General features: G+C 47.1%; 1 protein-coding gene across 3 annotated transcripts; it reads right to left on the bottom strand.

Moving 5' to 3' along the window:
* Positions 1–19,137: 19,137 nt before the first annotated feature.
* LOC126524521 (monocarboxylate transporter 12-like) lies at positions 19,138–43,994 on the bottom strand. 3 transcript variants are annotated; one of them, XM_050172820.3, is made up of 5 exons: positions 43,888–43,994; positions 37,265–37,411; positions 24,530–24,673; positions 22,936–23,724; positions 19,138–19,407 (listed from the first exon to the last, which is right to left on the bottom strand). In XM_050172820.3, exons 1-5 carry the CDS (start codon positions 43,976–43,978, stop codon positions 19,199–19,201), a joined length of 1,380 nt encoding a protein of 459 aa, XP_050028777.3. In that variant the 5' UTR covers positions 43,979–43,994; the 3' UTR covers positions 19,138–19,198. The 3 variants fall into 3 exon arrangements, with proteins under 3 accessions (XP_050028777.3, XP_054923329.2, XP_072143449.1); XM_055067354.2 differs by having other exon boundaries at positions 23,149–23,724; XM_072287348.1 differs by lacking the exons at positions 37,265–37,411; positions 43,888–43,994 and having other exon boundaries at positions 24,530–24,695.
* Between the last annotated feature and the right edge of the window lie 28,095 nt (positions 43,995–72,089).

The following is a 72,089-nucleotide window of genomic DNA, read 5'->3' as shown; positions in this document are numbered from 1 at the left end:
ATCAAGTTGAACTGCCGTGGCGCAGCAGTTGTTCCCAGCCTAAAAATAACCGGGATATCACGTTAAAGAGGCTGGAGTCCTTGCAGAGAACGCTACATCGAGAACCAGAGTTTCAGAAGGCATATGACACTGCCATAAGGAGCTACTATAACAAAAACTACGCTGAGAAGGTCACAATGAACAGTACGAGTGAACATATCACGTACTATATGCCACACCGAGCAGTAGTGCGACGCGATAGAACTACGGCTGAAGTACGGGTGGTATCCGACGCCTCTTCTCATGCTCCGGAGTCACGTTCACTCAACGACGTCTTGTGGACAGGGCCGAATTTGAACCTCAACATCATCGACTTACGGCTGAAGTTTCGCAGCTTCAAGATTATAAATTCCGCTGATATTGAAAAAGCGTTTCTTCAAATATCGCTGGCTGAACAAGACCGAGACGTGTTTCGTCACTTCTGGTTTGAAGAAGGATCTTCCAATATTGAAGAACTACGCAACACAAGGGTTCCTTTTGGTGCCTGCAGCAGTCCCTTTCTCCTTGCTGCAACTCTGCGACACCGCTTCCAACTAGTAGAAGTCAAATACCCTTCTACTGCCAAACTATTGAAAGATCTTCACAGACTGGCGGCCACCAATAGTGTGTCGGCTACTCAAGGACAGTCATGGAATTCTTGGGCCGAAACTATCTGCTTCAAGAGTCCAGAAAACGAAGAAACCGTTACAGAGGCAGAGACAGCGAAAAGAGAAAACGATGCGATGAAATTAAGAAAAGAGGGTATGGGACCTTTCGGATTTTGTCTAGCGTGGGAGGATTTCTATTTAGTTGTCTGTGAAATATGTAACCAAGTCACAAAACCACAGGCTCTGCGAAAGCACTTGGAGCAGCGGCATGGGAGCCTCGACACTTTTGGTAGGGGTGACCACACTGCTGACACGTGCGTGCTCCACCCGGCGGGTGCAGGGAAGTCGTCGGGGCACAGCTCCTTGTCATCGTCGTCCTCATCGTCGTATTCAACGTTATCGTCTTCCGCCCTGCGACACTCGAGCGGGCTTGCCGGGCGCCCGTCGTCAACAGCAAAGGCTCCCTCTGGGTCCTCACTGTCAGGGAGGCACATCAGTGGGGTGAAAAGGCTAAAACGGAACAACCACACGCTGGCCCCCGTTGTCCAGGTGGAGCGAATGCCACTTCCACGACAGCCTCGAGCCATGGCCGCCCGCAACAGCTCGCCAGGCCTTGAAAAGGAATTACCTTCACCCCAGCAGCCACCACCTTTAACCCCTGGAGGGCTAGGAATGCTGTCTGGGCCGGGGCCAGGGCAGGCCAGTCACATAACACCCGACGCATGCACCAGCAGCACGTCAGCAATGGTGGCTGCGATGGCTTCCACTGCGGCACCTACGCCCATCGGGAAGACACATGCCAGCAATGATTCCACCACGAGCACAGCAAAGTGCTCATGGTGCCGACGGCTTTGCCGACGGCAAATGTCGCTGATGCAAATTGCGCACTTCTAGTGGCAACACGTTGCGGAGACCGGCACAGATGCGCTACCACCTAGAATCTGCTGGACAAGCTCCGTCTTGAAAAGAAACAAGCACACGCTAATTGTTCGGCCGGGAGCTGTTGAATATTATGCTCCGAAAAAGAAGAGAAGACGAAGGGAGAAACGAGCGTGGAGCCGAGCGCGCCTGCATTTTTTGAGTTGTTTTTGCAAGCGTCGAATAAAGAAGACGTTCTCTACTTCGGCTCCGCTTCCTGGTTTTCAACAAACGTGCGCCTAAACCTAAGTACACGGGTCTTTTCGCATTTGACGCCCATCGTAATACGACTGCCTTGGCTGGGATTCGAACCCACGACCTCGTGTTTAGCAGCGAACACCATCACCACTAAGCAACTACGACGGGTAAGGAATGTTGGCAGTTCGAGGAAGGTGACAGTCGGCACGTGAGACAATTTGCTCTCATCTTCATGGCGCAAGAATCCGTACGAGCCGTCGAATAATGATACCGTAGACTACGTTGTACTTATGTCACGGCGCCACTCCAACATAAGGCACGTACCCACTTGATCGCCACCCTCGTCAACCTTTTCATCGCTACAAACTGAGCCAGCTGCTTATACATGCACACTCAACAGTAGCTTGTTCATCTGCAAAAGCAAATACTCATCCAGAAAAAAAGTTGTGGCTTCCATAGTAACAACGAAACTAGAGTGTACTAAACTTAACCACCCCACCGATGCCGCACAAGGCCAAGCCGTACGCTCATACTTACGGTCTTGTGCAGTGCCTCACTCACCGTATCTGCAAGCTGTCGTAAAGTCTCAACGCTTTTAAACGTTAAAAAATAGTGTACATATTCTGTTATCGAATAATAATAGGAAAATTCTAATATTTGACACTAGTTGCCATGTTGTTTTTATTTAACGATGCAGGCGTGGATACTTCGTCAGCAGGAGGCAAGCTTGCGCATCGCTGTGACGGAAATCGCGCTGCCGCAAAGGTATGTGAAAGCTGTCAGCGAAATTGGCTCTGCGATGTGCGTGGCGGAACGTTTTTTTTCGCCCCAATCGCGTCATGTGAAACAGCCTATAGCCGTCAAGCTGCCACGTCGGGCACAGAAGTGTTGATTTTACGTGCGACCGCTTTAAGTAGTGTCGTCAATAGCCTGCGTTGCTTAATGGCGGTTAGGCATCTGCAGGCCCTGCGTCAGTTGTCCGCTTGACCAATTTGCATGGTATTTATTTTTGATAAATTGCAGAGACGTACGGTGCCATGCGTTCAGTTTGGTGGAACCACTGTCGTGGCTGTAGTAGTAGCGCTTCGTCATCTTCTCACGCCGCATTTTTCCTGTCCCGTGCTTCCCCCATGTAAGAAAACTGCGAGCGAAGAATGGGAAGGCTGTTATTCGCTCGATTCGTGAGTACTCCGGTTCTACCAATTCTCTGCCTATTCTCCCTTACCCCTCTCTACCATTATATTTAGCTCACTTCAGGACTTGCATGTTAGGATAAAGGTAAGCGATGCAGTTTTTGCAATGCTTGTGCGGGGAGCCATGAATAAATACAGCTGTCTAGAGGCTAAAGTGGCGACGCCCAGGGAGCTCCATAGGGCACTGTGCATATGTGACGTGATGGAAACGTCCAAGCGAGTAATTGACGCCGCCTTTCCCCTTTTCTACCCTGATTTTATGTATGCGCGCGTTCCCAACCTCCCTCCGACTAGGCGTGCAAGACAGCAGCAGCGCCAGTGGAAAAGTCGAAAGAAGAAGCAAAGAAAAGTTTACTTTAAAAAATGTATTTTTTTGTTGGCACACCGTGGCGCGTCGTCGTGGCGTCATCGCGTCCTTTGCGGGATTTCTAAACGGCGAGAGCCAACTGGCCGAATTACCCACTAGACTTTCTGCTTTCAGGAGCAACCTCATCCTGTTGCCAAGACGTGAATGGTCTATCCAGTTCAGGCACGTACCCAAGGGGGGGCCGGGGTGCCCGGCCCCCCCCCCCCCCTGAAATTAAGTGGCATACCCCCCCCTCTCTCCACCCACGCCACCACTCCTCACACATTCCTAAAGCGCCGCCAGATCAATGTTGAGACTTGGCAGCTGTTCATCGGTCAGCATTATCCTGCTTTTTTCACTCCTTTTAGATGGCGGTAGTTATAGGCATCTCTTGCAATGTGAAGGACAGTTTTCTCATAGATTCCGCACCCGCGCGATCAACTCGAAATGCGTTCAGTTGTCACCATCTATTCAACCGTCACGCGCATAGCTGTTGCTTTTGTTAGTTCAACCTTCTTTGTTTAGGCTGATCCTGGGACCAGGAGAGGGATGCGGCTGTTACTCAGCTGGTCTGTACTCTCATGGAACGAGTTGCGGCGGGAGAAAACGCCGATTGCGTTTAACTTATCCCTTTGTTTCATTATTTCCTTGAGTTACGGCTCGCCGCAACGCTGGCAGATGCCTGGAACCATATACACGTGATATGGGTTAGATAAGGTGGGAAATAAAATAATGTGAAAGAGCGTCCATCATGAAACCCTGCAATAACCCTTAAACCCATAAGCAAGATGACTGTCGCCCGTTACCTCGTCTGTTTTTCCCTAATTGTATAGCACTTCTCGTGCGAAATTGGCAACTGGAAACAAAAATCGCAAGGAGTTGAGAAATTAAGCGATCTACTAAGGGAGAGAGCCAAGGCAACAACCAAACTGCAAGCAAAAATGAATATTAAAGAAGTTAACCGTTGTTTATGAGAATATTTATGGATCAACATCTTTTTATTTAAAAAGGAAGTAGAGAAAACGCCGCCGGAAGTGGAGAACCATTACTTGTTTTGAATGACGCTTCTACAGTTATCGGTCGAACCGCCTCACGTAGCCACTTCTCTGCTCTGCTTATGTGGGTGGGGTGTTTTTCTAACCTTTCGCGGTGAGCGCAGTGCGTCTAGAATCGCAGAGTCCTGCGCTCTACGCGGTTGTATGGGATTGGCGGCCGCACAGCGTTACGCAATTCGCGGAACTGTCAAAACTGATCAACAAGGCGAAAATAACGATATTCGAAACTATAACATGAGAAAGACTGAAGAAGCCGTAAAAAATGAACGCAGCCTGAAATCAGTAAAAAGGAAACCTGGCATAGGACAAACCATGATGTATGCACTAAAAGATAAGAAGGATAATATCATCAGCAATCTCGAAGATATAGTAAAAGCAGCGGAAAAATTCTAAGCTGACCTGTATACAGTACCCAGAGGTGTCACGATACCCCACTTAGAAACAGTAATGAACAGGATACAAAAACTCTGCTATAACTAGCAATGAGGTCAGAAGGGCCCTGCAAGACATGAAACGATGAAGAGCGGGAGGAGAAGGTGGAATAACAGTCGATTTAATCAGAGATGGAGGCGACATAATGCTTGGAAAACTGGCGGCTCTTTATACGAAGGGTCTGTCGACTGCAAGGGTCCCAGAAAACTGGAAGAATGCAGACATTATACTAATCCACAAAAAAAGAAGACGTTAAAGAATTGAAAAATTATGGGACCATTAGCTTACTCCCAGTATTATATAAAATATTTACCAAAATAATCTCCAAACACTGGACTTTAGTCAACCAAGGGAACAGGCTGGCTTCAGGAAGGGATACTCTACAATGGATCACATCCATGTCCTCAATCAGATTATCGCGAAATCTGCAGAGTACAATAAGCCTCTCTATGTGGCTTGTATAGATTACGAAAAGACATTTGATTCAGTAGAGATACCAGTAATCGTAGAGGCACTACGTAATCAAGGAGTACAGAACGCTTACGTAAAAAACTTCGAAAATATTGCTACATGCGTGTGGTATTTGTTTGTTTGAACGAGGCGCGTAGGGGCCATCACTCCAGAAAAAAGGAGGAAGAACGAACTGGGGTCGCGCTGTGAATCTCACCGGTCAGCGCTGCAACCGTTGTTGTAAATATAATCTGTAAATAGTTTCTCGTCTTACTGACTCGTCCGTCGCGTAAGAATATCTACAGAGGTTCTACAGCTACCTTAATTCTACACAAGAAAACCAGGGAGATATACCTATAGAGAAAGGGGTCAGACAGGATGACACAATTTCTCCAAAGCTATTCACTGCGTACTTAGAAGAATTCAAGCTATTTAACTGGGAAGGCTTAGGAGTAAAGATCGACGGCAACAATCTCAGCAACCTTCAGTTTGCCGATGACATTGTTCTATTCAACAACAATGCAGACGAGTTACAACAAATGATTGGAGACCTTAACAGAGAGAGTGTAAGAGTGGGGTTGAATATTAATATGCAGAAGATGAAGATAATGATAAATAGCCGGGCAAAGGAAGAAGAGATCAGGATCGCCAGTCGGCCACTAGAGACTGTGAAGGAGTACGTTTACTTAGGTCAATTAATCACAGGGAACCCTGATCATGAGAAGGAAATTCACAGAAGAATAAAAATAGGTTGGATCGCATACGGCAGACATTGCCAGCTCCTGACTGGAAGCTTACCATTATTATTGAAAAATAAGGCGTGCAATCAGTGCATTTTGCCAGTGCTGACATATGGGGCAGAGACTTGAGAGCAAGTTAAGGACGGCGCAAAGAGCGATCGAACGAAGATTGTTAGGCATAACGTTAAGAGAGAAAAAGAGCGGTTTGGATAAGAGAGCGAACGGGTATAGACGATATTCTAATTGACATCAAGACGAAAAAAATGTAGCTGGGCAGGTCCTGTAATGCGCCGGTTAGATAACCGTTGGACCATTAGGGTTACAGAATGGGTACCAAGAGAAGGGAAACGCAATCGAGGACGACAAAACACTAGGTGGAGCGATGAAATTAGGAAATTCGCGGGCGCTAGTTGGAATCGGTTGGCGCAGGACAGGGGTAATTGGAGATCGCAGGGAGAGGCCTTCGCCCTGCAGTGGACATAAAACAGGCTGATACTGATGATGATGATGATGATGATGATGATGCCCCCCCCCGAAAAAAAATCCTGGGTACGTGCCTGATCCAGTTTACTACACACCTACAAGACTTTTCTTTCAGCCTGTTCATTATTTGCGCCCTGCACAGCTGTACTGTGGAGGTACTTCGTTTTTACTATACTGCATTATAAGTGCACTTGTATTCGAATTATATTCTCCAATGATCTTGTATTGTTGCTATCATTGTCACACGTAATCTACTCAGTACTCAGGCACCCTCCAGTCAAATGCATGCAATTTTTGCCTGATTACGCCCGCCATTATGATGCCAATAACCGTAAATTGAAGTCGTGTTCACAGACATTAACGCTGGATAAAACCCTAAGGTTATGCTGAAGAAGATCAACGATCGCCGTAGTGCTCGACCATCTGATGTCCCTATTCGCAAGCTTATATTTTTGTGTGGGTGTATGGGGGCGGGGGGGGGGGGGGGTGTGATCTCGTACCGTAGAGACGTCCCTCGGACGTCTCTGGGTTGCTCGTTTTTATTCTCAAGCACCCAATGTAAACTCTCATCACCGTAACTCCATGAGGTCCTGGTAGCAGGCCACCATGGCGGGTCGCGCAAATATGACCACGTTGATTGATTTGCGTTGGCATATATTATTTTTGCATCATACTTCACCACATTCAGTTTTCAAACAATGCCAGAGCTCGAAAAAGGCCGTTCAACTCACTTGGTCACATTCCTCTGCTTATTTCCACAAAGTGTGCGTCTGTCGCTGTGGTTACCAAATACGCCCAGCGATATGCTACAACTCAAGCCTATCTGGCAACGTGAGCAACTGAAGTAGCGGGCTTTCTTCAACATGGCGTTCACGTTAAATATGACCATCCTCAAGTACTTTTCGAGGACTTCGCTCACGGCTTTCTCTCTAGTGTCATCGCCTACACTACTCGCTCGTGCTAGACACAACACAAACAAGCAACGACCTTAATGAAGTATCAATTGCACGCTAGTTGAAATGCTGTCGATGTTCATTTCCGCTGATCACCGGGATAGGAACGTGGCCCTATCTTTGGTGACCTTATGGGTCTACAACCTCGCTCAACATCACTGCTCATTATTCAGCACTTTTTTTGTCGACAGGAGCATACTGTATTCCCTCTGAATACACTTTCGGCTTTAGGTGTGACCTTGCACGCTCGCTGATACTGTTACGCTGACGGCAACCATTGTCGTCAGGCCGCCACCTCATTCTGAGGTTCGCCATCACCAGAGAGCACAGAAAGCTGTATTCCGAAACAAGCCGCCGGGATTCCAGCCCATGTATCTGCAGCATTCTGGATTTCTGAGCTGGACGGCGCTACCGACACCCGCCACCACATTCAATTTATCTGCCTTCCAAATTCTCGTTTTTGTCGCAGACGCAGGCAGAACAAACCTAGAAATGAAAAAAAAAAGATTGCTTGAGCCGCTAACTGACACATGACCTTAACTTCGTGTGGTCTTGCAGCTGTGTACAGGTCGTCGTCTTAGCTTTATTGCAGATTTGCTTTCACTGACTCTTTTCGGTTAAAACTGAGACGCTGGACAAGAACGAGACCTACCCTTGTATATTTTTCTTGTTTTCTAGGTTTAAACAAAAAACGCTCATTCTTAACTTTAAAGCAACACCACCTTCATAAACAGCGACTTGAACTCATTTACAGAAATAGTGATTTTTTTAAAGAAATGACATAAGTATACTATATTTCGAGGTCATGTTGCTTGCAATACAGGCCGGTCCAACGTACAGACGAGAAGGCATCTCACTGCCGGTGCACATGGGAGGTTACTGAATGACGGAAACAGAAAATACTACTCTTTTTCAGTTCTAATTACTTATTATACAAAGAATACAAGGCACCCGCCACCATTATAATTTTTTGTTGGATGACAGCGACACACAACGGCTGCATGTGATAATATATGGTACGCGGGAGTTGAAAGGATAAACATATGAAGACAGTGCGCCCTGCGGAGGCGAAGAGGACCATCATCATCATTGACACCTATTTGAGAGCGTCGACAGTGGCGCCTCAAAAAGCGTGGCGCGCGAGAGAGTGGCCCGTGGCCCGTGGCGTGAGCAGTGCGCGAGGTTCGGCGTTGGACGGAAAACAGCTTCCTGGGTGGGTGTCTGGCCCATAGGAGCTATCGCCGCCTGCGCCACTACGGCACACCCGAGTCAACGCTGTCGCGAAGTTACCTCGCCCCGCTCTTCCGCTGGGCAACTGGCCCAGGAGGGCTGGCGGTCCTGAACCGGGGCGATCGAGCGTTCAGGTGAGCGGCCACAGGGCTACCCCGCCAGCTGTGGACGTGACCCGGTGACTGCAGCCGTAGGCTCCCGTGTGCAAACCCCGCCGGAGGGAAACCCGGCACGCGGAGGCTCCCGTATATCGACTGTTGCGCAGGGCCACCTGAGCTCCACGAGGCCGTCCGACCCGGCTGTCCGACCCGGCCGTCCGACACGGCTGTCCGACCCGGCCGTCCGACACGGCTGTCCGACCCGGCCGTCCGACCCGGCTGTCCGACCCCGCTGGCCGATATCGGTTCCACGAGGTTTCCGACACGGCGACACGCGCTTCCGCCTGAACTGTAGGCCGATTATAATTGACTGATACATGTATATAGCTGCATGTCGTCTGAGGGATCTTGGGGAACGGTCGCGTGTGTGCGCCGTTTTCTATATGTTATGTGCGTGAATACATGTCTGGTGTGTGTTTGTGCTTCAGCGTGCTGCTTCTTCCTCTTTCTGGAGTGATCCTGCACCCAATAACATCACACTGATATGCTTCTTAAAGGGGTCTAATTTTATTTTTCATTGCGGAATCGCAAGCGCGCGGAGCGCCGCGTGTATACCGCGGCCTCTAGCAATATGGCCGCCGGTAGCTTCACGCGCTCCCGTAGGCAGTGGCTGGGACTGCCACTCAAGAAGTTGAAGTGTATAACCCCCTTGCAAAAAAACTACAGCATCGTTGCTAATAGATTGTTGGCTTCTATATGGATGGAACGAGGCCCACGACGGCACCCTGTCTTCTAACGCGTTCTTATGTTTGCGTTCGCATCTCTGTCTTGTAGGGACGCGTGCCGTAACATGCTGCACATGTACTTACGTTGAGCGTAAGTAAAGCGAGAAACTCTATTCTAAACTGTCTGTTCTGTAACTTGTGCAGTAAACCCATGTTCATTGTAGCGTTTGTTTCCAAGAGTAGGTGTAAGCAGGAAAATGTTCGCTCACACACGCAAACACACAAATACCGTCGCAAGCACACACGCACGCACTCTCTCCCTCGCACGAACGCACACTCTCCTCCTCACACGCACACACTTTGTCCATCGCCCGCGCAGACACACAAACACGCACACTTTTGTCCCCAGGCATGCATGCTGGAATACGAACACGCACTGTCGCATGCGTGCACATTCACGCGTCGCCATGCATGCACCGCAAGCATGCAAGCGCACACACGCATACACTAACACGCGCGCACACGTTCACGCACGCCCAGATGCAGGCATTCACACACGCCGCCAACGCGCACACGCGCATACGAGCACTCGCGCGCATGCATATGCAAATACGGAGGCACTAGCACGCCCACACAGTATCGCTCTCCCTCGCTCACGCACGCTCACACACACGCACACTGTCTCTCCCTCGCGCATACACACGTTCTCTCTCTCTCGCATGCAAACGCCCTCTCCCTCACACGCACGCGCTCTCTTTCTCTCTATCCGTCGTACACGCGCACGCACACATCCACACACACACACACAATACGCACGCACAGACATCAATGCGCACACAAACAAGCACACATTTGTTCGCACTCGTGCATGCTGAAGCTCGTTGGCAAGCGTACACGTTCACACGTGCCCACGCATGCACCGCAAGCAAGCGCACACGCGCACGCACACGCAGGCATGCACACACACATATACGCACTCGCGCGCTTACAAACCCAAATACCGAGGCACACGCCCGCACACACATACACAGAGCCCACAGGCACATACAACCATACCCAGGCCCGCTGAGGACATGCACACGCATAATCACTGTATACCATCTCGGCTGACTCTCAAAAACCTGCGCGTGCTAACAGACTTCATGACACACCCTCTACCATTACCGTCTCAACGCCAACCCTCTACCATTACCGTCTCAATGCCAACTGCAATAAACCGCCTCACGGTTGAAACTTGGCGCTTCTTCAAGCCAATGTGACCTCTGCCGGGAGTGTGCAAAACGATTTCCTCCTGTCGTGGGACTTACCGCCCCCCTCTGACCTGATTTAACTGCTTTAACGCACCAGCAATGTTCCGACTAATGCCAAAATGCATAGGTTGTTAGGAGGGACTGCCCATTTGTTGTAGTCAGTTGAAACTTCTTGACCCTCGGCCGATATTCTGAAATATAACTTTGAAAAAATGTTTTCTCATTGAGTTACACTTGGGCATTGCTGTGAAGTTCCGAAGGTGAATGTTCAGAATTCCTGGACATGCCCGGCAGCAGTGCAAGCCCAAGAGCAATGCCTTGATCACCATCAGCCCATGTTATGCCCACTGCAGGGCGAAGGCCTCTCCTTGCAATCTCCGATTACCCCTGTCCTGCGCCAACCGATTCCAGCTTTCGTCTGCGAATTTCCCAATTTCATCACCCCACCTAGTTTTTTGCCGTCCTCGACTGTGCTTCTCTTCTCTTGGCACCCATTCTGCAACCCCAATGGTCCACCGGTTATCTAACCTACGCATTACATGGTCTGCCCAGCTTCATTTTTTTTCTCCTAATGTCAACTAAAATATCGGCTACCCGCATTTTCTCTGATCCAAACCGCTCTCTTCCTGTCTCTTAACGTTACGCCTAACATTATTCGTTCCATTGCTCATTGCGCAGTTCTTAACTTCTTCTCGAAGTTATTTGCAAACCTCTAAGTTTCTGCCCCATATATTAGCACTGGTAGAATGCATTGATTGTCCACTATTCAATGTTCTGTTCAATGCTAGTGCTAAGCTTCCAGTCCGGATATGACAATGTCTGCGTATGCACTACAACCTATTTTTATTCTGTAAATTTGCTTGTCATGATCAGAGCACCCTGCGAGTAATTGACTTAGGTAAGACTCTAGAGGCTGACTGGCGAGCGTGCTCTCGTTCCCTTGCTATTGATCATTATCTTTCTCTTCTGCATATTAGTCTTCAAACCTACTGTTACACTCTGTCTGGTAAGGTCCGCAATCGTTTGCTGTCACTCGTCTCCAATGTTGCTGAACGGGACAATGTCATCTGCAAACCGAAGGTTGCTTAGATACTCGCCATTGATCCTCCCTCGTAAGCCTTCCCAGTTTAACAGCTTGAATGTTTCTTCCAATCATGCAGTGAACTGCACTGCAGAGATTGTCTTCTTGCCTGACGCTTTTCTTTACAGGTATTTTTTTTAACTTTTCCTGAGGTGAACCAAGGTAGCTGTGAAATTTTTGCAGGTATATTGCCCGATATTCACGTAAGCTTCCTGTAATCTTTGATTACGCAATGCCTGTAGGAGTGCTGGTGTCTCTACTGAATAAAATGGCTTTCCATAATCTCTAAAGCCATATAGAAAGGTTGATTGTACTCTGCAGATTTCTGGCTCACCTGATTGATGACATGGATGTGAACCATTGCGGAAGTTTCTGCCCCATATGTTAGCACTGGTAGAATGCATTGATTGTCCGCTTTCTGTTCAATGATAGTGGTAAGCTTCCAGTCAGGATGTGACAATGTCTGCGTATGCACTCAAACCCATTTTTATTCTCTAAATTTGCTTGTCATGATCAGAGCACCCTGCGAGTAATTGACATAGTTAAGACTCTAGAGGCTGACTGGCGAGCGTGCTCTCGTTCCCTTGCTATTGATCATTATCTTTCTCTTCTGCATATTAGTCTTCAACCCTACTGTTACAGTCTGTCTGGTAAGGTCCGCAATCGTTTGCTGTCACTCGTCTCCAGTGTTGCTGAACAGGACAATGTCATCTGCAAACCGAAGGTTGCTTAGATACTCGCCATTGATCCTCCCTCGTAAGCCTTCCCAGTTTAACAGCTTGAATGTTTCTTCCAATCATGCAGTGAACTGCACTGCAGAGATTGTCTTCTTGCCTGACGCTTTTCTTTACAGGTATCTTTTTTAACTTTTCCTGAGGTGAACCAAGGTAGCTGTGAAATTTTTGCAGGTATATTGCCCGATATTCACGTAAGCTTCCTGTAATCTTTGATTACGCAATGCCTGTAGGAGTGCTGGTGTCTCTACTGAATAAAATGGCTTTCCATAATCTCTAAAGCCATATAGAAAGGTTGATTGTACTCTGCAGATTTCTGGCTCACCTGATTGATGACATGGATGTGAACCATTGCGGAAGTTTCTGCCCCATATGTTAGCACTGGTAGAATGCATTGATTGTCCGCTTTCTGTTCAATGATAGTGGTAAGCTTCCAGTCAGGATGTGACAATGTCTGCGTATGCACTCAAACCCATTTTTATTCTCTAAATTTGCTTGTCATGATCAGAGCACCCTGCGAGTAATTGACATAGTTAAGACTCTAGAGGCTGACTGGCGAGCGTGCTCTCGTTCCCTTGCTATTGATCATTATCTTTCTCTTCTGCATATTAGTCTTCAACCCTACTGTTACAGTCTGTCTGGTAAGGTCCGCAATCGTTTGCTGTCACTCGTCTCCAGTGTTGCTGAACAGGACAATGTCATCTGCAAACCGAAGGTTGCTTAGATACTCGCCATTGATCTTCCCTCCTAAGCCTTCCCAGTTTAATAGCTTGAATATTTCTTCCAATCCTGCAGTGAACTGCACTGCAGAGATTGTCTTCTTGCCTGACCCTTTTCTTTATAGGTATTTTCTTTACTTTTCCTGAGGTGAACCAAGGTAGCTGTGAAATTTTTGTAGGTATTCTGCCCGATATTCACGTAAGCTTCCTGTAATCTTTGATTACGCAATGCCTGTAGGACTGCTGGTATCTCTATGAATGAAATGGCTTTTCATAATCTCTAAAAGCATACAGAAAGGTTTATTGTACTTTGCAGATTTCTTGCTTACCTAATTGATGACATGGATGTGAACCATTGCGGAATATCCCTCCCTGAAGCCAGCCTCTAATCTTGGTTGGGTGAAGTAAAGGGTTGCGCTTATTTTATTGGAAAATATTTTGGTGATTATTTTATGCAATACTTGAAGTAAGCTAACGGGCATATTATTTTTCAATTTTTTAACGTCTCCCTTTTTGTGGATTAGTATAATGTTGGCATTCTTCTAGTTCTCTGGAACCCTGAACGTCGTGAGACATTTCGTATAGAGGGCCGCAAGCTTTTCAAGCCTAGGTCATCCATCTTTGATTAAATCGACTGTTATTCCATCTTCTCCTGCCGGGTTTCCCGGTTTCATATCTTGCAAGGCCCTTCTAACGTCATCGCTAGTTATAGAAGGAGCCTCTGTAACTTGTTCATTAGCACTTCGAATGGAGGTATCGTGGCTGTTCTGGATTCTGTACAGGTCAGTGTAGAATGTTTCCGCTGCTTTTATTGTATCTTCGATATAGCTGACAACATTACGCTCCTTATCTTCAGTGTATATATCTTAGCTTGTCCTATGCCACATTTTCTTGTCATTGATTTTATGCTGCGTCCATTTTTGCTGCTTGCTCAGTTTTCTCAAGTTATAATTTCGAATATCCTTTACTTTCTCCTTGTTGATCAGTTTTGACAGTTTCGTGAATTCTACCGGATCTCTTGAGTTTAACACAGTCGTTCTTTGTCGTTTCTTTATTAGGCCATTCGTTACTACGGAGAGCTTATCTACTGGTTGCCTTGTTGCCTTACCTCCCACTTCAAATGCTGCTTGTGAAGAAGGCATAGTTATGGTTTCCTTCGTTACGTCTTTGTCATCTTCATCTCTTGGTTCTAAGGATACATATTTGTTTGCAAGTACCAGCGTGAAATGGTCTGTTTTACCCTTACTGTGTCTATACTGGCCTAATTCTTCTTGACCAGTCTTACTCGTTCTCTCTTCTTATTGAGGTCAACCCTAGACCTCACGAACCCATGATGACTCCCCTTTACCTTACCTAACTCTTCTACGCCCGGCACTATGCTGAGATAGCCAGAAAGTAAGAAATCTATTACATTTCTTGTTTTTCCATGAGTGCTTTTCCAGGTCCACTTTCTATTGCTATACTTCCTGAGAACTTGTTCATTATTCGGAGCTTATTCGTGTCCGCGAATTCTACCACCATCTTTCCCCTAGTGCTCCTAGAATCGGTGCTGTAGTGGCCAACTGCTTGTCCACCAGCCTGATTTTTGTCCCTTTTTGCACTGAAGCCGCCCATGGCCAGAGCATACTGAGTTTGCACTTTTCTCATGGCTAGTTCCACATCTTCATGAAACTTCTATTTTTTTATCTTCATGAGGGGTGGTCAGCGAGCAGGCTTCTATTACGTTTATTCTATACCTCCTATGTAGCTTTAATACGACTACTGCTACTCTCTCAATACTACTGCGGAATTCGTGAATGTTGCCTGCTACTTCGTTATGGATTATGAATCCTACCCCGTATTGCTTCTTATCTCGTTGTCCTCTATAGCAGTGTCATCATCATCATCATGAGCCTGTTTACGCCCACTGCAGGGCAAAGGCCTCTCCCATACTTCTCCAACTACCCCGGTAATGTACTAATTGTAGCCATGTTGTCCCTGCAAACTTCTTAATCTCATCCGCCCACCTAACTTTCTGCCGCCCCCTGCTACGCTTCCCTTCCCTTGGAATCCAGTCCGTAACCCTTAATGACCATCGGTTATCTTCCCTCCTCATTACATGTCCTGCCCATGCCCGTTTTTTTTTTTTTTTTGTTGATTTCAACCAAGGTGTGATTAACTCGCGTTTGTTCCCTCACCCAATCTGCTCTTTTCTTATCCCTTAACGTTACACCTATCATTCTTCTTTCCATAGCTCGTTGCGTCGTCGTCAATTTAAGTAGAACCCTTTTCGTAAGCCTCCAGGTTTCTGCCCCATACGTGAGTACTGGTAAGACACAGCTGTTATACACTTTGCTCTTGAGGGATAATGGCAACCTGCTGTTCATGATATGTGAATGCCTGCCAAACGAACCCCAGCCCATTCTTATTCTTTTCATTATTTCAGTCTCATGATTCGGATCCGCAGTCACCACCTGCCCTAAGTAGATGTATTCCCTTACCAATTCCAGTGCCTCGCTACCTATCGCAAACTGCTGTTCTCTTCCGAGACTGCTAAACATTACTTTATTTTCTGCAGATTAATTTTTAGACCCACCCTTCTGCTTTGCCTCTCCAGGTCAGTGAGCATACATTCCAGTTGGGGCCCTGAGTTACTAAGCAAGGCAATATTATCAGCGAATCGCAAGTTACTAAGGTATTCTCGATTACCTCTTATCCCCAATTCTTCCCAATCCAGATCTCTGAATACCTCCTGTAAACACGCTGTGAATAACATTGCAGAGATCGTACCTCCCTGCCTGACGCCTTTCTTTATTGGGATTTTGTTGCTTTCTTTGTGGAGGACTACGGTGGCTGTGGAACCGCTATAGATATCTTTCAGTATTTTTACATACGGCTCGTCTGCAGCCTGATTTCGTAATGCCTCCATGATTGTTGAGGTTTCGACTGAATCAAACGCTTTTTCGTAATCAATGAAAGCTATATATAAGGGTTGGATATATTCCGCACATTTCTATATCACCTGATTGATAGTGTGAATATGGTCTATTGTTGAGTAGCCTTTACGGAATCCTGCCTGGTCCTTTGGTTCACAGAAGTCTAAGGTGTTCCTGATTTTAATTGCAATTACCTTAGTAAATACTTTGTAGGCAACGGACAGTAAGCTGATCGGTCTATACTTTTTCAAGTCTTTGGCGCCCACTTCCTTATGGATTAGAATTATGTTAGCGTTTTTCCAAGGTTCTGGTATGCTTGAAGTCATGAGGCATTGTGTATACAGGGTGGCCAGTTTTTCTAGAACAATCTGCCTACCATCCTTAGACAAATCTGCTGTTACCTGATCCGCCCCAGCTCCTTTCCCCCTTTGCATAGCTCCCAATTCTTTACTTGCTTCTTCCGGCGTTACTTGTGGGATTTCAAATTCCTCTAGACTATTCTCCCTTCCATTATCGTCTTGGGTACCACTGGTACTGTATAAATCTCTATGGAACTCTTCGGCCACGTGAACGATCTCATCCATATTAGTAATGATATTGCCGGCTTTGTCTCTTAACGCATACATCTTATTCTTGCCTATTCCTAGCCTCTTCTTCACTGCTTTTAGGCTTCCTCCGTTCCTGAGAACATGTTCAATTCTATCCATATTATACTTCCTTATGTCAGCTGTCTTGTGCTTGTTGATTAACTTGGAAAGTTCTGCCAGTTCTATTCTAGCTGGCAGTGTACGTAGCCGTGTACGTAGCCGTTACTCAGCACAGTATAAGCCTAGCCAGTTCTTCTGCCCTCACTAAGGCCAATGATTTGCCACACAATGCTTGATAGTTCCTCAAAGAGTCCTGCTAAGCTAGTTTCACTCGAGAGGGTTCTTGTATTGAACGTTGCCAGGTTCCGTTTCTAGTGGCAGCCTGTCCTAGCGGCGACCTATGTGACGGTGACGCAATGACGATGATGGTATAGCAACGGCGGCATTACAACGATTGAACGACGATTGCATGACTACGATGGAATTACGGACAAGAAATGACGTAGATGTAGCGACGAACGTTGTGTGACGACGACGGAATTACGACAACGGGATGACGAGAGTCAGATGGCGAACTTACAGAGATCACAATGGGTCGACTGCGACGGAAAACGACGACGGTGTGACACCGAATACGTGATGACGGCTGTATGATGACGATGCAGTGATGTCAATGGCATGACAACATGCATACAAAGGCACGACGACGAGAGTATATTTACAATGGCGTGATACTGTCTGTATCAAGAAACCTGTATGATGACGATGACTTGATCACGACGGCATGACGAGAGTCGAATGATTAAATTGTAGTGACAATGATGGCAAGATCAGGAACGGCAAACCGGAATGACGGAATCTGTATGACGATGATGGCGGGACCCTTGGATGATGGTACTGAAACGACGACACTTAAAAAACGACAGCGTGCTGACCGCGCGATGACCACACTGTGTGACGACCATGGCGTGATTACTACGGCAGGACGATAGTCGGGTAGCAAAGCTGTAAGTACCACGACGTAACGACTACGCTGATATCACGACCCCGAACCCATGCCAATCGGCACAAGCTATTAGGGAACTTTGGCCACTGGGTCAAAGTAGAAGGTGGGATGACGAAAGCATGGCGAAAGTCAGATCACGAAGCTGGAATGTGGACCATTGTATGACTACGACGGCATCACTATGGAGGTGTGGCCACGAATGCCTGACGATTCTAGGACGATGATTGCCTGAAAATGACGGCACGGCGAGTGTCCGATTTCAAAGCCTGAATGACGGCGACACAACTGCCACTACGCCATCACGACCACGAAACCGCACCTCGTGGACCAAGCTGTTAAACAACTTGAGTCATCAGGTCGGGATAGAACGCATGACGACGACATGACCAGAGGGACATATCACGAAGCTGCAACTGACGGCAATGGGACGACCACGACGACATGAGTCGCTCAAGCAGGTAGAAAGCTTGGTACACTGGGATAGTGTAAGAGGACAGATAGATGGATGGATGGATGGATGGATGGATGGATGGATGGATGGATGGATGGATGGATGGATGGATGGATGGATGGATGGATGGATGGACGGACGGACGGACGGACGGACGGACGGACGGACGGATGGATGGATGGATGGATGGATGGATGGATGGAAGTGGCTGACGTAGGCAAAGAATGAGAGCTATTAGCATTATGGCTACCCCAGCCATATCGCGGAAGATCCCTGCGAAAAAGCTGCAGAATCTCCGACGCAATATAAGAAAGTATCAATGTCACAGAAATTTTCTGGATCCCTTGTAATCTGCTCCACCTATCCTAATTTCAGGAAAATTGACGATTGCACGGAAGAGAAAAATAAGAACGTGTCATAAGAGAAAAAGCGGCGAGACTGACCGGAGGGACGTGCCCGTCATCTGCTACCCCACAAAAAGGGGAAGGAAAGCAAACAGAAATAAAAAAGGGGGCACAAGAGTCATGATTAGAAAAATACGAGGTGATAAGCACTGGGGCGCGACCGGAGATCGTTCATCGCCAACGCGCGTACAGTTTGCATTGAGTTTCACCTGACACGATTGGCCTAGGCGCGGCCTATGCAAATGGCGTCAGGCAAAACTGAACGCAAACTGAACACACGTTTCGAACAACAATCACCGATCGCGCCCCTGCGGCCTGATCAGTGCGATTTGACCATAGTGCCTGGCCTCCAACTGCACAAGAAGGCTCACACTACACACAGAGTCGCAGGAAAAATAGCTCCTTTTATTGCACTCCACCATTCACGGCAGTCGCTTCTCTTCTTTCACCTCGGAGCTTCGTGCGGAAAGCTATTGATAGATTTCGATTTGACCATAGTGCCTGGCCTCCAACTGCACAAGAAGGCTCACACTACACACAGAGTCGCAGGAAAAATAGCTCCTTTTATTGCACTCCACCATTCACGGCAGTCGCTTCTCTTCTTTCACCTCGGAGCTTCGTGCGGAAAGCTATTGATAGATTTCGCAGTAATGATAGTGTAGGCCGGCGAGTTTTCATTGTGGATAACTTCCAATTTGCTCCTACTTCTCTCCCGCGCAATCACTACAACCCAAAGGGCGGCTGCAATTGCGTTGAGAACGCCACAAATCACGAAGAGCCAGTCATAGGCACCTACTCTGTCTCTGAAGTGCCCTGGAAAAAGAAAAAGACATGATCACGTTATGAAAATTTTTTGGTAAATAAATGTGATAAAATGAAAGTATTGCTAGTGCAGAAGCCGCGAAAATCAAGCTGTTGATAAAACGAAAGTTCCCAAACAACGCAAGCATCGGCCCGAATTATCTGGCTAACAAAACTGTGTACATGGCTCACCCAAAAGGTAAGTTTATCTTAATTTTTATATCGTGCATGGACGTCAGAAAGAAACCACTGTTGATATTTCAAGATAGAAGGATGTGCAGATTATTTTTGAGATCCCGACCATCATTTTTTTTTCTCGTAACATACCGCTAGCTTTTGTATGCCACTGTCCTGCTAATATTTTGGCTACCCCCTCTGCCACTTCTGTAACATCGCTGTGAAAACATTGTTCTGCTAGAAAAAAAATCAGTTTTAGCGAAGCACGAAAGGTGCAATATTTGAGAAATTATGTGGTAACGCTGCACTGCAAAAACGGTTTTCATCGCAGGCATTATTGTACGATTCGAAACAAGGCATGTCTGCCATGATACGGTCTTCCACCACATGCGAAGAGTACAACGCAATTCATTTCTTGCACTCCTGCAACACAATACTGCCTGAGATCTACTTGCAGTTGTGTGAATTGCATGACCCAGGCATCACGAGTGGTCAGGCGATCGTGCAGGAAAAAGGGAAAGGATGCAAAGTGCATGATGAAGACCATACTGGTTTGCCTTCAACGTTTCGGGTAGAATCAGTCACAGACGATATCTGACAAGCAATGCTTAAAACTGGAGGCTTCACAAATTCTCAAGATTCCTCCTAGTTTTCAGATATGAGAAGATCACAGCAGATCCTTATAAGGTATCATCACCACTAATGGGAGGGTAACTTATTACAGATGATCCTGTCGTTCACTGTAGTACATCAGGGTTTCAGTCACTGCAGCTAGATTGCGATGACACGAGTACACAATGTTTAGCGTTGAACTTCGACAAATTCTGAGCACAGGATGCTTTACTGCTATCAAAAGGTGTCGTAGTCAGTACTGTACGAGACGACCTCCTTCTAATGTCATATAAAAAGCGTTCCGGGTAAAAAGTTCGCGATGTAAGCAGATCACTTTGAATGTCAAGTTCGCGCTAAAGCTAAAGGTATTGTGGCACCGTTATTAGTGTACCTTCACTACGCACTTCATCACGTTTATTTTCTCACTTCTATTGCTCTTTAGTGCAAGAACTTTAATCCGCGGTGTTCATTACCCTACAGTAAAAAAGTTACGCACAGCCCCCCAAATGACAGTCTTAACGACCGACCATGTCACGGGTCTTCTCTCCTTGACTTATCTATTTCGCTTCCCGTTAGCTGAATGCACAGGTCAGCTAACACGTTGCGAATTGCACCTAAGGCTTTCCTTTTAGTTGATCCGTAGAAAGAAACTTTGTGGCACAGTTAATGGCATTCTAGAATTTAGGTCGGCAGACAGGACATATGTGTGGCGAGCATTTTATTTTGCTTTCTTTCCAGACTGCCAATGCGGTCTACTAATTTTCGACTTCATGCATATTTATAGAAGTCATACGTTTACGCTAAGGCAATAATGCAAAGGCACAATTAGAAGGAACACATGCCCTGCAACATACTAGCGATAACATAAATTCTGTTCTGCTCTACTATTCGTTATCTTTTGTTTCAACCCGTTTGGGAACAGCACAAAGTAGTTGAACAAGTAGTACGTTGATCAGTCATAAAGGAGTTGAACACGTCAAAGTTTGCACCCGGATTATGCGCAACTGAAGACCAGGAAGGTCGTTTAAAGGATAGCACTGTGACAATGCCTCACGGGCGCCACAAGAGAGGGATGCGGCCGCATCAATGGAGCCCGTACCTTTACAGTACAACGCCATACTACAACAACACAGGTTGAACAGACGACAATACCCACCTCCACAAAAGACCCTCTCACGTGAAGACGCCGTAACATGGCGACAATTTCAAACCAATACATACCCCCATTTAATCAGACTACACGCAATACATCCTACACTATACTCATAGAAATTTTCCCTTTGTAACGACTACACCTCGCTATATCACACCACATGGGCATGCCCCAACGTCAAGGCAGCCCCGCAAATACCCAACCACACACCCGAGAAATGGGAGGCCGTTCGGACCCTCATAACTCGTGCGGCAGACCCGGCAGACGGCAAGAGCCACAGGAGCCCTGGACCAAGGGCGCCTTCCGCACAAGCAGAAAGACACCTGCTTGTCCTTTCTTTTGTTTAATAACTGTTTTTCCTCCTCCTCCTCCTAAGCTTCTAAAATTTGTGTAGTCCCTTCTATTAGGCAACTTTCACGCAGAGACAATCAGCTCGTCTCTTACCAATCATTGCGGCGTAAAGAACATGATCATCGCAAGTAAAACTACCCCGACACAGGAAAACATACCGAATAATGAGCGTCCCACTAGAAATATATATTGCTCCTCATTAGGCTTTGAGAAGACGACAGGGAACAAAGCTCATCACTGTGAAGCGGTTTCTCTGTGAAGTGGGAAGCCGACAGACGGCACCCAACATTTTTTATATCAATGGTTACCAATGCCCACCACATACGAGGAGCACCCGAATTCAGGTTGTAACAAAGGCCGCTATGGTGCAAATGTAAACACACTATACAAAGCAGAAATAGGCTAGTGACTATCTCTGTAAAGGGAAACCACGTGAACCATCCTAAAGAGAGAATAAGAAACAAAGAAAAGCAACAGGAAAGCCCCGTGCAGCATATCGTACACCGACAAAAGAGGAGCACTGCATGCTATAGTCACGTATCATGTGTGAATGGAATCCTAGAATTCTAATGTAATAAATTTTAAACTCCCGAGACTAGAACGGGAACAAACCAATGCATAGCAGGCATTAATACATCAATATTCATTGATATAAACGGCCTTCTACTGTCCCGACGTTACTTTGCATTGTGATTGAATTTTCTAGGCATAAGTGCGAGGTTTGCTTCTTGGTAAGCATTCCCTAGACGAGACCTATAGTTTCTATCTGAAATTATGCATGCCAAAAATGCTTCCTCAAACCTGACCTGGTGAGCTGGTGACCTGGTGGTCTTCCTAATGCTAAATGTTCACGTTATTTCTTATCTTTCTTTTGAGTTAAACTGCCGAATTGCACATTTGTACTCTATGCGCTGCCTGAGCGCATTCCGCATTAGAACGCAAAGAAAGTGATTGATAAATTCGTGGCGAGAGTACCACGAATAAGATAATAATAATAATAATGGGGTTTTACGTGCCAAAACCACTTTCTGATTATGAGGCACGCCGTAGTGCAGGACTCCGGAAATTTAGACCACCTGGGGTTCTTTAACGTGCACCTAAATCTAAGTACACGGGTGTTTTCGCATTTCGCCCCCATCGAAATGCGGCCGCCGTGGCCGGGATTCGATCCCGCGACCTCGTGCTCAGCAGCCCAACACCATAGCCACTGAGCAACCACGGCGGGTAGTACCACGAATAAGTCTCACCTATCAAACACGGCTTCACAAATGATAGCATCCCGGCTGACGCGACGACGATGCCGAAGGATAATGACATCTTTTCATGTCCGAAGTAAGACGCCAGGGTCATCGGAAGAATTACCATTCCAGTGCCGACGATGAAGGCTATGACAGCGGCCATGGCGAAAATAAGTCCTTGAGAGCGTAGCAAAGGAAGAACGAGAAACGCCACCGCCTCACCAGCTAATGTGAGCACGACAGCCGTGTTGATATTCAGCAGGCCACGGTCGGCTGCCGCCGGCAATGTGAGTCTCCCGAGGATCTCGGCGATTGCTCCCGCCGACATCGCGGTAACGGCAGTGGACAGCGCTACTCCTCGATCACAGGCGAAGTCGACAAAAAGCGATATGTAGCACTCGTACCCGAAACAATAAGCGTTAAAGCTGTACATTATGAGATAGAACACGGGGCTTTTAAACACTGTCAGTGCATGGCTTAGCTCGTTGGTTCCATTGTCTCCGATGGCTTTCGATGGAAATCGAGCAGCGAGTTGATTCTTGCCTCGGGAAGCTTTTCTCCAATCAGGGGTGCGGGGAAATAGGCTAAATGCAAGCCCGTTCATGGTGACGGCACCGAAGATCAGGAGAGCACCACGTAGGCCATAGGTAGAGGTGAGGTACTCCAGAAGTTTGGGAAACACGAAAAGGCCAGCGGTGATGCCAGCGTAGTTGACGCCCATCGCGAGGCCCTTGTTCTTGACAAAGTGCTCGCTGATAATGGTAGGGGCCACTATGAACACCATGCCGGCTCCTATTGCTGTTACCGTGGAAAGAAGATAAGGAAAAATACGCATTAGGTGAATTGATGCCCCATGAAGCACCGACGTCACGTGACATATTATATGTAAACATGGTACGCTCAGATTTCGTCCCAACAACCTATACTAAATTCTACAATAACGAATTATGCAGATATTTGCAGCGTCTTGGTAAATTATATGCGTCCCCGTACACTGTACCCTGATAAATGTAACATTCGAAATTTAAATAATTATGCAAAACTAACTTAATTAAATTAGCGCTAAGATTCCTCACGAGCTGGCCATGCGCTACTCTGATACCGCGTTACGCACACAACAGTTGTCTTGCAGTAATAACAAATCTTCTTCGTGTTTCCCTGCACGAAAAGAAAAAAAACAATTCACGCCAAGTGATAATGACCTACTAGTTTTCAGCGTTTCGTTAGGCAAGCAACCGGCCGTAAAGGCTTCAGAGAGCCTTAAAGGAACAGCACTCAGTAACGAATATTAGAAGCGTTTTCTGCGCAAAGGGCACCTGGAATATGTTAAATGTACGAGCACGGGCTTTCGTAATAGTTATGACAACAATAGCTCGTTCTCGTACTATGTAATCTCCTCAAAAATATATGTATCTCCTCCCCACATATAGACAAATGCAGTTTCAGTGGTTAAGAATCGAAACTAGGTCTCCGCATTCGGCAGTGTGAAGTGGCCTTTGACCCATTGCGGGAGTCTTTGTGCCACAACATCGTATCGTTTCAATGGTTTTTGACACGCCCAATTCACCTGTGCCATCATTATATGTAGGTAAAAGTGCCTTACCGTGTATTACGCCTAGTGTTACTGTCATAAATGCAATAGTCGTGGCGAAAGAGCTGAAAATTGCGCCGGCTCCTGAAAGCACTGCTCCTGCGATAATCACTGGACGAGCGTTGAACCAGTGAGCCAGCGGTCCCACGATGAAACCTGAAAGAAAAATGTCAAGAGCTACGCGTACGGTTGACACTTTTCAGGGCACTATATATATATATATATATATATATATATATATATATATATATATATATATATATATATATATATATATATATATATATATATATATATATGTATATATATATGTGCGTGCGTGCGTTTGTGCGTGTGTGTGCGCGTGCGTGCGTGTGCGTGTGCGTGTGTGTGTGTGTGTGTGTGCGTATGCGTGCGTGTGCGTGCGTGTGTGTGTGTGTGCGTGTGTGTGTGTGTGTGTGTGTGTGTGTGTGTGTGTGTGTGTGTGTGCGTGCGCGCACGGTGCCCCAGCCAACTTTAGCCAGGGTTTAAAAATATGCGAATACCATGTAGCTAGACAGAACCAAGGTAATGTTTGCCGTCGCTTGGAGATGCTTAAAATATTTTTTCATAGCGCCTAATTAGATTAGGTTAGAATTAGATCTAATTATAATATTTAAAATTAAAGAAGACTCGATATCTAATTAGGCAGAATGAAAAAACATATCCGAGTATCTCCAAGCGACAGAGAACAACATTACCGTGGTTCTTTCCAGCTACGTGGCCTTTGCACATTTTTAATGTTTGGCTCATGTTACGTGGACACATTGTAAACATGTATACATCATAACGGAATGCATACCACATGTACGGCGGGATCTCTTGCAGGAAACACTACAGGCGCAGAAGATCAGCTTATACAGAAGGCATATATATATATATATATATATATATATATATATATATATATATATATATATATATATATATATATTGTTGCGTGTGGAAAGACACAGACAGAAGAGGCGCTATTTACTGGGCTATGTACACTGGAGCGACGCAGCTAGGCAGACACTCGCTCACGCCAAGCGCACCGACCAACTTCATTGTCGTTCTCGCGGCGGCTCGTCGATTGAGCATCGCTCGATGATATCGTAATACTACCCCCCCCCCCCCCCCCCCCGGCGGCAAAAGCGCCGTCACGGTGCTGTTAAATATCCAAGGCGCGTGGAGAATTGTAGGGCTTCAGTCGGGTGTGGACAAAATCACTGGTTGTCACAGCGGAGGACGTAGTTGGCGTGGCTAGGACGATTTCATAGGTGACATCGGTCACTTTGAGGAGCACGCCATATGGGCCTGTGTAACAGGGAAGCAGTTTTTCACAAAGGCCAACTTTACGCGAAGGTGACCAAAGCAACACGAGGCTGCCGGGTACAAAATGGACATCACGGTGACGGAGGTCGTAGCGTTGCTTTTGTTTTTCTTGAGACACTTGTAGACGAGAGCGCGCAAGTTGGCGAGCGTGGTCAGCATGGGCGATTGCATCATGGGCATAATCGCTAACTGAAGCGGTGGCGGACGGAAGCAGTGTCCAGTGGTAGCGCCGGTTCGCGGCCATACAACAGGTAAAACGGAGAAAAGCTAGCAGTTTCGAGACGGGAAGAGTTCTATGCAAAGGTAATGTAAGGTAGAGCCAGGTCCCAGTCACGGTGGTCGTCGGAAACGCATTTAGATAGCATGTCTGTAAGGGTGCGGTCCAAGCGCTCAATGAGGCTGTTCGTTTGTGGGTGGCAGAAGGTGGTAAATTTATGCCGTATTGAGCAGGCACGCATGATGTTGTCGATGGCTTTGGCCAAAAATGTACGGCCACGGTCTGTTAGCAATGGAGGCGGAGCACCATGCATCAAAATGATATCATGTAAGAGGAAGTCCGCAACATCAGTTGCGCAACTGGTCGGAAGAGCACGGGTCACGGCGTAGCGGGTCGCGTAGTCCGCCGCGACTGCAACCCACTTGTTTCCGGATGTAGACTCCGGAAATGAACCGAGAAGGTCTAAATCCACACGATGAAAGGGCTCGGCAGGGATGTCGAGCGGCTGCAGGTAACCAGCGGGGAGCTGGGAAGGCTTCTTGCGTCGTTGGCAAAGTTCACAAGCGCCGACGTAACTTCGTACGGAACGGGCAAGGCTCGGCCAGAAAAAACGGCGACGTACACGTTCATAGGTTTCGGATACGCCGAGATGTCCTGCCGTTGGTGCCTCGTGGAGTTCTTCTAGAACGGTGGAGCGGAGGTGTTTAGGTATTACAAGTAGGAACTCGGAGCCGTCCGGATAAAGGTTACGACGGTACAGAGTACCGTCGCGGAGGACGACGAGGCGTAGAGTAGCATCGGCCGGAGAGTGTTCAAAACGGTCGATCAGTGCTCTGATGTAGGCGTCACGGCGTTGCTCGTCGGCGAAATGAAGCAGCTGTGATACAAAGAATACGCAAAAAGCACTGGCAATATTGCAGTCGTCAACAAGGTAACGCGACAAGCTGTCGGCGTCTTGGTAAAGGGGGCCAGGCTTGTACGCCACGGGATATGAAAATTCTTGTAGCCGCAACGCCCATCGACCAAGCCGGCCTGCAGGATCTTTTAGCGATGAGTGCCAGCAGAGAACATGATGGTCAGTGACTACCGAAAAAGGGAGACCGTAAAGTTAAGCGCGGAACTTCGCAACCGCCCAGAGAACAGCAAGGCATTCTCGTTCCGCAATGGAATAGTTGCGCTCCGATGGTGCTAGGAGGCGGCTCGCATTAGCAATAACTCGCTCCTGGCCACGCTGACGCTGGGCTAAGACGGCGCCTACGCCATGACCGCTGGCATCTGTACGCAATTCTGTAGGGGCATCTGGGTCGAAGTGGGCGAGAATGGGTGGTGAGGTTTGAAGAGTGATGAGACGAGAAAAGGCGGCGGCTTCTCCAATGTCCCACGAGAATTGTACGCCTTTCTTCAAAAGATTAGTTAGGGGTCTAGCAATTGTCGCAAAATCTGGAACAAAACGATGGAAGTACGAGCATAGCCCTACAAAACTTCGAACGTCTGCGGCTGCCTTCGGAACCGGAAACTCTCTGACAGCGCGAGTTCTGTCGGGATGAGGCTGTACTCCGGAAGCGTCAACGAGATGGCACAGAAGAGTAATTTGTCGGTGGCCAAAACGGCATTTGGACGAGTTAAATTGCAGCTTCGCCTTTCGAAATACATCAAGTTAGTTCTTAGACGCTCAAGGTAAGCGTCGAACGTTGGCGAGAAGATGATGACGTCGTCGAGGTAGCAGAGGCGTGTGGTTCATTTTAAAGCTTCGAGCAAGGAGTCCATCATACGATTAAAGGTGGCAGAGGCGTTGCATAATCCAAATGATATTACTTTAAATTGGTACAGGCCATCAGGTGTGATGAATGCGGTTTTTTCTCTGTCCATATCGTCAACAGCAATCTGCCAGTATCCAGAACGAAGATCAATAGAAGAGAAATAGCTGGAACCGTGCAGGCAGTCAAGGGCGTCGTCTATACGTGGGAGCGGGTAGACGTCCTTCTTAGTAATGTTGTTCAGATGACGGTAGTCTACACAGAAGCGCCACGTGCCGTCCTTCTTCTTCACCAACACCACAGGTGACGCCCAGGGACTCGAAGAAGGCTCAATGATGTATTTTTCTGGTATTTTGTTGACTTCGTTTTGAATTACTCGGCGTTCCGACACAGAAACTCGATACGGTCGTCGGTGAATAGGTGTAGCATCGCCAGTAAGAATCCGATGCTTGACCGTGAGCGTCTGGCCTAAAGGGCGATCGTCGATGTCTAAAATATCTCGGTAGGACGATAATACTTGGTAAAGCTCTTCAGCCTGCGCAGAGGACAGGTCCGTCGCAACCATTTTCTTTATATTGGGATCGGCACGCGAGGCTGGCGCGAGGGGCATGCTAAGCTCGCGAGAACCATCGGTCGATAACGCTGCCACGTATTGGTCGCCGAGACAATCAATGGTGGCACGGCAAATACCTTGCGGTAGAATTTGCTTTGCCAATCCAAAGTTACAGACAGGCATGCGAGTGCGGTTCCCAGTAATATTAAGTATACTGTGAGGCACTGTAACGTCATACCTTATTGGAATGTCGGGCAGAGGAGTGACGAGGTACTCGCCATCAGCAACTGGTGGGAAAGACAACAGTTCAATGAAGGCTATTGACTTTGGCTGCAGCCGAAGAAAGCCGGTGGGACGTAAGCGGCAGTGGGGTGCGTCAGAAGGATCTGCGAGCATCGGCAACTCAAGGCGAAGGGTACTGGAAGAGCAGTCAATAAAAGTAGAATGTGTGGAGAGAAAATCGAGGCCGAGAATGAGGTCGTGGGGGCAATGAGCAATTACGGTGAAGAGGACAGGAGCGTGGCGGCCAGCGATGCTAACGCGTGCCGTGCACATGCCGATGATAGGCACAGTACCGCCATCCACAACGCGGACGACGCGTACCGACGCTGGGGTGAGGAGCTTGTTCAGTCGTCGTCGGAAGGCAGCACTCATAATAGAAAGATGTGCTGTTGTATCGATGAGTGCAGTGACAGGATAGCCGACAACGTCAACGTCCAGAAGGTTCCGGTTCGTGGGTAACGTGAGCAGAGGATTTGAGGGCAGGGTCGACAATGCAGCTTCACCTCCAGAAGCTGCAGTGCCTAGTTTTCCGGCTGGATCCGGGAGTCGATAGGCGGCGAAGAGACTGATGGCGTCGAGGTGAGGGCGAGTGGCTGTAGAGAAGGTTCGGAGCAGGAGCATCAGCGGCAGTGGATTCACGGCGGGTGGTATAGGGAACGGAAGGTCCAAAGGTGCGGGAATAAGCGGCGGCGTATGTCCGAGGAGGTGGTGGCCATTGGTTGCGGCAGTGACAAGCGACGTGGCCGATGCGACAGCAGTGGAAGCAGATCTGCCGGTCATGAGGGGTACGCCAATCAGGACGGGTTGCCGAGGATGGACTGCCGAGGATGAGGAGGGCCGCTAGAGAACTGGGGAACGCTGGGTTAGACGTGGAACACACGGAGTTCAGACCCATGTTCTCAAATTCCTGTCGGACGACGGCCTGAATCATTGCAATGGTGGTTGCTGGCGGATCGCGAGGCGTCGTGGAAAAAGCTGGCGAATAGGCGGCCTCGAGTTCGCGGCGAACAATGCGGGTGACGTCGTCACAGGTGGTGGTCGGACGTGGTCGACCCTCCATGTCGACGTAGCAGCAGTGTTGGGTAGCCGCGTGATGTGGTGTGTGATACGGCGGCTCTTAGCTTGTTCAAAGCGACGGCATTCGTTGATGATGGCGTTGATAGTCGAGACGTTGCCGAAAACAAGCAAATTGAAAGCGTCGTCCGCGATGCCTTTTAGAACATGTGCCACTTTATCTACTTCGGACATAGCATCGTCAGCTGTGCGGTATAGAGCCAAGACGTCGAGGATGTAGGAAACGTATGGCTCCGTAGATGACTGAACACGAGACGCAAGAGCCTTTCTCGCGGCAGCCTTGCGCCCAATGGGGTCGTCGAACAGTTCCCGTAGCTTCTCTTTGAAACTGTCCCAACAGGTTATCTCGTCGTCATGCGTTTGGTGCCACACGCGTGGGGTGCCGCCGAGATAAAAGATGACATTGGCGAGCATAATCGTTGGGTCCCACCTGTTATTACCACTGACGTGTTCATAGAGCTTGATCCAGTCGTCAACATCTGGTCCCTCCAGGCCAGAGAACACACCTGGGTCGCGATGTGGGGCGACCGTGACGATTGGAGCAGTGGGACGAGCCGAAGCCGTTGCAGAGGTGCGCGCGTCACCGGGAGGCATGGTGACAAGCTCGGTGTGCCGACCACTTCGGAGTTCCGTAGTGAGGACGGGGATCGCTTACCTCCACCAGAGTGTTGCGTGTGCAAAGGCACAGACAGAAGAGGCTATTTACAGGCTATCTACACTGGAGCCAGGCAGCCAGGTCGACACACGCTTACGCCAAGCGCACCGACCAACTCCATTGTCGTTCTCGCGGCGACTCGTCTCTTGAGCATCCCTCGATGATGTCGTAACTATATATATATATATATATATATATGCTTGCTTTATAAGCTGATCTTCTGCGGCTTCTATTTCCTGCAAGGGATCGTAGAAGTAATCATGCATTCCGGTGTGACACGATAGTTGTGCCGACATGCGTTATCACACCATGTTACTTTGCCTTACATCAAGGCATTACGTATGCGATATGACTGTACTTGTCGACAACTGTCGGGCGCCGTCTTCGTTTCCAGCGATTTTCTTATTCATGCTAATAAAAATACAATTGAGGCAATAAGTGTAACCTAATCCGTGCTGACAACACATTCCTCAACAAAGGTTACAAATGGGGAAAACAATGAGTTTAATTACCAATATTGCAGGCACGCTTGATGCAGCCTGCATCAAGCAGGGCGCATTTTGCGGTAGTGTTTAAAATCAGCAGCCCTTAGGCGCATGTCACCATATCGTTACCATACTGTCTCTTGAGGAAAAACGGGGCGAAAGCAGTGACAACCGCGGAGACGTCGCCATGTTGCTGCCACTGATTTTCGCAACACCTACAATAACCAAAGAGGGTGCCAAATGCAGCGTTTACATACGTACATATGTACAATGTCTAAGGGCCGTACCGTACATTTTTAACAATTACGCGATGGCTACATATAATATTGTGATGTAGGACTGACTGTACGCGAAGCGTGCGTTCGCAGGCGCCGAAGCTAGGTGGCGCTACCATAATGAGGGAGCCTCGCGATTGCGTTGACATCTAGTCAGCGCCTGCACGCCTCTTCAGAGTAGGAGCATGGTGGCGCCCTTGCTGTTACCAATATGAATGCATGGGTGCTAAAGGCAGCTTTTCCTTTGAGCTGATTACAGTAACCCTATGTCTGACGCTGCAGAAGTCATCTTCTTAGAAAAATATTATTTGAATTTATTTAAACACGAGCTATTGAAAAGTGTTAATGATTAATCTAGTAGCGGCATGATCATCGTCTTCATGCACCTTTAAGAAAAACATAGGCACCACTATAGAACCGTAACCAGGGATAGCTTTCGACTCGTTAATATTGCGAGTACATCTATATAGACACTCCAAGGCGCATTTTTGTCGTCACCGTCACCGGGATGTTGTATATAAAGTCCAAGCGCTAATAACATCGTCCCCACGCGCCGTATTCTGTATGTGCAAGTGAAAGCGTGCGAGGGTGAGCTGAATATGGCGCTTCGATCTCGCGCACGCCAGGGGTAAAGCAGGGCGGAGGCACCCCATCTTCTGTCGCACCCAAGGCACGGGGAGAAGAGAGGGAGGGGGGCATTTTACTCCGGCAGCTTCTGCGTATTGCACGGCCGACGGGGCCCTATATTGAAAGCGATCTGCAATGGTTAAAGAGTCTAGGCGCATCGGGAGGGCTCATATAGCCTTCTTCTCTAGTGAACCAGAATAACCCACACCAAGACAGTAGGCACGACGACAGCTCATGCGTCGCCTGTCCTGCTGCAACAACCTTGAGAGCCAATGACCATCCGTAGAAGATTGGCTGAATATTCATACCTACGAAAGTATCGGGACATTCAACAACTTGAACTCCGACGACAAGCTGCGCCATGTATACTTCGCCTTAGAAGATACCGCCAGAACGTGATTTGAGAACCGGGAGTCGGCCTTGACTACAAAGGACCTTTTCAGCGACGGCTTCGTGCAGACCCTTACGAGCGTCGTGCGCACGGAAAGGCCAGATGTTCTGCTAGAATCCCGAGTACAGCTCCCGAATTAAAACTTTGCGATTTACACGGAAAAAATTGTCCGACTGTTCCGCCACGCCGACCGGAATATGTCCGAACAGAAGACACTTCGTCTACTCATGCGTAGTATGAAGCAAGAACTTTTTGTTGGAATGATACGAAATCCACCTAAGACCGTCGAAGAGTTACTTCACAAGGCTACTAGCATCGAGAAAACACTGGAAAATCACAACTGACAATGCAACCGCTGCACGATCTCAACAAACTACGCCTAAATTCAATCACTGGGCACCGACGACCTGCGCGAGCCCATAAGAGCGGTCGTGCGGTAGGAGCTCGAGAAGTTGTTTTCGTCATCACAGCCTCAAGTAGCTTCGATTGCGACTTCGTGCGCGAGCAGATCCAACAGTCACTGACAGTTCCTCAATCACCGCAGCCTCAGCCCGAAGTGATTACGTACGCAGCGGTAGCCCGCCGTGACTTCCCCCTCCCCGCCGGCGCCATGGTCTGGTAACTGAGCAGTTCGATCGTCCACCGCCACCAAAGCCGCCACTCCAGCCAGTCACCCCACGCAGCATTCCAAGGAAGACTGACGTTTGGCGCACCACCGACCTCCGCCCGCTCTGCTATCACTGCGGAGAAGTGGGCCACGTATACCACCGATGCCCATACCTCCAAATGGGAATACGAGGGTTCGCTTTCAACACGCCACGTCCAACGCTTGGGGAGCGGCTACGTGACATCGTTGGCTATATTGCCTCAATCCAGTGCAGGCCCCGACGTCCATCGCGTTCGCCTTCAACAGGGCGCTACGCATCGCCACAGAGCAGACCACACACTGGGAAAGCCTGGGGCCGGTCCGTCAGCAGGGCTAGTGCGTCCGCCAGGCACGTACCCAGGATTTTTTTTCGGGGGGGGCCCACCACCTCCATCATCATCATCATCATCATCATCATCATCAGCCTGTTTTATGTGCACTGCAGGACGAAGGCCTCTCCCTGCGATCTCCAATTACCCCTGTCCTGCGCCAACTGATTCCAACTAGCGCCCGCGAATTTCCTAATTTCATCGCTCGACCTAGTGTTTTGTCGTCCTCGATTGCGTTTCCCTTCTCTTCGAACCCATTCTGTAACCCTAATTGTCCAACGGTTATCTAACCGGCGCATTATATGACCTGCCCAGCTACATTTTTTCCTCTTGGTTTCAATTTCAATATCGTCTATACCCGTTCGCTCTCTGATCCAAACCGCTACCTTTCTCTCTCTTAACGTTGTGCCTAGCAATCTTCGTTCGATCGCTCTTTGCGCTGTCCTTAACTTGCTCTCAAGTCTCTGCCCCATATGTCAGCACTGGCAAAATGCACTGATTGCACACCTTACTTTTAAATAATTATGGTAAGTTTCCAGTCAGGAGCTGGCAATGTCTGCCGTATGCGATCCAACCTATTTTTATTCTTCTGTGAATTTCCTTCTCATGATCAGGGTTCCCTGTGATTGATTGACCTAGGTAAACGTATTCCTTCACAGTCTCTAGTGGCCGACTGGCGATCCTGATCTCTTGTTCCTTTGCCCGGCTATTTATCATTATCTTCATCTTCTGCATATTAATATTCAACCCCACTCCTACACTCTCTCTGTTAAGGTCTCCAATCATTTGTTGTAACTCGTCTGCATTGTTGTTGAATAGAACAATGTCATCGGCAAACCGAAGGTTGCTGAGATATTTGCCGTCGATCTTTATTCCTAAGCCTTCCCAGTTTAATACCTTGAATTTTTCTAAGCACGCAGTGAATAGCTTTGGAGAAATTGTGTCTCCCTGTCTGACCCCTTTCTCTATAGGTATCTCCCCTGCTTTTCTTGTATAGAATTAAGGTAGCTGTAGAACCTCTGTAGATATTCTTCAGCGAAGGACGAGTCAGTAAGACGAGATACTATTTACAGATTATATTTACAGCAACGTTTGCAGCGCTGACCGGTTAGATTCACAGCGCGAGCCCAGTTCGTTCTTCCTCCTCTTTTCTGGAGTGATGGCGCCCACGCGCATCGTTCAAACAAACAAATACCACACGCATGTAGCAATACTTTCCAAGCTTCTTACGTAAGCGTTCTGTACTCCTTGATTACGTAGTGCCTCTATGACTGCTGGTATCTCTACTGAATCAAATGCATTTTCGTAATCTATATAAGCCACATAGAGAGGCTTATTGTACTCTGCAGATTTCGCGATAAACTGATTGATCACATGGATGTGATCCATTGTAAAGTGTCTCTTCCTGAAGCCACCCTGTTCCCTTGGTTGATAAAATCCAGTGTTGCCCTTATTCTATTGGATATTATTTGGGCAAATATTTTATATAATACTGGGAGCAAGCTAATGGTCCTATAATTTTTCAATTCTTTAACGTCTCCTTTTTTGTGGATTAGCATGTCTGCATTCTTCCTGTTTTCTGGGACCCTTGCAGTCGATAGACACTTCGTATATAGAGCCGCCAATTTTCCAAGCATTATGTCTCCTCCATCTTTGATTAAATCGACTGTTTTTCCACCTTTTCCTCCTGCTCTTCATCGTTTCATGTCTTGCAGGGCCCTTCTGACCTCATGGCTAGTTATAGGAGAGTTTCTGTATACTGTTCATTACTGTTTCTAAGTGAGGTATCGTGACTCCTCTGGGTACTGTATACAGGTCAGCTTAGAATTTTTCCGCTGCTTTTACTATATCTTCGAGATTGCTGATGATATTATCCTTCTTATCTTTTAGTGCATACATCATGGTTTGTCCTATGCCAGGTATCTTTTTTACCGATTTCAGGCTGCGGTCATTTTTTACGGCTTCTTCAGTCTTTCTAATGTTATAGTTTTGAATATCAGTTATTTTCGCCTTGTTGATCAGTTTTGACAGTTCCGCGAATTGCGTAACGCTGTGCGGCCGCCAGTCCCATACAACCGCGTAGAGCGCAGGACTCTGCGATTCTAGACGTACTGCGCTCACCGCGATAGGTTAGAAAAACACCCACATAAGCACAGCAGAGAAGTGGCTACGTGAGGCGGTTCAACCGATAACTGTGGAAGCGTCATTCAAAACAAGTAAGTGTTTTCCACTTCTTGCGGCCTTTTCTCTACTTCCATTTTAAATAAAAAGATGTTGATGCATAAATATTCTCATAAACAACGGTTAACTTTTTTATTATTCGTTTTTGCTTGCAGTTTGGTTGTTGCCTTGGCTATCTCCCTTAGTAGATCGCTTAATTTCTCAACTCCTTGCGAGTTTTGGTTTCCAGTTGCCAATTTTGCACGAAAAGTGCTATACAATTAGGGAAAAACAGACGAGGTAACGGGCGACAGTCATCTTGCTTATGGGTTTAAGGGTTATTGCAGGGTTTCATGATGGACGCTCTTGCACATTATCTTATTTCCCACCTTATCTAACCCATATCACGTGTATATGGTTCCGGGCATCTGCCAGCGTCGCGGCGAGCCCGGAACTCGAGGAAATAATCAAGCAAAGGGAAAAGTTAAACGCAACTGGCGTTTTCTCCAGCCGCAACTCGTTCCATGAGAGTACAGACCAGCTGAGTAACAGCCGCATCCCTCTCTTGGTCCCAGGATCAGCCTAAACAAAGAAGGCTGAACTAACAAAAGCAACAGCTATGCGCGTGACGGTTGAATAGATGGTGACAACTGAACGCATCTCGAGTTAATCGCACGGGTGCGGAATCTATGAGAAAACTGTCCTTCACATTACAAGAGATGTCGATAACTACCGCCATCTAAAAGGAGTGAAAAAGGCAGCATAATGCTGACCGATGAACAGCTGCCAAGTATCAACATTGATCTGGCGGCGCTTTAGGAATGTGTGAGGAGTGGTGGCGTGGGTGGGGAGGGGGGGGGGGGGGGGGTATGCCACTTGATTTCGGGGGGGGCCCGGGCCCCCCCGGGCCCCCCCCTGGGTACGTGCCTGGCGTCCGCACATATCTGGAAACGTGAAAGCAGCAAACGATGAAAGTACGGTTGCTGTACTTCGAAGTGCCGAACATCTTCCGACGACGACGCTTAAAAATCTAGCCCGACAACGTAGCAACGACGCGCCGCCGTCGTTCAAAAAAAAGGACTTAATCGTGTAGGCTTTGCGGGCCTGAATAGTCACCCACAGGGCTTCAATTTCTTGAGAAAGCTGCTGAGTCTTCATGCTTGCTTCCCTCATAGCCTTATGGAGGTCATTTGAATTCATGTTTCTATTGCGAATTGAGAGACCTATGCTTCAATGACATCTGCGGCTAACAGATTTATTCCGATGGTTGTCATTATCAAGGGTAGCAACCACAAGTTTTCATTTTCATGTGCGTGTACGTCAGCATGTGTGCGTGTGTGTTTTGATTAAACGACCATATCCTCCCCCCTCCCCTGACGTCCCTTTTCCACACGTTTACATTTTCACAGTTTGGAACTCTGGATGTTTTATTCTACTCGTGCCTTCCTTTCCGCCTTCCCATTATTTCTGTACCTAAAAAACCACGAACGGCCACCCTTTCTCCATGACTGCTGTTTTTTCTCATATTCACGGTTCTAATGATGCGAACCATTTCTAACGTCTTAAAAAACAGAGCTCGCTTCAGTATCTCTGCACACTGCACACGAGTCCCAGAAGCGACGTGACTGCATGCCCCTTACAGGTGATAACCTGACAATGTTGGAAACGGGAAGCGAAAACGTCGAACAAATATATCTGTCAAATGTTTTGTAGCTGACTGCCGCACCTCCGAGTGGCATTCAATATTATTTTGAAGTTGTTGCTCCGTGTTCCCTGCCTTTCACAGATCTAACAGCAACCTGTTGCAGTAAATGGAACACTCAGGTATGGCACTTTACTTGAACGCAACCACATACACTACTTCGCAATGTTGAAAAATATACGGGTGCTTACAAAAACTCAGTATGTTCTCAAACTTGCTGGTGCTGAATCAGAGAGTAGTAAATAAAGGCGCTTGTTCTCACCTGCCAGGCAAACTACCGCGCCCAGCACCATTATCGGCCACGAGCCTTCGACCCGGTTCACCTGGAATGTCTCCAGTATGGCGACGAATAGGAATCCCGTCGAACGCCGCCCCGCCATGGCAAAGAAGGAGGCAAGGGCGCAGGCACCTGTATGGAACACAATATAAACCATTTCAGAGACTTTCAAGCATTTCACATGAAAGATATCTAATGTTACAAGCGTTATGCTCTCTCCTTGCTATAGTTCACAAATATGTGAAATATGTATCTTACAAGGCCACTAATAAAGCCCACCGACAATGGCAGCCGACACCCACAGGGTGAAGTCTTTCGGGCTTTTGTTGTGCCCACAGGGTTCGACAGGCTTTGCATGGCGCGCACTGCTTTTCGAGGTCAATTCTCCCCTAAAGAAATTTGAGTGTGTAGTGCCCCTGGACGCCTGTGCCCGTTTGAATAACCGGTGGCCGCGTGGTTTCGGCGCACGAGCTCCCGCATCCAATGCGGACACACAACGAGGAAGGCTGGCCACGAGTGCAACTGCTATATCAAAGTAGTGGGGGCAGCTGGAACGTCCTCATCGACAAGTTCACCAAGTGCCTCGACAAGCTGCTCGAGATGGTCTCCAAGACACCACACGACTATACCCCCGACCAGACCAATGTGTACTTAAAGCGCGGCAGCCATTTTTTACCGGTTAGTCGGCCTTCTATTCGGCCTAGGCTACACAGAACCGGTGCGCGCTGCGAAAAGTAACTGTAGTGGTAATTATCTGATATGATATAGACACTTGGACAGTGCAGAATGAGTGAATGTGTTATGACACAGATCACCTTATGAAAGCCCAGTGTGCACATGTAAATGTATATAACTCATCTCTGTGTTGTCACTAGCTGAGGCACAGGCTTTCGACGATGGCAAGACACGCGGGAATTGTCAGTGCACCTTCATGCATTTTATCCTGATCTACCGTTTAACTTGCTTACTAAGTATAACTCTACACCTTTATCCCTTCGCCTCCTTTGTGAGCGTTTCAAATACAATAAATTTAAAAGAAGTTTTTATGTGCTATGGAGAGTGTGCCATCAACCTCACAAACTCAGAACTTATAAACTGAATACAATGAAATGTCTGTTTCCAAAGTGTGCAACTCTCACCTTTGCAAAGCCTTTAACAAGAGATAAAGTCTAAAAGCTTTTGTACGACAGCTCGCGAACCTACAAAATATTGCAATGTACAATAGACGCAACGTCGAACAGTAGGGGTTCGCAACGTAGATAACAAGACATGCCCACTAGGAGGCTACAAAACATATTTCTTCGGCTATTAAAGATTGAACACTAGATCAGCAAAGATTGGAACGCTCTCTTACTGAGAAACGCATACTATTTACTAAAACACCGTAATAGTCTGCCTTTTGCAACGTAGATAAATATTATGCCCCCCCCCCCCCCCTCCTTTAATATGGTGTTCAATTGTTTTTTCAATTTTTGTTTATGTTGTTCTCTGTGTAATATTGGTGTTTATTATTTGGATCTTTATGCTACGTTTTTTGCATGTCGTATATGGAATCGCTATGTACATGCATGCTCTGCGTTATGTGTATTCATCCCAATTGCCTAAATTTTATGGTAATTATGTTATTTGTTTCAGGCGTGCGTTCACTTGTTTATTATGTACTATGTAGTATGCCTTTATTTATTATACATTATGTGTATGTATATATACTTGTTTTTTTTTCTTCGCTTTTTGTACGCTGCCTCTCAGCCGGTGAAGGGGGGTGCGGGGCTACGTCAAGCTGACATTTATGACAGCTTTTTTGCCGGGCCTGCGCATCATGTAAATCCTACTTGATGCGAATAAAGTTGAAACTCCAACTTCCTTAATAACTTTATCGTCTATATGCCTTATTCAATGACGTAGGTAAAAGCGAGCCTATGTTGGGCAGTGGATTTTAGCCTTGCGCGTATGTTTCTCCACACAACCCTGGTCACTTTTTTTCTCGCCTGTTTCTGCATTTAGCACTTCACTCTGCATCCATGGCAACCACTTCTATTCACCGCTCGCCACAAATGCAGCCATTTGGCTATGCAGAAGCTTAAATCCATGTTATTTATTGTTGCGGTTTGCTTACAAGGCTTTAGAAAACGCAGGATGTTAGACAAAAAGTGCCATTCACGCCTACCTTACATCCTGTGAGCACCATTGTAGCGTTCCTAGTTAAAGGACACAGTAGACGTAAAGCATTGCTGTGGAACTGGCGCCCATCCCGTCTACATTTATTTCTCACTTCTCTCTTCTCTTCCTTTGTCCCCCCGGTTCCCGCGCTTCTTCATCTTCTATTCGAAGGCTCATACCGCTTAACCCTTCCAGGTTTCTTTTGCTAACCCCTCCTGGGGTATAACTTGAAAACGTTTCCAATCGAAGCACATTCAACTGAGCCCCGTTCACCAATATACCACACAGTCTTCAATATTCCTTTCTGAGTGGCTGTCTTTGTCACAGAGTAAGGACCATAAAATTTGGCACTGGATTCTCTTACTCCTTTCCTAACTAGAATGAGGTCGGTGACTTGAATGTCTGGGGTATCTGAGCAATGTCTCTTGTCAAAATTTTTTTTCATTCGTTTACGGTACCTCTCCTCCTGTGCTTTTTGTTTCCTCTCCTCGACGACCTTGAGATTTTCTAATAGCCCCAGTTCACGGTCCGCTTGAAGAATAGGGGTCTCTCCTGAAGAAGCAAACTGCGGGCTGCATCCCAAGCCACTGGTGTAGGAGCGATTGTGATGTCTTACAGCTGCTTCTAAAGAGCATTTCCATCCACCAGGGAAACTATCGTACATCCTGATGTATTGTTTCACATCTCGTATAGCACGCTCTGCAAGCCCATTCGCCGCGGGATGGTATGGCGCACAGAATTTGATTGATATATGTAGTCTCGAGCCCATCTTGCTAGTTTTTCAGTCTTGAACGCTGGACCGTTGTCACATACGATCTTCCTGGTTGTCCTAAACATATCCCGTTGGAGGAGGGCGATGACACTATTCGCATCTTCTTTTCCTGCCCGTGCCGCGACCATCCTGGTGCACTCATCTATGGCGAGAAGAAAAGCTTGCGTTTTTCGTACTCCTTCTCGTTTCTGATTTAGCTCGGCAAAATCCAGGTGTAGAACTTCAAAAGACACGTTTGAGTTGCAAGGTATTATCATGGCGTCCGTAGGCTGCTTATATTTCACTTTGTTGACTTGACAAATGTGGCATGAACGAACGTATTGATTGACGTCTTCTTTCATGTGAGGCCACGTAAATCTCTTGACTAGTTTGTTGTAGGTGCGCCAAAATCCGTCGTGTCCTCCAGATTCTGGGCTATCGTGGTACAAATAAAGCACCCTGGGAACTAGCGTTGGCGGGACTTGATAGCAACCTGCCATAAAAATTAATTGTTCAGTGCCTTCCCACAATTTTACTTCATTGATTTCTTCCGATTGTTCTTTGTTGGCCTGCATCATCAGTCTAGACAATGCATCTGCATCAGTCAAAAGGGGTCCAGGTCTGTGGGAGATGGTGAAATCAAACTGCTGCAAGTAGTTCACCCATCTGGCGATACTTCCCTTAAGTTGGGTCATATTCAAGAGATGAGTGAGTGCCTGGTGATCCGTGAACAAAGTAAACTTCGCACCTTCTAGGTACGTACGGAAGTACTGAATTGCTTTAAGGTCAGCAAGAGCTTCCTTTTCAGTAGTGGTGTAGTTGACTTCAGGTGGCTTGAGGGTGTAGCTGTAGTAGCCTACTACATGTCGCTTTTCTCGGCCGGATGCTTCTGGACATTTCTGGTACAAGACTGCACCTGTTCCATAATGTGAGGCGTCGGTATTCAGTTCAAAGGGTAAAGTGAAATCTGGTATGCGTAGAATAGGGTCAGCAGAGATTCTGTGCACCAGATCACGGTAGACTCTCTCACATTCCTCATCCCACTCAAATGGAACTTCTTTCTGCGTTAGGCTCGTGAGGCATCTCGTTTTTATAGCAAAGTCTTTTATGAAAGGTCTGAAATGTCCTGCTAATCCCAAAAACACACGCAATGAGTGGACGTCATATGGTTTCACCAGTTGGGATATTCTCTCGACGGACTCTTGTTTCGTGCTTTTGATAGTCCCATCAAATACTCTTGAAAGAATGCACTTTTCTTAAAATTACCCTTGAGTTGTGCCAAGCTCAAGGCATTTAATACCTGATAAAGGTGTTCCTGATGTTCAGCCTCTGTTTTGGAGAAGACCATAATATTGTCTATGTACACGTTACAAAAGACACCTAGGAAAGGCTTCAGGACTTCGTTCATAATCTTCTGGAACCATGCTGGCGAGCTCTTCCAGCCGAAAGGAAGCCGGTTATACTCGTACAGATCGAAGGGCGTGATAAAAGCAGTGTACATTTTTGTTTCTTCGGTTAGCGGGATCTGCCAGAAATCTTTGCACAAGTCAATGCGTGAAAACCTCCGGCAACCACCTGTCTCATCTATAATCGTGTCCATCTTCGGCATGGGAAATGGTATAAGTTCTGTCTGGCGATTGAGTACCCTGTAATCTGTGCACAGTCTGAAAGTTCCATCTTCCTTCGGCGCAATAGTTATGGGAGAAGCGAAGGGTGACACCGAAGGCCGGATTATATCGGCGTCTAGCATCTCCTGCAATTCTTTCTTCAACCATATCTTGCGTTCTCTTGACATGTTATAAGGTGATTTACGGATGACGGTCTTGTCAGTTAGTTCGAAAGGCACCTTGTGTGACTTCATCGCTTGTGGATAGCTTATTATGCATACCAGTTCAGTGTAGGTCGTTGCAATATCCTCCGCGTACTTGACAATTCGCAGGTTATGTTTTCTATCTTGCTGTGTCTCTTCCCTTGATAGTCCTTCCACTAAAACTGCATCGTCCCAGTATACGATGATTTTTAGTTTCTTTATATCTTGTCTGGATAGCAGAAAGTCATCTGTCACCCCCGTTATCACCAGTACTTCACTCTTTATTTCATGACCTTGGAACTCGGTGTTTACTGAGGCCCACTGATTATGCATTGTCACTTTTCCACCGTATCCTTGCACCCGTAGTACTCTTCCACTATGCAGGTGACTTGAATCTACCAGCTTGGCATTCATTATAGACACAGAAGCACCGCTGTCAACCAAAGCCATCATATGTCTGTTTCCCACTTTGACAGGAATGTGAAGTAGGCTAGAGCAAGTTAGATAAACAATCTCAGTTGTGGTCATCGGGTCGGACTGATCACCCTTGTTTATTAGTTTTTTGTCGTCGGAGACTCTTCAGCGTCTGAAAGTAGGGGGACAGGGTCGTTGTCGACGTTATTCACTCGACCTCTGGGAGCACGCCAACCCAAGTTCTCTGTACTGCCTGCAAGGCGGCTCGGTTCTCGCGGATTACGGCTTGACCAATCCGCGCCGGTGCGTCTGAAGCGACTGCTTGAGCCAGGGGTTATATTTTCTTCTGAAGTAGATAGTATGTCGTGAAGGCACTCCAGGAGCCCGTCTATAGTTTTAGGTGATCGTGCTTGCACTAGCTTCAGGACTTTCGCGGCAATCCGTGCATTATTAGAGCTACTATGGCAGAAGGAGGAAGTATAGGCTCGGCCAGCTTTAAAAGGCGGTGTTTTTCAAAGAAATACTCGACGGGGTAGCCCTGCTTGAATTTAAAATTAAGTGTGGCGTCCCATCTTTGCACTGGGTTGCTTCGGAATGTCGTCAAGAATTTTTCCTTCCGCTGGTTCCAAGAGTTGCCAACATCTTCAATAATGTGCAGATCGTACCACTTCCGTGCAACACCTCTTAAATAACTACGCATGTTGGTAATCTTGTCCTCATTAGAGTGCCATTTGTTCTTCCCAGCGGCATATTCATAGAATTCAAGTCAACTTTCTGGGCTTGAAGACATGCCGTCGAACGCTTCGGGTTCTACAAGATTAGTCGCCGGCTTGTCAGCGTTTAGAGAGCTTATAAGTGACGTCACCAGTTGGTTTTGTTGCGCCATCTGTTCTTGTTGTAGCTGAAGAGCTTTCAAAACGAGGCTCACCTCTTCTGTCGAAGACCGTGATCCAGAGTCCTTTCGACGCATCGGTTGAAGAACTAATTCGTCGAAGATCGCCAGACGCAAGTTCACTTTCACCGCACCCTTCCGACGTAGTTCAGCAATGTCTATGGAAGTCTTCTCTAAAACCAGGTTCACGAGTTCTGCCGAGTTGAGTTCGCGAGGTAGTACCGCCGCTGGTTCGTCTTGAGCTTGGTATCTCGAAAAGATTATCTTCTATGCGGAGGTCTCCTCGAGGAAAAATGTCACCCACATGTTGGAGTCCGTTGTCGGCTGCGCCAAAATATTGTAGCGTTCCTAGTTAAAAGACACAGTAGACGTAAAGCATTGCTGTGGAACTGGCGTCGATCTCGTCTACATTTATTTTTCACTTCTTGCTTCTCTTCCTCTGTTCCCCCGGTTCCCGCACTTCTTCATCTTCTATTCGAAGGCTCATACCGCTTCAACCATTATTGAATACAACACGCGCGGACGGCTTAATTGTATCTGCGGACGTCTGCCTTTGCTATGATAGAAAATCAGTTACTCACCGGCCACTAACCAGCTGTGAACGCTGTCAGGACCACGCTGTGGCAGCCGAGAGCAGTAGTTCCAGCGATCCCATGAGCAGCATCGAGGCATGGTGCCCTCTTCTTTGTAGTGGCTGTTCAGCATCAAAACGAGGTAGAGGAGAGCATCAAGTTGATTTTTTATGGCACCAATTTATGTTAGTTTTTAAAGGACATCGTAATCGCCGCGCCGGTGCACGTGCAATTCTACTGCACAAACCTGCGTTTTCGCCGCAAAACAATGTTCTCGCGATGCGTTTTACTGCTCCAGGGATCACGCCACGTGCCCGGAATATGCGCTACGCGAGCGGGTCCTCTTAACCCGAGCGACAGCATGTACATACAAATGCCTTATCAACGATTCTCACAAAACAGCAAAAGCGGCGGGTGTGCTAGCGTGTTGACTAAAGCAAAGATAGGCCACGCGCTTCAACAAGTAAGGTTAGTCTATGCCTGCTTTCATAAATGCTGCAAGTCTACCCTCTTTAGCGTTCTTGGCCAGGCGCAACGAAGGACCATTGGCAATCTAGGGCCGTATTCTGAAACGTTCGCCTCCGCGAAGTTTTCGCCCTGGCCCCGCCTGCGCCTACTGCGCCCATTGGAGATTTTAGCAGAACCGGAAATTAAACAGCGCCATCTAGTAGTTCCGGCCTACATCATTTTAACGTCATGGTGCCGATAGGTGCTCTCGACATGTATTGAATAAATGAACATGTCTTTTGCGTCTCTTGGCGTTCGGTTGGTGGTGGAGTGTAGTAGAGATAAGATAGATGGTAGTTTATAGTGGCCTTCCTGGTGGCGTTTTACACGCGTTGTTTCGCGGCGATGTTTGTTGATTCATATGAAATAAAACATTTCACACTTCCTTATTCAATTTATTTTACCTAAAGAGCCCGTAAGCAAACGTAGTCAGTGCGCAGAACCCGTACTGCGGCCACTACACTCGAAAACAACACACCCGAGCCGCTGTGCATTCGCCGGGCGCGATCTTTCATGCAATGTGAAGCGTTCGAGCGCGCGCGTTGGTAGTGCACGCTGACGTCACGGGTAAGCAGTCGCTTGGCTTATTGAATGTGACTTTCACGGCGGTGAAACTTTCGCGGAAGGCGAACGTTTGAGAATACGGCCCCTATTCGTACATGTGAGAGAGCTATCTTTAAACAAAAGCTGTTTATATAGGGGTTCCACAAATTTCTAAGAAATAGAATCAGTCACCGTAGATTGACGCCAACCCGCCGTGGTTGCTCAGTGGCTATGGTGTTGGGCTGCTGAGCACGAGGTCGCGGGATGGAATCCTGGCCACGGCGGCCGCATTTCGATGGGGGCGAAATGCGAAAACACCCGTGTACTTAGATTTAGGTGCACGTTAAAGAACCCCAGGTGGTCGAAATTTCCGGAGTCCCACACTACGGCGTGCCTCATAATCAGAAAGTGGTTTTGGCACGTAAAACCCCATAATTTAATTTTTTTAGATTGACGCCAACGTGATTCTTTTTTACATTGAGACAGTATAAGTAACTGACCAGCGGTGAAACGCGCATTCTAGGCCGTTTTATTGTAATCTCGCGAAACGCAAGTAACTCAGCCCAGCTGAGCTGGCCGAGGAGCGATAAATATGACCTATAGCGATAGCGGAGATATGCCTTGTCTTCACACCAGATTTTCTGCTGCTGTACGGAAGAGGGCGCCTATTATTTTTCACTGAATCCTGATAATCCTGACAGCATGCATCTTTCGCTCTAGCAGACTGGGTGAATATTTGTCAACGCCCCGTCTCAAAGGGGCAGCTAATAAACCTAATAAACCATCATCATTATCACTGTCGTCCATTTGCGTCACCATGTAAACAATCGTACGATGACGGGTGAAAACTTGAAGCTGGCTATAGCGGCGGGCAAGGCATTCCGCCACATTCTGCGCCTCGATATGAAAGCTATTCTCTCTCTTTTCTTTTCTTTTTTTTGCTGTAGCCAGCTGTAACGCGCCCTTCTAAGCCTGATGCTCCGACGCGGGCTCTAAAAGACGGCTTGATGGCGAGAGTACGAACACATGCTGGCATTCAAAAGCATATATGAAGTATATTGAAATACGAATAGTTTGCTTAGAGTGCAAAGTACTTGTTATCTAGGAGGTTCCAAGAGTTCCAAAAAAAACCGAATTATTGAAATTGCGAAAGAAAAAACTAAAGGAGGATGAAAAGGCCCTTCGCGTCATGTCATGACTGTTTCTCACATGTCTGATGGAACAGTCTGTCCCGCCTACCGAGGCATTCACACATACCCAGTGATCCGTAACACGCGAGATCAGTCTCTGCAACCTCCGAAAAGAGAAGAATAGCCACAGCCACCATGTGCTGTAGTAACATATGCAAAACAGTTTTCGGACATTGTTGGGAGCTCGGTTTAGCGGAGGCAACTATTACACTTTTTGACATTTTGAGGACGGAGAGTCGACTGGCTTTATTCAAACTTAAAAGCAGGTTTGCACAGTGCCAGTGCTGGCGTCCCTGTCGGACAGCCCCTTCAGTTCGGGCAGATGGCGACGAGGGACAACGAAGTGACGGACGGTCACAACAACATTATAGACTTAGACTCAAAGCAAATTGAGTTGATCTCTTACTGTAATTCGAAAGTTTGTACTGTTGCATAACACATGTCACTCATGTATGTTATACTATGTGCAGCTGTAATCTGTTGTGTTCGAAGAAGTCCAGCACTATTCTGTGGCCCGCCGTTGTTACTTAGTAGCGATGGCGTTGGGCTGCCAAGCACGAGGTCGCGGGACTGAATCCCGCCCACGGCGGCCGCATTTCGATGGCAGCGAAGTGCGAAAACACCCGCGTACTTAGATTTAGGAGCACGTTAAAATACCCCAGGTGGTCCAAATTTCTGTAGTCCCACATTACGGCGTGCCTCATAATCAGATCGTGTTTTTGGCATGTAAAACCGCATAATTTCATTTTAACTAGTGTGTGAGAGCAGCTGCCCGAAGTTAGAAAAGTCACAAGCCTGCACGGCACACGCAACAAAGTCATACCGTAAGCTGGAGGAGCGGCTCCTTAGGAGCTCCATTTTTGGAACCACGCACTGTGGAGTCTTCGCGGCGAAGTCTCTTCGGGTCGTTTTCACGAGAGCGATCTGAACTGTCCTCGAGGCGTCGACGGAGAGCTGCGGCTTGTCCTGCTCTCTGTACAACTGTCTGCTGAGCCCGATATTGCCTGGTGGTTGTAGCCGCGCGTGTGGCCTTCTGATTCGCTTCTTCAGCAGTGGTTCGTATCTTGCGAGGAGGCTCCATTACGTGTACCGATGAGAAAACATAGGTATCCAGACTACGTCATGCACATGCTACGTTGCCGCTGTTGATGATGATCCTAGTGCTTTTTCTTTGGCATCCCCTTCGAAACGCGGTAGTTACAAGTATTCAGTTAACCTGCTTGAGTTATTGAGGTCCAGTTACATGCATGCTGCATGTAAATGATTTATACAACTGCTACATGTCGGGACAGCTGGCGGAATATAATCGAACTGCAATCCAAAACTTGTACGAATTGACACTACGCGGGGCACATGTCACATCGCGTGCCAAATGGCCTGGTACGATCATAATGGTAATGATGATGATGTTTTACTGGCATTCCCTTTGAAACGAGACGGTGACAAACAGTAACCTAACCTGCTTGAATTAATCAGCTATGTCATACATGTTTTTCATTACATTAATCGTTTATACATCTTCATAACTTTCTTTTTGTTCCTCAAGTCTTCTAATCTCACATTACAAGGCAAGGGCTGCGATATGATGCTAATGATGATTACGATGATTTATTGGCGTCCCTTTGAAATGCGGCTGTGATATAGACACCTAGCCAGCTTTATTTAACCAGATACACAATATATTTTTGCTATCATTTTTCTATACATCTGCTTAAACTTCTTTTTCTTCCTCAAATCTTCTTTAAATGTCTTATACCGCTACCTGGGCATCTGCTACACGGCGTTCTACCTTGTCTAATTACATGCACGCGCAACACAAAACGTGAACACATTGACGCAACGGGGGCGCATGTGACATGGCGTGTCTGCTCGCGCGCTAGGACGCGTTTACAGGGCATTTTTTGCGCTGCATCCTAGCAAGCGCTGACCTGGCTCGGCAGTAGAGTAGCTGACTCCCACGCGGCATGCCCGGGTTCGGTCCCGGCGGGAACTAGGTCATTTTTTTCCTGATTTCCGGCGATAGCTACAACGGGCGCCGGACACCGGCGGCGGTGGCTGCGACGGACTCCATCGCCACTCGAAACCGCTATTGGAATGAGCCCCTAACAACTTACGGAGTAAGAGGACAGCTTGGCCCGAACGCTGGTCGACAGCGCAGAACCCGTGCACAGTTGGCACGGACAGGTGGCGTGAATGCGGATTCATCGTAACGCAATCCACTCGAGGCGCCGGCCGGCAACCAGGTGGAAGTTCTGATTCACATGGAGTCACCATTACCGGCGAATAACTTCCCTTTTTTGATGACCACGTGACCGCTGGCTGTTGAAGAAAGAGTGGCGGCGTATACATTACTGAAATTTAGTGACTGGGGGAGGGGGGAGGCGCTTCTGCCTTATTATGTACTGATGAGCAAAATCGTGCTGCGTAGGTAATTTCCACCGTGCGCGGGAACTTCGACACTAGTTTCGATATGCACGATATGCATAGGACGTGCGCGTCCAACGTCACCGCCGCTCGATTCCTTACACCGCCTCCACACATTTTTGGCACCGGTGGCGGCGGCAGCCGTGCTGGAGAAATTAAAAAAAAAGGAACCAGAAAGAGGCCATGACGCGCCGCGATCGCTATGAAGCGCGCGCCTCGCGTTTCACGGCTTGCTCAGTGGGCTGTTTGCCCGCGCCATCTGCTTTGTCGGTGGGCCCGCTGATTCCCGCTCCTAACAACGGTAGCACACAAACTGCTGTTTGGACTCTTTTTGCAGTCACAGGAAGCTTTTCGCTGTGTATAGATTTCAACTCGTTGGACCTGCTGCTTTGTTTTTTGTAAGTGAGTACGAATCTACTCCGCGAGAGCTTAACCGACTGACCGATCCAGGCGAAACCATGAAAATGTAGACATAGAAGGCTTCGCTTTGGAAGGGAATTGAGGCAGGGCTTTTTGGAGCGTGGTCTCTATTACCAACAACCTCTAAAAAGCGGAGAGGGGAAGGAATATTTCCGACTACATTTAAAGAAATCATTCATCCCTTAATTGTTGTATAAATTCAATACATGGAAGGTTTGCTAAATACTCTGTCTTATGTATTTATTTATTTATTAGACATATTGCAGTCACCTTTCAGTGACTTTATTAGGGTGATACATAAAAAATTAAATGATTAAAATGAAAAAATGGCGCATACACGAAGATATAGCAGATACAGGTTATACAATAGATGCCATAGATACAAGCTACCAAGGGCACAAGAAATGTCGATACAGTAAAAGCATCAATGTTTACGTTAGGGGGGGGGGGGGGGGCGCTCCGTTTGGAAGTACTTAGCAGCTTTGTTCGGAGGAAGTAATGGCGATATAATACACGTGGCTACACTTTACTTCAACACTGTTCCATTAGTCAGTTCATATTCTAACTGTGAGGAAAACAACGACAAGGTGGGTGCTGAAACAATTGCATTAGTTAGCTCATTGTAGTCGACTGTGGTTCGACGAAAGAATGAATAATCAAAGCAAGAATTGCTCGTGCAAAAAGGGGTTATAGTAAGGTCGGGTTTCTGCCTAGTATTGTAGCTAGAAGAAAAAGAAGAAATATCAGTTATGTTAATTTTATAATAGCGATTACTCAATTCATATTAGAACTAATGTCTTGAACAACGGTATCTTAAATATAAGGGCGCCACTTGACCTCTGTTTGAAAGGTCTGTAGCTGAAGTAATCGAAAAAGTGTTGCATATAAAACGCACCGCTCGTGTTTGCACTTTTTCTACTTTGTTTATATTAGATTCAGTAAAAGGGTCCCACATGATCGCGGCGTAATCTAGGGTTGGTAATACAATTGATTTGGATGCTAAAAGGCGGACAGAATTTGTTGAAAGCTTGATCCGTTGCGGTCGCTGTGATCCAGTGACCTGGATCACTAGGAAGGTAGCGCCATCTTTGCAAGTAGTACAATGTACGTCACCTGTCAGACCAACCTGATAGCTTTTATATCACGATAAATGCCTTTCTCTCTCACTCTCTCTCCTTCACGTGCACGGATGTTTGAGTAAGTTCTTAATCAATAAATCAGTGGACAGATGAGGATGGTGGATGGTGCTAACCGCATCTCTCTTGAAATTGGGCAGCGACACGTGTAGAGTCAGGATGCAAAGTACAGGCACGTAGCCGACACGAGTAAATTAAGTCTTACTGCATCTATTGCAATCTAGCACATCGCCTATCTCTACATTGTACTCTTTCTGCTCAATAAAGCCACTATCTCGATATTTCAGAGCAACTTAAGCCTGAAGGTCCCGATTTCTTCTATTCCTTGCTTTTTTTAGGAATAATCTAAATGTTTGTTGGCTGCTGACCGGTTGTGCTACAGTCATGTCTGAATTCCTGCGTTTCCGCAGGGTGGTCGTTCTCTACAGTTCTGCTATTTAAATATTTTGGCGTTCCTTTACAATGTGCTAAGTCGTTCTCGAACTTGTTGAATTACAGAAAAGAAACACATATCGAGGGCTTCAACCAGATTTCAGCCATGTTTGGGCGCAACCTTTTAACGTCCGAACACCACAATCGCCTTAATATTGTCATTATTTCATATGTTTACTGTATCTAGCAAACTATCATCCTGTTTAGCTGCACCATTAGAGCACCTTGAACGCATGGCAGATTTCTTGGCGCGATTGTTTGAAAAAACCGTTTAGAAACTTCAGAATCGTGAAAGAAAACAGAAAATTGGCCGTCTGCCAGAGCACCTGTGTACGTTTCACTTCTTTCTCTTCGGGTTCTTCCCTTCACCTACCCCACACTCGGCCACACTGCGCTGGCTCGTATGAAGCGAAGCATGCACAGCGATGTCAATTCTCACGAGAAACCCTTATTTTCCGGCGGGACACAAGGACGGCGGATATGTAACTTTTTTTGCCTGTCTGAGCGATTTTCATAGGTTGTACAACTCGCACGCCAAGTATTTGGACCCAGCCATTCGACGATCACGAAAGGTCCCTCGTATTCGCGCATACTTTCCCACTGCGCATCCGCGTTGACCGCTTTACCGACACCTCGTCTCTGACTTCGCACGCTGCTGCTGCACCATTACGTCGGTCGCATTAGAGCTTCATAACCTGTTTTGCGCGGAGAGATTTATTGCTGACTCGACTCGCGTATTGCTCAAGAACGTCTGTCTTGCCACAAGGTTACCAGCATTTATGGGCGTGTCTACGTTGAGTAATCTTTTCGGTTTCGACAGCTGTGCGTTCACAATTCTGTGTGGCGTCATCCCAGCAGAAGTCTTAAATGGGGTGCTGATGGCATACACGGTTGCTTGTAGGTGCTGGTCCCATTCAGATTCACCAAGTTTGCTGTTTTTACATTACGGAGGCAACCAAGCTTGGATGGTCTGACTTGACCTTTCGGTTCGATCGTTGGCTTGCGGATGATAGTCCGATGCAAAGTTGTGCTCTACTCCTGCCGCAGAGAGATAGGTCGGGAGCTCGCGTCTTCGGAAAGCGGGTAGCCTTGACCGAAATCAGCTTCCCTTGTGCACCCCGCCTCCATTTGAATCCGTGCAGCAAGAAACTGATGGCGAAGCTGACGGTGAGACAAGGCACGAGGACGACTTCCAGAAATTTCGACAAGTAGCCTAATTCAACCAGGATATACCGGTTGCCCACTGCTGTGGCCAAATGTGGTGGATACAAATGTTATCGAAAATGTCCTCTAGTACTTTAATTGGCGTGAGGAGATCAGGCTTGCACCCTGTAAATCATTTGCGCTGCTGGCACACCTCGCACCACGCCACGTATGAGCGAATATCCTTCTCTACATTTGTACACCAAAAGATCTCTTGAGCCTTCCTCAGCGTGGCTCTTTGGCCGGCGTATCCTGCTTCCGATGTGTCATGGATAGCGCGTAATATGTGCGGGGCAAAGATGCAGAAGGGATCAGGATGTGCTGTGCGTCTGGCCAATTTTCTTGCCGCTACTGATGGTATAGAGTGCCCTCAAGCACCACAAATTTGGGGCTGATGGGTGTAACCGCCAGCGATATGATGATTTCATTCAGGTCTCTGTCTTCGCGTTCAGCCTTGAACATGTCTTACTGGGAAAATAATATCCAGCGATATTCCTTTCTGTGGGAGACATTGACTCCTGGGTTTCGGTAAATAGCTTCGGCGACCGGGTTCCGAGCACCGGCGCGGTATTGCACGTCGTAGACGTACTCTTGTATGCGAATGATTCAGCGTCCGAATTTGTGCTTTAGGCGCTGTTTCGAAAAGATCCGGGCAATCGCTGAAGATGTCACAGTTGTAAACGTGCATCCGTATAAATAACATCTTATTAACATGTCGCCGACTCTCTAGAGTACCGCTAGACATTCAAACTCGCTGGTATGATAATGACGCTTAGTGTCTGATGATTTCCGGAAGCTTAAGCGACAATGTGTATCATTCCGTTCTAGTCTCGCTGCACGAGTGTGGCCCCAAGGCCAACCTGGTTGACGTCGGTATGGACATCTCTAGCCCATTATTACCTGAAATGACTCAAGAAAGGTCAGTGACTCAATAATCCTAAAACCACTTACCGGGCCTTCGGATGACTGCAAAAAAGCCCCGATGGTGATTTGAGCGGCTGGTCCAGATGTCACAGACTTTAAGAAAAGCACATCGATTTGTGCGACCCCTGCTGGAAATTTTGCTTCAGAATAACTGGACCATACGTTGCTGGAGATAAGAGCAGGCAAAACAAAAGAGGAAATGTGTTTACGGAACATTTAAACAGAGAGAAGCCGAAATTGTGTTAAACACCACCACACGAGCGCTTCTTTCATCGCCGTCTTCATGCCCTTGCTGGCGCCTTCTCAAATATACCAGAATAGATTTTAACACATGGCCTCCGCCGGTGCGAGCGCCGTCTTGGTGCTTATGGAAGAGAAGAGTTGTTGTAAGGGAAGTAGGGCTTCAGTGCAACGTGAACGATGTCACTAGGTGGTAGGGACAATGACGAGCTACTGTTCACCGGGGCGACCTCGTATGTGACTTCACTGAGCTCACGGATAACCTTGTAGGGGCCAATCTGGCAAGCTGTTTGTGAGCAAGCAGCATCGCGGGCGTACTCTGTGTTCTTGGAGTGCACGTAGGTGATGACAGGAGATCCTGAAAGGGCTGCGTTGGGTGGCGGCCAAACAACAGGTAGAAGGGAGAAAAGCATGCGGCGTGGTTGCAGGACGAATTCTATGCGAGTGTCAGATAAGGAAAAGAGTTGTCCCAATGCTGATTATCTGCGGAAACGCACATAAAGAGCACCTTGGTGAACGTGCTTTTAAGACGCTCGGTAAGTCCATTTGTTTGCGGATCGTAGTGACGTGCTTGTGACGTGCTTTGGTCTCTTATGAACCTGCTTAGTGCATCGTGGTCTGTGATGACTTAAAGCGTGCTGCCAAACGAGTATCGTCACAATTTTGCGAGCGCCCAAACTAGAGCGAGGTATTCCCGTACAGTAATCGAAAACTTGCGCCCTGAAGGCGACGATGCGCTGTTGTCCTTGTTGCTTCTGGGCGAGGACAGCGCCGATGCCGTATCCGGTGGAGTGGGTGCGAACTCCAGTGGCCGCGGATAGGTCAAAATGGGCGAAGATGGGTGAGGTGATAAGTAATCTGGGTGTGCGAAAACCATCAGCTTGTTAAGTTGTGCGCACAAGCTGAAGTTCAAGGCTTCAGCTGGCGCTGGATCAGTCATCGAATGTTCCAGAGTAATCGCTGGGACCCGCGTGCCTTCCACACAGTTCTACATTATTCGCGTTGCGAACACATGCTATAAAATTACACAAGGTTCGGTCACAGACAGCGGATGGAACTATCGATAACCTTCCAGAAACTTCCGATACGTGCAGGCGCGTCCTGCGCTGTGCGATAACATTTGTTAGGTTGTGGCCCGATAAAGACAAGTACACGTGTCAATACTGCGGGCCACCGGACGTGGAGAAAGTGATACGCTCTCCACTTGACTGCATTCGTTTTAGGCACATGTTTAACGAAAGGGACGAGCCCAAAAAAGGAGTCTGTCCATCGACAGCCGCAGTGCGAAAAGGATTTCGCTAAGCTACTTTTTTTTTTCGTATTCAATCGATAACTCAGGTGTGCTTTACTGAGCTTTAACTGATATATTTGTTCCCACTCATCTAATTGATATTCCGTTGGCAAAGCTTCATGGTTCGGTGGAGTGGAAGTGCAGCCTTTCCTTCTCTGACAAAGAAATAGCGATCGCTTCAACTATAACTGATTTTCTGGAGGGCTATTATGCATGCAATTGTAGCATCATGCTACAAAAAAGGGGCTGGATTGCTTTTCTTTTGTTGCTTCAAAAGCAGCCTTTTAGAATGCTGCAATACTCAGGTGACCAACAGTGGTATCGATAACGAGGTTGCTAGGAAAAGAATTATGTTCTAACCTGACAAAAATGAAACCGCGTTCAGGGATGGTGTCTCCGACCTTTCGTTGCATGTGAGCTAGCAGACCAAAGATGCACGTGCAAAGTCGCTATCTTCCACAATATCTGCCACCACTCTGCATCTGGGACACCCGCTCACTCCACTTGTACACTCGTTCTCGTCTGCGTAGGTCAAAGTAGTGCCGGAAACATTAACCTAGGTGGCCAGACGCGGTGATGGCAGATCATGGCAAACTACTATTTTCCGCTGTAGGATGTTTGCCCAGCGGCGCTCTAGCCTCGGGGTCAATGTATGGGCCGTTTACTGCACATTTTATCGCGGACTTTTTATCAGCGTTCTATTTGCTTTTACGAACCTTTTCTCCAGTTCCCCCTTTCTGTTCTATCTTCTCTTGCGTTTCAGCCTTTGTCCCTTATCGGACATCACTGTGAGCACTCCGACGTGCAATGGTTGACCTTTCTTTAAAGAAACTATGTATAGAGTACGAATGAAGTATTTGGAACGTTGGACAACATTGGTGATTCAACAGCGAAAAAAGGGCGAGACAAGAAAAAAGTAAGCAATGCGCGAGCGGTTTTTATCTGGAGGCTTATCGAAAGCATGCGCCGAATAAACATAGTGGGCTATAAAACAAACTGGAAACAAGATCCTAATTACATTATAATAAAGGAGAATGCTATAAGAAATGGCGTGACAAAATGAATGGTCACATGGCGCGAGATATAGTTATGCATTATTTAGAAAAGAAACATCCTGCTTAGAGTGATAGATCTCTGGCTAACAAAAGACTGCGCAAGCTTTCAAATACGGCAAGCTTGGCGATTTGAAGATTGCATATATTATAGTTGAAGTTGGTGAGGAGCTTCGTGACTTACGAGGTCCTGATAAATTATAGCTTGGAGCACATTTAGCATCGTTACATGGTTCCTCAAGCGAAAATTGATACACCGACGAGTTCGGGCAATGCTTATATATATATATATATATATGTGTGTGTGTGTGTGTGTGTGTGTGTGTGTGTGTGTGTGTGTGTGTGTGTGTGTGTGTCTGTGTGTGTGTGTGTGTGTGTGTGTGTGGAAAGAGAGAGAGAACAGAAAGACAGAGAGGTTGGCCTGAGCTATAACTCGCTCCAGCCTGCTGCTCTACACTGTGGAAAAGGGACTGGGAGCAAAAGGGCTGATGAATTATGATGATGATGATGATGATGATGATGATGATGATGATGATGTGGAGCAGGAATAAGAGGCGCGTACATACAAGTTCACGGCGTTGTGGCAACTCTAAAGCCGTGCGTCCAGCCGTGCGTTGGCTGGAGAAAGGCTGTAGCGGCGCTTATTATGAGGGCTGCGCTGTTTGCATTAGGCCAAGAACCCTAAAGGAAACTCGTCTGATAGCGGCCTCTTATCGACGTTTGCAATGGCTGAGGCCAGTTTCTGTCGTTCTTGCGCGTACGCGAGACAAACGCAAAATATATGATCAAGTGTTTCTGGTTCCTGACAATATTCACAGTTCGGGCTACTCTCACTGCAAGCTATCAGAGATTTAAAACGGTTGGTGAATGCGATTCCAAGGCGAATCCGGTGCACCATGCATGGTTTGCTTCTTTTGAGCTTGTGAGGTATTTGATAATGCATTTCTTGGTCCCATTTATGTACTTGTTTGTGTCGTCAATCTCAATGGGTCCAGTGTTCCAAAGCACGGTTGGGTTTTACGCAGCAAAGTAGGGCGTATGTCTGTTCGTGAAAACAGTACGCATACTTCAGAAGCATTACTTAAAGCAGCTTTCGCTTCAGCGTCTGCCTATTCGTGCCGTATCACGCAACGGTGTGAAAGTATACACCAAGAGGTGACGTTGCGGCCATTTCTATTTGCATGGTCGAGATGCTCTGTAATTTCTGTAGCCCTTGAATAATATGCAGTCAATCGTTTGAAGAGCTGACTTGGAATCGCAGAATATTGTCCATGCTGAGGAGGCTCCTCGGAGAGAAATGTAAGTACCTCCCGGACAGCAGCAAATTCTGCGGCAGTTGATGTTCACCTATGGTCTAGTTTAAACCGCCGAGCAATGATCATATGTGGGATTACGAAAGCTACAGTGGAGGCAAATGGTGTGACAGAGCCAACGTGTACAGTTTCTCTTTACTCTGCAGAAATGCGGAACAGGGAACGTTGGTTGAGGCAAATGAATGCAACGGATTACTTTTTTATATTTATAGGGATCTACAGTGAAACAAAATGCTTAGGTACGACCCGCGACTGTATTCTCGCAATGTGTGTCTTGCCGCAGACAGACGAGCCTTGTGAACAAGCCTTACTACAGCGTGTAAAGTTCGTGGCGTGGTTAAATGTGCGCACAGTACCCTGACGACCAGTCCCACTCTGTGCATTTCTCCTAATGAACGCACAAGCACTTTGGAGCTCACTTCTTGAAAAAGAACACTATGCCGGCACCGTACGTAGTACCAGTCCAAATCGCATAAGACTGTTTCACATGGCGCGATTGGGGCGAAAAATAACATCGTTTTCCGCGCACGTCGCGGAACTATTTTGGCTGGCAGGTTTCACATGCGTTTGCGGCAGCACGATTTCCGTCGCAGAGATGCGCAAGGTTGCCTCCTGCTCACGAAGTATCCATGCCTGCATCAATAAAGAAAAACAATATGAAAACTAGTCAAATATTCCAATTTTCCTATTATTGTACGATAATAGAATAAGTACACCGTTTTTTAACGTTTAAAAGCATTCAGGCTTTAGGACAGCTTGCAGATGCGGTGAGTGAGACGCTGCACAACACCGCAAGTACGAGCCTGTGGCTTGTGCGGCATCGGTAGGGTGGTTCCGTTTAGTACGCTCTAATTTAGTTGTTACTATGAAAGCCCCAACTTTTTTCCTGGATGAGTATTTGCTTTTGCAGAAGAACAAGCTCCTATTGAGTGTGAGTGTGAAAGCAGTTGGCACAGTTTGTAGCAATGAAGAGGTTGACGACGGTGGCGATCAAGTGGGTACGTGCCTTATCCCTGCGACTCAACGACGGCGCGACCAACTTGTTGGAATCCATTCGCGGAGAGCCCACGACGTCGCGGCGGTCGCTGAGTGACGGAATTCGTTGTGTCGCTGATTGAAAATCGCGCCACGTGAGACAGCCTATAGAGTGACATGGAGAGTGCAGGCACAGAATAACTCATTTTCTTTTTCAACGCAGCAGCAGAAACATGGAGGTTCTGTCTTCTGCCAGTGCTTTCATGTTACAAAAGAACCAGTCCGCGAGTGCATGCTAAAACTAACTAATCATAATGATAAATTGTCAGAATACATAACCGACAGAGAACCGTTCGCTTGCGCCCTTAACTAGCCTGCAGGAAATCAATATCATTTATACAAGGCTGATTTAAAGCATAACATAGATGATATTTTACAGTTGAAGATTGAGCCGAGCCAGCATTGAAATGAAGCTTGATAGCCATGCTCCTTACACCACTGTCAGGTGTGCTGAACATACTTACGTAGAAATGTGACACGCTGTTGTTAGGGCGGTTGTTTTGAAGGTTTTACTGTCTTTCGGCAACGCTCGCATTGGCCAAAGTGGCCGCCATCGGTCCGCAAACTCATTGATATGTCGACTCACTGACACTCAATCAAACACACACCAACAGGTGAGTTAATTTCCTTTCCCTTTATGCTCTGGTAGCTTCAACACTAGCTAAAGAGGGAAGGTGTTTACGGTCCGAAGTCGGCGCCCCTCGATGATTCGAGTGCATGGTGGCAGTGCGAAGGAAAAGCCGTTGTCCGATAAAGAGACGCTTTATTCAAACGCCGCGCCGTCTGTCCGTGTCCAAGCAGCCCGAACTCCGCTCTCTCCTACACAACCAAAACATGGCATGAAGAAAAAGACCACAATCGAAAACACACAAAACAGGACGAGCGTTCCTCTTGTTGTGTGTGGTTTCGATTGTTATCTTCGTCTTTTTCGCGCTGCTTCAAGTTTTACTCAAGATGAACCAACCCACCCAAATCAAGTTGTTTGTCTTACGCCTATTAAATCAATATCCGCATATGTGGGCGACTACGGTACATAACAAAATGTGCGGACCACTTTTGTGGAATCCATTTTTTGGCAGGGGTGAGTGCTCCTACAACTAAAAATACGCCGCAGTTGCCAATTGTATGAACGTGTTCCCCAGAGAATGCACCTTATTCATGCGAAGATTCAAAGGGATACGCTCAGCGATTTGCAAGCAGGACATCTTTTATTTCCGCAGTAAGCTTCGAGAACATTACGTACAACAAATTTGATCATTTCTTACAGGGGCAGAAAACATCTACAAGGATGAAATTTTCACGCCTTATGTCACCAAAAAACACTTTCTTTCCAGAAAGCTAGTTTTCAAACGACGTAATTTTAGATACCTTATTAGGTACAAAGTTTCATTATAAGGATTTTCGTAAGTTCCCAAAACAGGCATAATTAACCCGCACATATTTAACCGACATTTGCCATCTCATCTACTGACTGTTTCGCTGCAAAAAAGACAAAAGGCTACGCGGAATAAAAAGAGCAGTTGCTTACTGGCGAGTACGCTTGAATAAACTTCACCGATGATCAAGGTCAATGTTCGGTCGTATCCGCCACGGTGCGCATACATCTTCCCCAGCGCTTCCACCAGGCGGGAGGGGGGGGGGGGGAGGTATTCCGTAAAACTCAACCTAGTGGACTGTCCATTTGGGCCGCTGCTGATTGGCTAGGGTTAAGGGATAAGAAGAGAGCAGATTGGGTGAGGGAATAAACGCGAGTTAGTGACATCTTAGTTGAAATCAAGAAAAAGAAATGGGCATGGGTAGGACATGTAATGAGGAAGGAAGTTAACCGATGGTCATTAAGGGTTACGGATGGGATTCCAAGGAGAGGGAAGCGTAGCAGGTGACGGCAGAAAGTTAGGTGGGCGGATGAGATTAAGAATTTTGCAGGGACGACATGGCCACAATTAGTACATGACCGGGGTAGTTGGAGAAGTATGGGAGGGGCCTTTGCCCTGCAGTGGGCGTAACCAGGCTGATGATGATTATTATTATTATTATTATTATTATTATTATTATTATTATTATTATTATTATTATTACGATTGGCTGGAGCCGCTCATCTCCTCCTCTCTCGTATAGCTGCACCTAATAAGCAGCGGCCGAAATGGACAGTCCACTAAGTGAGAGAGAGAGAGAGAGAGAGAGGGCTCTTTATTGGAAAAACAGAGAATTTTGCCGGCGCGTATATAACTGCTGGCATGCTACTCTGTATAGGGATGGGGAATGGGATTAAAAGATTCCAGAAAAGAGTTGGAGAAAAAAAGGATAAAAGTAAATATGAAATGTCCGAGTGGACCTTATACTAATATTTACAGGTGACATGGCGGGTAAATTTAAGCTTTTGTATAGGAAGGATGCAATTTTTAAAGCTTTCCTATTTGACCAATTTCTGTCAGGTAATTGAACAATAAATCCAAAACCCGTCGCTGTTTTGAATGGCCGGGCATTGGACCTAAGATGCTCGGTAACGTTAACGGTTCGTGGCAAATCATGTCCATTTGGTGCTCAAAAAATTGTCTCTCGTCGCGGTACGCGGGGCATTCTAGTAATATGTGCTCAATTGTCTCTAAGTTGCGACAGTTATCACAGTATGGGTTAGTGGTAAGTCCTATGCGGTACAGATAATTGTTCGTGTATGCCACGTTCAGTCGAAGACGATGGTACAATGTCTCTAAGTGTCGAGGAAGTGGTCGTGGAATTTTCGGTCTCATTTCTGGGTCAATGTAACGTAGGAAGTTATCTTGGTGAAGCGGCAGATTCAAGATGCGGTCTTTTTCTTGATAGGCATATTTTTTTGCCATGTTTGAAGCATCGGCTTTTGTAAAATATGTTCTTTTGAACTTGCGGTATTGGAGTCCATTTCTGGCGGCTTCGTCCGCTCTTTCATTTCCCGAAATGCCGGCATGGCCAGGTATCCACTGGAACTTTATGCAATGCCCAGCAATCTTAGCCCTGTGGTGAAGATAAGCAATGTCAGATGCTGCTGGTTGATTATTGCAACGCTTGTGCCTGTTCCAGATACTTTGTAGTGCTGCTTTTGAGTCTGTGAAAATCACCCATGTCTTTGGCGGCTGCTGTCGAAGTACATACACAAGGGCCTCCTTAATGCCATATAGCTCCGCTGAAGTAGATGATGTCGCTCGCTCAAGACGAAACGAGAATCGTTGCCCTGTAGAGGTTACAAAAAGTCCGCATGATGAACGATGTGGAGTTGTAGAGCCATCTGTGAAAATGTGCGTTGCGGCTGCGTGTTCTTTGTGCATATATTCTAAAGCTATCTGATAAGTCGCTGCCTGGGGCATTTTCTTTTTCGCACTGATTCCAGGTATATATGGCACGATTTCCAGTGGGGACAGTGTCCATGGTGAAATGTTTCGCGGCATAATTTGTGACGCCTGAGCAGGAATGGAAATAGATATGCTTCCGACGGCCTGCCCAAAGCTAGATGTAGCACGGGTTCTGGAAATATCCTTTAAAAAGTGAGTCTTCGTATGAATGACGTGGCGGAGGTGTATCCGAAGTGTCTCCTGCGAACATAGCACTTCCAGAGGCAGGCATCCAGCTTCTGCTACAGTCCCTGACCGGGACGACCCCTTCGGAAGGCCAAGACATACGCGAAGGCAGTTGTTTCGTGCTGCCTCGAGTTTTCTCTTGCTTGTGGGCGATATTTTGTGCAGGATCGGGAGGTAATATCGTAGTGTTCCGTCGACGTAGGCCTTATGGAGGAGCATCATTGATCTACAGTTGCTGCCCCACTGTGATCCGGCTAAAAATCGGAATACGTGCGACGCCGAGGAAATCTTCTCACTCAGTTTTTTCACTTGGGGCGACCATGTGAGGTTCCTATCGATCGTCACTCCAAGAAACCTTTGCGTCTTGACGTATGGAAGGGCACGACCACCCAATACTAGTGGGTATTTTTCCATACACCTCCGCGTGAAAGCCATGGCAACGCTTTTGTCGGGGGACAATTTCAGACCCCTTGGATTTAGGTAGGCCGAGATATTTGCTAGCGCTCTCTGGAGGCGTTGTTGGGTGGTACTGCGGGAACGCGCCGCACTCCAAATGCAGATGTCGTCCGCATACAGTGTGATTTTGACGCCAGGGGGTAGGTTTCTTTTCAGATGGATGAGGACTAAATTAAATAATACCGGGCTTAACACAGCTCCTTGTGGCACTCCCTTCTCGACGGCGTAAAGCGCCGTGGGGCCATCCGGGGTACACATGAAAAGTTGGCGTCCTTGAAGATAGTCTTCAATCCATGCGTAGAGCCGTCCTCCAAGACCAAGGGTTTCCAAAGCGTCAAGTATTGCTTTATGATAGACCGAATCATATGCTGCCTTAATGTCTAAAAATAATGCAGTAGGTATGTTTCCAGAGACCAATTCCTCTTCAATTGATGAGACCAAGGCAATGACATTATCAATTGCGGATCTATTTTGCCGGAAGCCATTCATTTCCTCCGGATAAACTTTTGCAGTTTCCAAGAACCAATTTAGTCGTTTGTAGATCATTTTTTCGAATAGCTTCCCTACGCAGCTAAGCAGAGATATGGGTCTGAAGGAGGCGTAATTTGTTGGCTGCTTCGCTGGTTTCAATATAGGAATGACTTTCGCAAGCTTCCATTCCGTAGGAACCTCTCCAGTTATCCATGAGGCGTTGTAGTACTCCAGAAGGCGTAGGCGAGATGTGTGGCATAGATTTGCGAGCGCTTCATAACTCACGCCGTCATGGCCAGGTGATGATCGCTTGTTTACGTCGCCGATTGCTGCCGTGAGTTCTTCGATGGTGAATGGTAATTCTAAGTCAGGAAGGGTAGCTCGAGGTGGACTAGGCTGACGACTTGCAATTTGCCGCAAAGGTTGTGCCCCGTTGGAAAGGAGCCTGCAGTACTGCTCTGCCACCTCTTTCAGGGATGCGCGCTCATGTAATGAGAGGGCGATAAAAGGATACAGCTGTTGCGGCTCTTTGCGAATACCTCTGACGACTCGCCAGATTTTGCTCAGCGGTTGTCGTATGTCCAGGGTCCCACAAAAGTCCCTCCACCTTTTTCGGTCCAGTTTGGTGAGGTAACGTCGTATATGTCTTTGTGCCCGTCGACAAGTTCTGAGGTCTTCGATATCCTTCGTACGTAGAGCCTTCCTTTCGGCACGCCTTCGAATGGCACATAACCTTTCAAATTCCTCGTCGTTTGTTGGTACATTACAATGCTTAGTGGCAGAGCGGGTACTTTGTTTGAGGCAATGAGCTATTGTCGGTATTATTTCTGTATTCGTAGTTGAGGCTGTGATTCCTTTGTCTACGGCTGCTGTGTAAGCTTCCCAGTCTACCGACTTCATTTTCACTTTTCTGGGCGACGTCCGAAAATGGAGGGCAGAGATGAGGATCGGGTAGTGATCACTACCTCGAGTCTCGAAATCTGTACACCATCCGAACATAGGGGCCACTTGACTTGATACGAATGTGAGGTCAATGCAGCTAACAGTCGTCGGATTTTTCAGGTATGTTATGCTGCCATCGTTCAAGGGCTCTATATTGTATTTTGCAAAAAGCTTCGCCAGCTTGGCACCTCGAACACATGTATGTGAACTGCCCCAGATCTCGTTATGTGCGTTGAAATCGCCACAAATAATATGTGGAGACTGAGTGTTTGTCAACAAGTTTTCCAATCTTGTCACGTCGAAAGGTGATCCTGGTTCCAAGTAGACGCCGATCAGGGTAAACACTTTAGATGCAATCACTGTGGTTGCGCAAATATATTCGTTCTTGTCATGTGGTGCTAAGTCAATCGCAGAGGCAGGTATGTCGTTGCGAAATCCAACGAGCAGTCGGCTAATTCCATTTTGTCGCCTTGAATGATGGAAATAATACCCCTTTATCCTAAAGTGCTCGTCGACGCGAGACTCGGAAATGACTAAAAAAGGGAATCGGTACACTCGCGTAAGATGCTTAAAGTGTGCTAACTTCGAGCGCAAGCCGCGAGCGTTCCACTGGAATATAGTACATGTGCGGAAGTGTTTGTTGGTGGACACCGCTTGTGAGACGATTGTTGGCGAAGCCATCGTTGCTACTGCGAAGAATCACGGCTTTGCGCCGTGAAAGAAGACGGCACTAGTGGTTCCAAAGCCAGGACGGCCTCTATTTCAGGGATGCTCTTAAACGATGGGCTGGCACGCAGAATAGCCTTGATTGCGGCGAACATCATGGGAATCAGCATACTTGGTATCTCACTTGCAGTGCTACCATCTAACAACCTTTCTTGGTTCTTCCTGTTCTTCTGCTGCGACCTTGAGGACACTTGTTGCTGTCGTGGGCTTGAGGTTATATCACTTGAGGGCTTTGATGGATTCGTTGCAGTTGAAGGCCTTTGCTGGTTTTCTTTCACGACTGAGGCGTAGGACTTTTTCAAAGCCGTGTCGCTGCGCTGCACCGTGTCGTGTTGCTTTTGGTTTGTAGACGTATACATCACATCCGGATTCGGTGGTGGTTCTCGTCGTTTCCGCACTTTTCCTTGGATTTGCTCCATCGTCCGTGCAAGAGTGGCTGATTTCTTCTTAGGACACCCTCCGTATGACGCAGCATGCTCAGCTCCACAGTTTGCGCACCGAGGCTGGGAACGGGACGTACACTCCTTATGCGTATGTGGACTAGCGCATATCTTGCAGCGGATGGGGCCTTTACAATATTTCGCTATATGTCCATGTCTTTGACATCTGAAACATTGAGTAGCAGACCCCATGTATTCCGTCACAGGATAACTGCAGAATCCAAGCGACACTCGGTTTGGTAAAGGGGCGTCCTTAGAGAATTCCAGGATGACCGAGCGTCTTCGGGTTTCCGTTACTACGCCATCTTCGTTAGGGACGTAGAAAACTTGCCTTTTAGCAGATATGACTCCTTGTTCGCTCAAATACTCCTTGAGGTCGTCATCTGAGTACTCAACAGGAACGTCCTGTATCCTCCCGTACGTGGCAGAGTAGGAGTATGGAACTCGAGCTTCTACAGGAATACCCGATAGATCTGTCACTGTGAGGAGACGATTGGCTGCAAGAAGTGTAGACACTCTCACCATGAGGCTGCCGTCCTTGTTGAGACGGTGGCTGAGTATCTTTTCTTGGGCTGTTGTCACGACCGCAGAAGCCAGAAGATTTGGGTTTACTTTCCATAAGCTGCTGTCAGGCTGAGTTGGCTTGAATATAACAGGAACACCTGCGGCTCTTTTCTTTTTGTAAGAGACAACAGTGAAGGCTGTCTGGTCCATCTCTTCGTTGTCTCCTGCAGATTGCCTTGCGTCGATGTCATCTTCACGTAGCCTTTTCCTTGCTTGCTCATCTTCTCTGTGGTCTACAGGAGCAACGTGCTGACCTGATTGCTGATTGCTTGCGACGGATGCCATCATAGCATCACGAAGGGCGGCCGACGGCGGAGGCTCGCCGCGCTGCTTCGGTCCGGTGCGCTTCGGGAGCCGCTTGCTGTGCTTCTCTCGCAGGACGGTGACCCCCAGGCCGGCGTTCGGTGAAAGAGAGGCACAAAGAGTAAAAAGGCGCTCTACACTTGATAAAAGACTTAAAATTACAGACGGGCGTTCGGAAGCGAGCCTATCGCTCGTCGTCTTCTTCGTCTTCTTCGTGCGAACCTCCACTAAGTGAACTCTTACTGAATCCCGCCAAGCTTAGGAGCGCCTACTATATCGCAGATTTACACGGCCGCCGCTGCTGCTGCCCGCCGAACGGCAGACAAGCAAATGGGTGCCAAGCGTAAAACGCAGCGAAATTAAAACGGGAACTATGGAGCTTATAGAGCTATTATAATGACTCTAGCGGAAAAGCTAATTGAAAAAATTGGCTGCAACCCAACTAACTATGACTGTCGAAAATGTAATCCCCTTCGCAACGGGGCGGTAACAGATAGTCACCAAGTCTGCTTCATTTTATCAACTACACTGCACAAGTTCTTTATCTAGCATTTTTGACTGTATGCTTTATGGCGGTAGCTATGACTGTAAGAGATCAGGGGCGCTATAACGTAAAGGTATTGCAAACTTTTCTATTCCAATTCTGCAATCAGCCCTCCGCGATTGGTCAAAAACTTTTTTGGACCAACCCCACTTGACCTGTCTGTCATGCGGCGTCATAAACACCGCGGTAGCTCCCCATCTGACATGACGTGTACACACTAATTATACATGAATTGACCGATCAAAAGAAAAATAGTTATTTCTGATTCGACACCTTTTCGCCATTAGCCCTCGGCTATTGGTCAAAAGTTTTCAGGTTGCACCCACTTCACATGCCTATCACGCGACGTCACAAAATCGCAAGAATTCACCGCGTCAAAGTGACGTGTACGCGTTAAAGATGCATTAATATGCCGAACCAAACTGAATTTTCTTCTGAATAGACACAGGCTGCCCCATTCCAAGAGGAATAAAAGATGGCTGCCGCCGATCGCTCAGGCACTGGCTACTCGCAACTGCCGGTAAGCGTGCGTTTATTTGTGTATAATAAAGTTTTGCGTGGCCGTGTAACCTTTTTGAGAACTTTCAGCACGTTTACGACCTCACTCAGCCAACTTTGCTGGGGATCCATTTTAGCGGCATTCTTACCGTTGCATGCCGCCGCGATTTTGAACCAGCCATCGCAAGCTAAGTAACGGAAAGCGGACCAATCGCAGACGCTGGCACCCTACCTTTCATCCGGTTAACGATTTTCAGTGCAGTGGCTCGGCCCCATAGAATCCCTCTCCATTTGAGCGTGCTTCTCGCCTCTTGTCAGCCAGTTAGATCGGAGAAGCCGCTCAGTGTAGGCAATATTCGTTTTTGAAGCAAACAAAACTGATTTCCTATGAACGAGGAAACAATTTGATTGGTCTGTTCAGGCAACCCTGCGCATGACCGCCCGTTGCTTGCGTCGGTGGTTACGCAAATCTGACGTCAGGGGATTGGAATAAAAACATATTGGAATAGTTTTACGTTATAGGGCCCCAGGTCATATCAATCTATTTCCTGCTTTTTTTTCCACCAATACTCTAATCGTCTCTTGCTTATCTCGACTGCTCATCGGTTGACGTTTCCGTACGCTTTAAACCCAGGCACTTCTGGAACGTGTGCGTTACCTACCCTCCTCACTGGTTGAAACCCTTCGCATGCTATTAGGATGTGCTGAATGGTCGCCGGATTTTTTGCTGCAGCATACATATGTCTTATCTAGTTCCGTATACTTGTTCCGGTATGTTTGTGTCCGCAGGCAATCGGCTCGATCCTCAAATAGCCAGGCCCTGGCCTTTCTTTTATCGCACAGGTTTTCCCTTCTAATTTCTTTCTTCTCATTCTTGTATATTTCCATGGTCCTTTTTGCTTCCATTCTTTTCATCCAATTAACTGTCTCTGTTTCTCTCACTTTTTTTCTGATGACTCATGGTTGGCTATCTACAGCTTCAATTACACTCTACTTGGTTGCCAACGTGCTTGACCGCTTCCTCCATTCTGCGTGGACGCATTTCATGTACAGATACTCGTGCACTTTAGCTGTCCATTTATTTTCATCCCTGTTCCAGAGTCTGTGTTCAAAACTAATTTTGCTCGGTGCTTCTCCGACTTCAAAAGAGGCCGAACCCATGTCTTCCCAAAGTGCCTTTATTTATTTATTTATTTATTTATTTATTTATTTATTTATTTTTTATACTGTAAGCCTTGACAGGCTCTTACAGGAATGGGAACAAAAATAACAAGTACATATTGCTAACAAGTTAAAAAAAGAATGATCCGTAAATAAGACATGAAAGAAAAGCCATGTCGTCCTGCCTGCCGCGTCCACTGGCGCCTCTTGATTTCTCCCTCAGTTGGTGAAAGCTCCTTCAGCTGCCGTCGTTCATCGTCGCTGCGCTCGCATCCGACACTTCTGACACAATGTCGTAACTTGCGTTACTTTCGGCTCGATAATGAAAGAGCCAGAGGCGCACGTCATCAAGACACAATGTGCGCTCCCCACTGATGCCCTCCCTCCAAGAACTTTATTGAACTACCCAGAAAATTAATTCGCACTTCGGCGTGAAAGAATTTCGATGAACAGTGGAACGTATGCAAACATCGCCACATACTCAGTGGCCTAAGTTGGTCCGATGGATGTTTCTAACCGTGTTACCTCTGCAGAGCAGACCGATTCGACCAAGGACTATCCAGTTACTCAGGTAGTCGGGAAAACGGTTAGACACAAGCATACAATATGAGTAGATAGATACAAACACACGTAGGTAGCCGCCGGAAAGAACGTGAAGTATACTGAGAGTATTAACACATTAAAATCGGCAGGACCCATCTCACGATGACTGTCGACGGTGATGCGTTTAGCATTGAATCGATATATCAACACAACGTACTGCCACCATCGAAACGAGTTATGCTTGAGGCCTGTACTGAAGTGGGACACCTCTTTGGCGCTTCCCTACTAACGACCCTGCAAGTGCTACTAAAGGGAGCAGACTTGCTAATAATTCCATCGGTTTGTTCCAATGCTATGCGGTTAAGCCACTCATCCGGCGCGGAGGAGCCAAACGACGAACAGCGTTGAAGCGTGCAAGGATATGGTGGGGCCACCGCGCGGGCATGACGAAGGTATTTCTTATCATAAGGGTTTCCGGCAACAATTACTATGAGGTAACTCTGGCGCTGCAAGCGTTCGGCCACCATGGGAATAATGGGTAGTACATTGATTTGTCTGATCTTCGAGGTTGTGCATTCAGGCGCTCCTGTGGCTTTGTGTATTGCATTTTATCTGTCTTCGTCATTGCAAAATTTCAGAGCCATCTATAGTTTCAAAAGAGCAGATTACTCTGCGGACACGCACACTCGCTACTAATTCCATTGGTTCAGCTTGTTGAGGTCGCCAAATTGAAGTGCACCAATCACATCAAGGCACCGGCTTACCCACGAGAAATTCAAAGGGGCGTTTCATACCGCTTGTCAATACATGCATGCACGTAATACTATGGGTCGTTAGGATGGCGCGCACGAATTGCACAACGCGCATTATTGTCAGTTGTGAACTCTGTTTGGCCATCGCTTGCAATGAAGACATACGAGGTTTTAGGCTGCAGGCGGCACATGTAAAAATATTGGGTTATGCAGATGATATTTTTCGCTCAGACGGGGAGAGCATTAAACAAGCCACGAATGTTGTTGAAAGGTTTCGCTAATCTAATAGAGCCCAGACCTACTTGGATAAGAGTTACCGCTTTTGGCATGGCGACTGGGAACGCATCCCAGAACACTTCTCTTGTTCACCTCGATCGACAGCTCCATCGTAATGCCTCGGTGTGCCACTTGGTCGTTACCGCGATCCGCAAGTGTGCCGGTCTCATTAAGTGCTGAGCGCAAGAGAAAAGGCTGAAGCATGGCAAGGCAGGCAATTGTCCATGTTTTCATAAGTCACTGTCTGCAACCTATTTCTTATCTCCGAGATGCGGTATGTGATGAATTTAGTTTGGCATACCGAGTAAGCATATGAGAAATTCACGTGATATCACTGTTTTTATTTGCCCGTCGACTTGGGAGGGGACCAGGCGAACAAATTCGTTCCGACCAGTCAAAAAAGGTGGGCTTGGACTCGGTCACATGTTTCTTTGACAGATGGTTCGGCGGTTCATTTATTTATGTGACAAAAATGACCAATTTGCCCGCACCGTCACGCAACTGAGGCTACGGCGACTTCTTCCAGGATTCACCGGGACGCCATCTAAAAACATGTGCGGAGCAGTAACTGAGTTTCTACGCGAAGTGGTGCTCCTATACTTATCTTACTTGTGAAAACTTTTTGCAGTCAGTAAAATAACTATAAGGTGAAGTTTGTGTTCCACACATACCGCACAATGCTGTTATACTGCTCTTGGAAATATATATCTTCTACCCTTGAATATTTAGTATTTTCTGCATCTTTTGCAACGTTTCAAAAATTTTATCAACCTACACTAGCAATGCCTCACTATTGGAGAGTAGTATTCGCAGCCGTAGACGTCAAAAATAATTTTTATTTCTTGAACAAGTAGATTTATCACCGAGTGCAGATATTACAAAAAACAGTGCAGCTAAAAGTGTACCGGCAAATATATTTAGGGACAAGAAACTGTTTACGTTACATTAAACAGCCGTGGCTTATTTTGGAAAAGCTTGAGTGGCAGAGAGAGACATCTAGAAAAAAAGAACCAAACTGAAATTACCCCGTGCCGTGAAATGCTGTTTCTATGTTCAGTCCCCTGCTTCTTCGCAGCAAAAAATTATAGCATTTATTAGCAGCACAATCGTGATCTCATCTCCCCCTTTTTCACTGAAACACTATGTCCATTGTTGCTCTCGAAAGCAATGCAGCAAACTTCAAACCACTAGCCAGGTGGCCAGCTCTTGTTCGTGACTAATCTCATCCGTAGGACAAGTTTTATTGTCTCTACTTCATGCACAAAGTAAAACATGCAGTGGAAGCCAATAAATAAAGCATGCTCTTTTTGTATACAAGCTGTTAATAAGGATGTGATTCAGCAACTTAGCTTCACAGAATTATCTGACGAAAAGGGAGTGTTGGCCGCCTGCAAGTTGGTGTTGCAGCTGAAAAGTGACTGTAAGTGATACTGGCGTCTGGCAAGGGAGAGATAAATAATTGAAAAGCCAGGTCCAGTTCTTCTATCTCCTATTGTGCTCATGAACATCGTCATCAGTCTTTTTATGTCCACTGCAGGACGGCCTCTCCCTGCTATCTGCAATTATCCTGTCCTGCGCCAACCGATTCCAGCTAGCGCCTGCGAGTTTCTTAATTTCATCACCCCACCTAGTCTTCCGCCGTCCTCAACTGCGCTTCCCTTCTCTTGGCACCCATTCTGTAACCCGAATGGTCCACCGGTTATCTAACCTGCGCATTACGTGACCTGACCAGCTCCATTTTTTTTCTCTAAATGTCAATTAGAATATCGGCTATCCCTGTTTGCTCTCTGTTGTACACCGCTCTCTTCGTGTCTCTTAACGTTATGCCTAAGATTCTAAATTCCATCTCCCTTTGCGCGGTCCTTAACTTGTTTGCGAGCATCTTTGTCAGTCTCCAAATTTCTGCCCCATACGTCAGCACCGGTAGAATGCATCGGTTGCATACATTCCTCTTCAATGATAATGGTAAGCTTCCAGTCACGAGCTGACAATGTCTGCCGTATGCCATCCAACCCATTTTTATTCTTCTATGAATTTCCTTCTCATGATCCGGGTTCCCTGTGATCAAGTGACTTAGGTAAACGTACTCCTTCACAGACTTTAGAGACTGACTGGCGATCCTGAACTCTTGTTCCCTTGCCCGGCTATTGATCATGATCTTGGTCTCATAACATATTTATCTTCAACCCCACTCTTATACTCCCTCTGTTAAGGTCCTCAATAATTTGGTGCAAACCGTCCGCAGTGTTGCTCAACCGGACCATGTCATCCGCAAATCGAAGGTTGCTGAGATATTCACCGTTTATCGTTACTCCTAAGCCCTTCCAGTTTAATAGCTTGAATACTTCTTCCAAGCACGCAGTGTATAGCATTCGAGAGATTGTGTCTCCCTGTCCTTTTCTTTTTATGTATCCTTTTCTTTATATGTATTTTCCTACTTTTCTTGTGGAGAAATAAGTTAGCTGTGGAATCTCTGTAGGTACTTTCCAAGGTATTTACGTAAGCGTACTCTACCTCTTAATAACGTAGTGTCTCTATGACTGCTGGTATCTCGACTGAATCAAGTGCCTTTTCGTAATCTGTGAAAGCCATATTGAGAGGCTGATTGTACTCTGCGGATTTCTCGATTACCTGATCGATGGCATAGATATGATCCACTGTACAGTATCCCTTCGTGAAACCTGCCTGTTCCCTTGGTTGACTAAAGTCCAGTGTTGCCCTTATTCTATTGGAGATTATCTTGGTGACTATATGTATATATATATAATATTGAATCTAGTACATCTTAATACTGATGTATCTTTGCGTCGAACGTAGTTGCAGTCAAGTGTAATGTAATATGTAGTCAGTACGGGTGTCCTTATGCAAATAATAAACCTGTAAGTGGGTTTATTTACGAACATGACGACACAACAACAGCCTCTTCCCAAGAGCATCGCTCGCTAGCTCGCGCTTTCCGGGCTGCCGGACTTCGTCCTCTTCTCTCAATGGTTCCTGACTCTTCCGACTTTTTAATTTATTTATTGAAAACTTTATTATTCCACCGAGCTGGGGTGCCCGCGTCTTAACATACACACAGTTTAGGGGGGGGGGGGGGGGGGGGGGAGAGCAGTCCCTGCGCGTGGAAGACAGTGAATCTTCAGGGCCTGAACGGCCAGGCGGACTGCTCGACGCTGGTCGTCTTCAGCCTCGCTATGGAGCAAGGCCTCCCAGGCTTCTCTACTGTGAATCCTTTTCTTGGCCCCTGGGGAACCAGCACACTCCCATATTACGT

Source organism: Dermacentor andersoni, chromosome 3 (genome assembly GCF_023375885.2).
Source record: "Dermacentor andersoni chromosome 3, qqDerAnde1_hic_scaffold, whole genome shotgun sequence".
Classification (NCBI taxonomy): domain Eukaryota; kingdom Metazoa; phylum Arthropoda; class Arachnida; order Ixodida; family Ixodidae; genus Dermacentor; species Dermacentor andersoni.
The sequence above is the reverse complement of the archived record's forward strand: the minus strand, read 5'-3'. Positions and strand labels throughout refer to the sequence as shown.

Bases quoted from the DNA above. Each gene is read 5' to 3' on its own strand.
- LOC126524521 (XM_050172820.3), bottom strand. From the start codon at position 43,978: ATGCCTCGATGCTGCTCATGGGATCGCTGGAACTACTGCTCTCGGCTG. The intron at 37,412-43,887 runs GTGAGTAACTGA...TGTTCCATACAG, and splicing joins TCACAGCTGGTTAGTGGCCG to GTGCCTGCGCCCTTGCCTCC. The intron at 19,408-22,935 runs GTGAGACTTATT...TTCTTTTTCCAG, and splicing joins TGTGAAGCCGTGTTTGATAG to GGCACTTCAGAGACAGAGTA.